The sequence below is a fragment of the Hesperophylax consimilis genome, chromosome 19 (genome assembly GCF_061612785.1).
Source record: "Hesperophylax consimilis isolate HC1 chromosome 19, BYU_Hcon_1.0, whole genome shotgun sequence".
In the NCBI taxonomy this organism is placed as follows: Eukaryota; Metazoa; Arthropoda; class Insecta; order Trichoptera; family Limnephilidae; genus Hesperophylax; species Hesperophylax consimilis.
In genome coordinates this window covers 206,843-275,601 of record NC_142854.1, presented here as the reverse complement: position 1 = coordinate 275,601, position 68,759 = coordinate 206,843, and the positions used below count along the sequence as shown (strand labels likewise).

At 36.7% G+C, this 68,759-nt stretch overlaps 3 protein-coding genes across 3 annotated transcripts; all 3 read right to left on the bottom strand.

Moving 5' to 3' along the window:
• Positions 1 to 22,010: 22,010 nt before the first annotated feature.
• Positions 22,011 to 27,779, bottom strand: LOC149414590 (uncharacterized). Its single transcript, XM_089643358.1, has 2 exons — positions 26,588 to 27,779; positions 22,011 to 25,750 (listed from the first exon to the last, which is right to left on the bottom strand). The coding sequence occupies exons 1-2, from the start codon at positions 27,777 to 27,779 to the stop codon at positions 22,011 to 22,013; spliced, it is 4,932 nt and encodes a 1,643-aa protein (XP_089499484.1).
• A 25,885-nt stretch (positions 27,780 to 53,664) lies between these two features.
• Positions 53,665 to 54,978, bottom strand: LOC149414589 (uncharacterized). Its single transcript, XM_089643357.1, has 2 exons — positions 54,262 to 54,978; positions 53,665 to 53,811 (listed from the first exon to the last, which is right to left on the bottom strand). Exons 1-2 carry the CDS (start codon positions 54,976 to 54,978, stop codon positions 53,665 to 53,667), a joined length of 864 nt encoding a protein of 287 aa, XP_089499483.1.
• Positions 54,979 to 66,091: 11,113 nt separating this feature from the next.
• Positions 66,092 to 67,474, bottom strand: LOC149414588 (uncharacterized). Its single transcript, XM_089643356.1, has one exon. It carries the CDS (start codon positions 67,472 to 67,474, stop codon positions 66,092 to 66,094), a length of 1,383 nt encoding a protein of 460 aa, XP_089499482.1.
• Between the last annotated feature and the right edge of the window lie 1,285 nt (positions 67,475 to 68,759).

Below are 68,759 nucleotides of genomic sequence, written 5' to 3'. Positions count from 1 at the left end.
GTATCTTAGGAATTTATGCTGAATTTTTTCAATAGAGTCGGAGTGGATTTTAAAGTAAGGACACCAAATAGGAGAATTATATTCGATTTGACTTCGAACAAGTGAGGAATATAAGATTTTTAGTGTTGAAATATTTTTAAAGTCTCTGCCATTTCGGAGAATGAAGCCGAGCATTTTTAATCCTTTGTTGATGACTGTTTCTACATGTGAAAGAAAGTTAAATTTTGAATCGAAAATAATGCCGAGATCGTTAATTTCACTTACAGAGGCGAGAGAAACATTATTAATTTTGTATTGATAGTTAAGGGGTTGTGTTGTTCTAAAAAATCTTATAATGTGGCATTTACTAATATTGAGATAAAGTTTGTTAGTTTTGCACCAATCTTGAAGTTTATTTAAATTTAATTGAATTTGAATACAGTCATTTATTGTTTTTATAATTTTAAATAGTTTAAGGTCATCGGCAAAAAGTAGCACTTCAACAATTTTATCAAATACAGTAAAAATATCGTTTATGAAAAGGAGAAACAGTATTGGGCCTAAATGTGACCCTTGGGGTACACCGCTAGTAGCTATGAATTTGTGTGAAAGGTTAGAATTATTTTTTACTTGTAGATTTCTATTTGTTAAGTAGCTTTTTATCCATTCCAATAGTTTACCCTCAATTCCGATTTGACTAAGTTTATTGAGAAGAATTTTATGGTTAACTTTGTCAAACGCTTTTACAAAGTCTGTATATATTGAGTCGACTTGGGTTTTGTTTTCGAGTGAACATGCTATAAAATTTTCATATAAGGAGAGATTTGTTAGTGTGGATCTGCCTGGCATAAATCCATGTTGATTAGTTACAATGATGTTGTTAATATGTATTGTTAGCAGCGCATTTAAATACTGCCGCCACAGTGTTTAGTTCACCAATTGGCCGGCAGAGGCGCTGCTGGTTGAAGGCGGGAGCGACTCCACCGCCACCTACCGGACACCCGCGGGACGAGCACGGCAAGCGGCTGAGACTTGGAACTGCGCTGCGCAATGCGCGATATAACCTTACTGAATATTGGATGTTATTATTGTAATAGACCGTGAAGACAATATAATATTTCATCATAACAATTTACTTAGCGTTTTATTATTGCTAACAGTATGGAGATTTTATCGAGGATAAGTTTTTCAAACAGTTTGGGGATAGTTGAGAGCATGCAGATGGGTCGGTAATTAGTGACATCATGAATATCGCCTTTTTTAAATACAGGTGTTAGATAGCAATTTTTCCATAGGTCGGGGAAGCAGCCAGAATTTAATGATTGGTTAAATATATGACATAGTGGATTGGCTATTATTGATGCACAGTTAATTAACTTTAACTTACAAAAAATCCACAACCACTATGACAAATAAAATAAATACAAGGGATCTAGGATTATCACAAGCCGCCAAACACATCTATGTATCCGATCAATTAACTCAAAAAGGAAAATTTTTGCTATCTCAAACAAAAAAATTTGCCAGAGACAATAATTACAAACACTCTTGGTCCATCGGAGGGCGCATTCTTTTGAGACAAACGGATACTTCCAAGATAATTTCTATAAATAATATTGCTGATCTGGACCGTGTTAAACGTCAATTACTGTGACTGACGATACAAGGTACTATGCTGCTATATCACTCCATTATACCAGACATTCATGATTGTATTATAAAATGCTTCTACCCGATATTCTATTATACTCAATGTGTATTCTTACTTTCCCTAATGGCTATTGGTATGTCTTCTAATATTATATTACATTGCTTTCGAACATATATATTATATATCTCATCTATTGCGAAAATACATAAAGACATTCCAATAGCATTTAAAACTCATAAACAATCTTATTGCAAAATCATATGCATCTTTTCATTCGCATTGTGGTATGTTTCGCTTGTTAATTTAGTTGCATCCTCGATGATAAATTATTTTCCTCACCAAACTAGGTCCAACAAAAACAAAAATATTTACCTTACTATTATTCAGTATATTGTTTATATATATTTTAATATTGTTAATTCTGTAAACATAACTTTTTTCTCTGATTCTTCTATGAGCCATACCACGAATTTCGACAAACTAACACATTCTCAAAATAGTGTACTCTCCTTCTTCTTAGTATTATTATTATTTAAATCGATTGTTTTTGTTTTTGTTTTATGAATCACATCACCACCAGGATACCCTACATGAGATATAATGTATTTTTCTTTAATCTATCAAGCTCATCCATTTTTAACACAATTAGTGAGTTTATATTATGTAATCCCATTCTTACAGAAAAACTATATCTAACCAATATAAAACATATTATCATCCAGCTTACTTATGTTGTAATTAGTATATATAACATCACTAGTGCTCTACTTATCACCAACAATTTATTTTTTTGTAACTTTTAACAAAAAGAAATTGAAGTATATTTACTTTAAATATTTCCATCAATATACTAACTATTCTAATTATTGCTCTCCTAGCTCTATCATAAAAACAACTAAAATATGTATTAAATATTTTATCTTACAGCTAAACCATTCTGAAACACACACAATTACTACCATCCTTATTCCAATGTCAAGTCTTTTAATATCTTTTGAGAATCAAGTATATAATCTAATTATCACTACTTTCCTGGCAACTTGAGTCATAGCAATAATAATTATATGTGTACTCAATATAAATTCTTACACTCCGAACTAGATTCCTCTGCTTCTATCATAATAACCTTAAAAAATGTCTTATTTCATATTGTATTGCTCAATATTATCACCATACAAAAAAATAAGAAAACAATTTTTGTCATAAAAAATGAGTGATATTAATATACAAATCGAAAACCATGGTAACATAATAACCTCTGAAACTAATGTTGCATCAAATTGTATAGATATATTAAAGCCATATACACGATTAAAATTACTTTCTACAAACATTCGCAGCATAGATAAAAACTTTAATAATCTACTTATAACGCTTGCCGGTTTGAATAATATGTTTGACATAATAATTTTAACTGAATGTTGGATCAAATCAAATTACACTCACAAACAAATTGCAGGATTTACAGTTTCCAATACACTAAATAACAAGACACAGTCGGATGGAGTAATCGTCTATGTTAAAACCGAGTTAGACCCGACTATATCTGAACTATCCATCGAAAATGCCAACTGCCTTAAAATTAAAATAAATCAAACCACCATTCTTGCACTATACAGGTCACCTAAACAACAAAATATTTCAACCTTCCTAAAATCTTTAGACGTGGCCTTATTGAACTGTATACCAAATGAAGAACTAATGGTAATCGGTGACATTAACATAGACTTACTCAAGCCCATGTCAATACAGACACTCGATTATATAAACCTGATGACTCAGCACGGGCTTGTTTCTCACATTAATGCCCCAACTAGAGTAACCGACATGACTAAATCATGTATTGACCACATATTCCTAAGAACAAAAAAAAATGCGAAAGGAATTGTATATCAATCAACCATAACTGACCACTTCTCAATAGTAATTGGCCTCATGAATAAAAAATCCATTTCCATTTCCTCATGTGAAAATATAATAAAGACTAAGATCAATTTCGAGGAATTCACCTCCAAAATTAAATTGGAAAATTGGCTCTCTACCCTTAATTCGTCAGACGTAAATGTTGCATTTAATACATTTTCTGAAACACTATTGAAACATATTGAGGCTGTTACAGTTGAATCCCCTTTGAATAACTTAAATAATAAAAAACTGAAACCATGGATCACAGATGGCCTAATTTTTTGTATTAAAAAACGGGACAAGCTCCACAAAAATTTACTTAAAAATCCAGATACACAAGCTCAAATATTTTATAAAAAATACAGAAACATATGTAACAATCTCATTAAAATCACTAAAGAAAACTATTATAAACAAAAATTGTTCAGAGCCGGCAATAACAATAAAAAAATTTGGCAAATTATTAAAGAAATATCTGACACTAACCAATCAATACCACCAATCAATAAATTAAATATCAACGGACTAGACACCTCCCTAAAAGACGACCCTGACACTGTGACCAATCATATAAATGAATATTTTTGTAATATCGGAAAAAAATTAGCATCACAAATCTTAAATAAGACATCAACCGATGAAAATTCTCTTCTTCTCCAAAAACTCTGCTTGTGAAACAAATAATTCACTCACACTTAACCCCACCAACTCTACTGAAATTACGCAAACTATCAAACAATTAAAGCATTCATGTAATCATGACAAAATATCCTCAAACATACTTATTGAACCTTTTATAAATCAACCACTAGTACATATCATTAACCTCAGTCTCAATAAAGGCGTATTTCCGAATAAACTCAAACTTGCTCTGGTTCAACCAATTTTTAAGGCTGGAACTCCAACTGATATTTCAAACTATAGACCTATCTCCATTTTATCATCACTGTCCAAAATTATAGAAAAAATTGTAAAAAAAAGACTTATCGACCATCTTACAAAATACAACATTCTCTCGCCAAACCAGCATGGGTTCAGAGAAGGGCTAAGCACAGACTCAGCTATTCTAGAATTAACATCACACATAACACAAGCCCTAGATAAAGGTGATAAATGTCTGGCAATATTTCTGGACTTGGCTAAGGCATTTGACACAGTCTCTCGTCCAATCCTTCTAGCTAAACTACAGAAAATTGGAATAAAGAATAAGGCATTTGAATGGTTCAAATCATACCTGACAGACAGAAAGCAATGTATTAAGCTACCATCACAAAAATCGTCTCAACCTACCAGAATTAATTTTGGTGTACCACAGGGCAGCGTACTCGGTCCTATACTTTTTCTCATATACATTAATGACTTATGTAGATTACAAATTGATGGCAATATAATCACTTTTGCCGATGATACTGCCTTAGTAATAAAAAGTAAAACATGGGAAGAAACTTTTCATAGAGCAGAACTAATCTTGAAAATTACTAAACAATGGCTGGATAATAATTTACTCACATTAAATATAAGTAAAACAAAATACCTAACATTTAGCACAAATAATCCAAATCAACCCTCAATTAATCATGTACTAAAAATACATTCCTGTAGGGATATATCTAGCTGTCTATGTAACGCACTGGAACGACTAGATTCAATTAGATACTTGGGCGTAATAATCGACAATAAACTTCGATGGGAAGATCATGTAATTAATGCCACGAGCCGTATAAGGAAACTGGCATATATTTTCAGAGCATTGCAAAATATACTAAACAAAAACACACTAAAAACAGTATACTTTTCCCTGTGTCAATCAATTTTATCGTACGGTATAATTGTCTGGGGATGATGCTCTAAAACTGTACTAGATCCACTAATAAAAGCCCAAAAATTGATAATACGGACTATCTACAAAGCACATTATATACAACCCACGAAGGACTTATTTAAAGACTTTAAAGTTCTTAATATAAAATCCTTATATGTAAAAAATGTTACCTCTTATTTTAAATTCAAATTTACAAAAAAATATATATCCGTATCAAATTATAACACAAGATACTCGAACCAATACAACTATATTATTCCGGCAACAAAAACTTCAATGGCACAGTTTCAGTTTAACTTTCTTGCCCCTAAAATATATAACAATTTATCAATTGAAATAAAGATTGTGACAGTGTTAATCACTTGTTTCTCATTCTCAGATAGTGAATAAACAACTATGTACAAGTAGGCGTGTGTATATGTGTGTATGTATGCATGCATACATATATATATGTGTATGTATGTATGTATACATATATATTTGTATATCTTTGTATGAATATCTAGGCATCTATAAATATGAATAAGTGTGTGTGTGGATGTATGCGTGTACACGCGTATTTACGCGCTCATACATGCATGTACACTTACACAACCAGAAAAGAGAGTTATGTATTTGATCTTTTCCTGCATAATAGCATGTCTTAGACTTCTAAATTTTTTATTTTTTTGTTTTTATTTTACTTTTATTTTTATTTCTTCTTTATTCTTTTTATTTTCCTTTTTTTTGTCTTCTGCTTTCTACTTTAACATTTTTATATTTTCTATTTCCATTATAATTCATTCTAATATAATCTTTCATACTTTAAACATGTATAAATATTTAATTCATATGTTAACACTAGACCTCACATACTAACTATATACCATTAGTCGCCACGAGACAGGCAGTCGCCTAGTGTGGTGATTTAATGTATCACATGTAAGAAAATGTATTATTGTATTATCATGTATTCTATAAATAAATAAAAATAAAATAGCCAAAGCTTTCTATACAGTATGGATAAACGGCCTACTTCTCAAACTCCACGAAAAAAAGGCCCCCAACGATCCCCAACTACTCGGTGCCTTCAAATCATTTCTACGCCAACGTACTTTTCAAGTAATATACGGTGGCGCTCTTTCAATAAAACGCTTCATGACAGCAGGGGTCCCGCAGGGCTCTCTGCTTTCTCCAATCCTCTTCAATGTCTACACTCACGACATTCCCCTCTCTGAAAATTCTAATTCTCATAAAGCTCTGTACGCAGATGATACCACAGTTATGGTTAGATACTGTTCACCCAGGATGATTACGTACCGACTGCAAAATCTAAATAAAGTTGCATTTGTGGTATAATTTTCATTTTTACGGGTATAAATTTAAGACTGTGGTTCGAACTTTGATGGCCATTTTCTCGTAAATAATGAAACAAAAAGGGATGAAATTTTGGATTCAAACTAAAAGTTATGGTCTGAATTAAAATCAATGACAAAATCTAAATAAAGTTGCATTTGTGGTAAAATTATCATTTTTACGGGCATAAGACTTGGATTCGAACTTTGATGGCAATTTTCTCGGAAATCATGACACAAAACGGAATGAAATGTCGGATTCGAAGTAAACGTTATAGTCTGAATGAGAATCAATAACAAAATCTAAATAAAGTTGCATTTGTGGTAAAATTATCATTTTAACGGGCATAAATGTAAGACTTGGGTTCGAACTTTGATGGCCATTTTCTCGTAAATTATGAAACAAAACGGAATGAAATTTTGGATTCATACTAAAAGCTATGGTCTAAAATAAAATCAATAATAAAATCTAAATAAAGTTGAATTTGTGGTAAAATTATCATTTTTACGGGCCTAAACTTGGCAGACTTGGGTTCGAACTTTGATGGCCATTTTCTCGGAAATCATGACCCAAAACGGAATGAAATTTCGGATTCGAAGTAAACTCTATGGTCTGAATTTGAATCAATTACAAAATCTTAATAAAGTGTAATTTGTGGTAAAATTATCATTTTTACGGGTATAAACGCAATACTTGGGTTCGAACTTTGATGAGCATATTCTAGGAAATCATGACACAAAAAGGAATGAAATTTTGGATTCGATGTAAACGTTAGGTCTGAATGAGAATCAATACCAAAATCTAAATAAAGTTGCATTTGTGGTAAAATTATCATTTTAACGGGTATAAATGTAAGACTGGGGTTCGAACTTTAATGGCCATTTTCTCGGAAATCATGACACAAAACGGAATGAAATTTCGGATTCGAAGTAAACGTTATTGTCTGAATTAGAATCAAAAATAAATCTATATAAAGTTGAATTTCGGAAAAAAATATCATTTTTACGAGCATATATGTAAGACTTGGGTTCGAACTTTTATGGCTATTTTCTGGTAAATTATGAAAAAAAACGGAATGCAAATTTGGATTCATACTAAAAGTTATGGTCTGAATTAAAATCAATACCAAAATTTAAATAAAGTTGCATCTGTGGTAAAATTATCATTTTTACGGGCATAAATGTAAGACTTGGGTTCGAACTTTGATGGAAATTTTCTCGGAAATCATGACCCAAAACGGATTGAAATTTCGGATTCGAAGTTAACGTTATGGTCTGAATTTGAATCAATTACAAAATGTAAATAAAGTTGAATTGGTGGAAAAATTATCATTTTTACTGGTATAAATGTAAGACTTGGGTTCGATCTTTGATGGCCATTTTCTCGGAAATCATGACAAAAAACGGAATGAAATTTTGAGGCGCATCTTCGGACCGGTTCTAGAAAATGGATTTTGGCGCAGACGTTATAACAATGAGCTCTATACTCTGTTTAAGGAGCTAAACGTCACAAAGTTCATGTCACTGGGAAGACTTCGGTGGCTAGGTCATGTGGAGAGAATGAGCGAGCATCAAGAACCAAAGTCCCTGCTGAGCTCAAGACCGATAGGGAGAAGGAGCCTGGGAAGGCCAAGGTTAAGATGGAGCGACAACGTCCTCAAAGATTTGTCTGCCTTGGAGAGAGCTGGCGCGGGACCGAGATGAGTGGAGGAAGACTCTTGAGGAGGCCAAGCAAGACCCACCAGGGGTTGTAGAGCCAAAAGTGATGATGATTGTTTTATACTTACATATTGTTTATTATTTATTGTTATTAAGTTTAATTTGTAGAACTCCATTTTATTTTTTTTATTTTTTATATATACAATAATATTATTATTGGGTTTATAAAAACAGTTTATTTTTAAACAAGTTCTGCTGTGTAATTATTATTACGCGTGACAGCTGTTTCGCTCTTCTGAAGGCATTATCAAACTGTGGGTAGCCCACTTACAGACGATAAATTTATATTATTTCTAACAAATTTTAAATTCAATCTTTAGCAAACACATAATATACTATGTACGTTATGTTGACGACATTTTGGTCTGTTGGAAAGGTACCAACAGACAATTAGATCTTTTTGTCACATTTGCTAACTCCATCAACCGTAAAATCTGCTTTACGGTTGAAAGAGAGTGTAATAATAAAATTAATTTTTTAGACCTAACTATCGGTAGAGAAAATAATAAACATACGTTTGAAATTTTCCGTAAGCCTACGTTTACAGATACGACCATTAATTATAAATCTTTACACCCATGGTCACATAAATTATCTGCCTACCACTCAATGGTACATAGGCTTACTAATATCCCACTTGACAAGAAAGCATACGAGAAGGAAAAAAATACAATCCTAACTATTGCTAAAAATAATGGCTTCAAGGGTAGAGACATTGAAAAAATAATTAATAATAACAAACACAAAAATAACCTTAAATTAATTTACCCAACGACTAATAATAAGACGAATAATAAATTCGGGTGTTTAGAATTCATCGGACAGACATCTAATAAAATTGCCAAAGTCCTCAAAAAGTGTGGTTTAGATATTGCCTTCCGCACAAATAACAACTTAGGATCATCTCTTAAAAACTCAAAAAGTAAGGTACTCAAATTACAAAATAGTGGCATTTATAAACTCCAGTGTGACGAATGCAACGCTGTTTATGTTGGACAAACGGGCCGGTCCTTTAACACTAGGTTTAAAGAACATATAAGATCTTTTAAAAATAATAATAAAATACAATCTCAATTTGCCAAACATCTCCTAGATGAAAATCACTCACTTAATGATAATAATAAACCAACTCCGTTACACATACAAAATAAAGGCCGTAAACTGAATCTTTTAGAGCAGTTAGAAATGAACAAAAACTCTAATAATCCAAAAGCTATTCTAATTAATGAACAAACAAATATAATTCGTTCACCCCTACTAGATATCTTCAAACCTAATGCAAATATGAGTGCACTATGAAGTACTTAATTATGCTATTAAAATAACCCTATGAGTCATCGTTTGGGAATAACTAACATAAAGACATTCAGTCAAATTTAAACATTACACTAATTGGGGAAACTTTGCTGGGGTAATAACCATTAATAATTTTTGATATTTTACTTAGAAATCAATTAAGAAATCAGTAAATGAAATTAAAATACCTACCTAGAAATAATATAAATTTATCGTCTGTAAGTGGGCTACCCACAGTTTGATAATGCCTTCAGAAGAGCGAAACAGCTGTCACGCGTAATAATAATTACACAGCAGAACTTGTTTAAAAATAAACTGTTTTTATAAACCCAATAATAATATTATTGTATATATAAAAAATAAAAAAAAACTTACATATTGTAATAAAGTTTCAATTTCCCTTTAAAAGCCCAATAGGGCGGTTAATGAATGATAAATAAATAAATGTGTTATATTTGTTGTAAACTGTTTATGTTGTAAACGCTTTCAACGGGAGTTCCTAGTGAGACAGGCACAGCACATGACCAATGTAAATGTTACTTACCTAATCAAGTATTTAAAGCAAAACATATTAATTTAACCTAACAGGTAGGCAGTACGCTTCGTCCTTCGAATAAGAGACCCAAATATCACAATATCGATTTGTGTTTACCCTACATAAGCCGCTTCACAATTATATTGTAGTCGGAGTTTAACCCCTATTACACGTTTCTTACACATAACCTACTTACAGTTAAACATGTGTACAACACAACTAATATAATACAGAACACTAATGAGTCGGTGGACATCTTCACTTTATCACTGAACAAATACAAAAGATTATAACTGTTTAGTTATTTATAAAAAAAGTGGGTGTGTCAAGCCTACGCAAGACAGAAGTGAAACTTCTAGTATTCCTCTCTCTCTATTTTCATTTCATCATCTCTATTTTCTCTCTTAGGTTAGTTTGAAAATTAGAGGTTAAATAATTCAACGACGAAGCATGGATTTGCTTTTTCTAATATTTTCTTATAGATGAATGACGTTCGATTAATGTATAGTTCCAAAAATTTTCAATTTATTCACAAGTATACAATATTACATAAATAACAATATTACAATTAAAAATTACAAAGAAATTACAATGACAATTTACCAATCATGTGCCATTTTCATTGTCAATTTCATGAATATCATTTCCTAATGTCGTGATAATTGGGTTATGGTAACTAAAGTGCGAGATATATACATGAGCACTTAAATCCTTAATGAATCGTGCAAAAACTGCATCGATTGTTGTCCCGTGTCGGGAGAGAACGTTCGTGAGCGGCTCCCCCACCTCAACAAGCGCATATGGTGAGAGAGGGACAGTGAACGGTGAGCGGTGGTGGGGGTACCCGCATTTTCGTGTCGATCCTGACTCGGTTTTACTCCGTCCCCGAATTACGCGCCTAAAGAAGTTTCACTTCAATAAAGGTTGTATCATTTTTACTAGTCAAATGTAAAAGCCCGTTAAAAAGGGCGTTAATAATAAATAAAGTGCCTTACATACAATTATATTTATATTTCTTGGAATATGGATCGTGTGGAGATCTTGGATGATCTGTGATCACGTTACTTCATTACAATAATATCGTCGCAAGGACAACGTCCTGTAGGTACTCTAGCTCTGCTGATCTGCTGATCTGCTGATCTGCTCGTTGCTCAATGCCTTCGCCTTGTGTCGCTAGTGGTCGTCGTCGGTATCGTCCGGAAAAAGTCGGGAACCATCGGCTGTGCGCGCGCCGCTAGTCGCGGGTCACTACCGTTACTGCCGCCAATTTAACAAATAATTAATAAAATAGCACGCGCTCTGTCTCCCTCACACTTGCCTGACTTCGTATATCGCAATCCCATTTGAATTTCATAATCATGGTGAAACACACTTTTGCCACGCATTCAACACGCCCACGTGGCATTTCTTCTTTATTCTATGGTGTAAACGTGGTGTAAACTTATAACATAACCAAGTACACATAAAGAAACACATACTTTTTGTTGGTTTTTAACCACTTCTCTCTGAGCCTGTTCCGAGTTGGCACAAATTTTATTGAATATTTTTTTTTTGTTGACAAACTGCGTAGTTGCAGTTTAACGGGATTTTAATTTTAAAGAACAATAAATAAATATCGTATAAATGAGACAAAATGAAGAAATAAATACAACCGAAAGAATTAAAAAGATTAAAAAAATGATATAAATGAAAAATATGAGATAAATAGAAAAGAAATGAAAATAAGAATTAAAAAGAAATGGAGATATATTTATTTATATATATATACGCCTAAAAAGGCTTTTACATAGAAGTGATACATGATGCAGTACAATAAGAGAATATGTATTATACAGGAGATATTGACAGTAAATAGATGTAATCCATTTTAAAGAAGGTAAAAAATACACACTTGTAAAATTGTGATTACAATTATAATGAGAAAATATTAAAAAATATGAAGCAATATTAGTAAAACGTAGGAGTAACATAAAGTAAAAAAGAAATTACAACAACACTACATATAAGACAAAGCATTAAAACTAATTTACCAACGCTACTCTAATTTGTAGGATTCAACAAAGTGTTGGTGTAGATTATTCTTAATTCTATATATGGAGTCAATAAATAAATCAATAGCACCCCCATACTTGTTGCCCAGATCATGCATCCTATTGGTCAGTGAGTGTGTCTGATAGTTGGTCGTGTATGTATTACAGAAGAATGTTATATTTTGTCTTGTATTCCTAGTCGGCACATGTTGTTTAATAGTGGTAAGGATGGCAGGACTATCAATTAAGTTGTTAATGACTCTGTGTAATACAACCAGGTCTGAAATAATTCTCCTGTCAGAAAGTGTTATTAGATGCAATTGATTCATCAAACTGACATAATTAATGTAATCAATAGGAATTCCGAGCTTAAAATTTACGTACTTAAGAAATTTGTGCTGAACTCTTTCTATATTATTGGAGTGAACTTTATATAAAAGGGACCAAATAGGTGATTTATACTCCAATTGACTTCTGACTAATGAAATATAGAGGGTTCTCATACAATCTATGGACTTAAAATCAGTTAAAGTTCTGCAAAGGAAGCCAAGCATCTTTAAAGCCTTATTAGTTATATAGTTGATGTGTTCAATGAATGTTAATTAATTAATTAATTAATTAAGTGTTCAATACATTTAACAAGTTTAAAAAAAAAATATTTTAAACACCACTGTTTTATCCTTACACTATAATACCCACGCTCAGGCTTCGCCTTTGTGGGATTTTTTTGTTACTCTTTCATTCTATATTACTATGTATGTACCTGAATTGTATATGTATCAAAAATTTTGTTAATAAAAAAAAAAAAAAAAAATGACAAGTTTTCTTCGAATATTACACCCAAGTCACGAATATGTGATACTGGTATTAATTTAAAATTATTTAATGTATATTCATGTAATATATTATAACGAGTTTTGGAAAATCGTATTACTTGACATTTCTGAATGTTCTGAAAATAAAGCATTTTGTTCACACCATTGATGAAGTTGTTCTAAATTACTCTGTAAAATTTGACAATCTTTTATAATTTTATAATTTCGTATTCTTTTATATATTTTTAAGTCGTCAGCAAATAGCAGAACTTCTACATCATTAAATTGGTCAACAATGTCATTGATGAATAATAAGAAAAATATTGGGCCGAGGTGGGACCCTTGAGGAACCCCACTTGTGGCCTCGAATATATAAGATTGTACAGAATTAATCTTTACACTAAGCACCCTATGGCTAAGATAACTAACAATCCAACTCAATAATTTACCTTTGATGCCCAACAACCGAAGTTTATAAATAAGAATGTGATGTCGAACCTTATCAAAAGCTTTACTAAAGTCAGTGTATATACTGCCCACTTGTTGTTTGAGACCCAAAGATTCAGATATGTAATTTTCATAAATCATTAAATTATTTAAGGTAGAGAGACATGTGATGAAGCCATGTTGGTTAGGAACAATAATGTTGTTGATAGGTTTTACAATGATATCTAGGACTAATTTCTCAAAAACTTTCGGTAAAGCAGACATTATACAAATTGGTCTATAGTTTGATATATCGTTTTTATCTCCTTTTTTTATGAATAGGGGTTAAATAACTCTTTTTCCACTGAGCTGGAAAAGAACCAGAACTTAAAGAATTGTTAAAGAGTTTATAAAGAGGATATATCAGACTACTAACACAGGTTTTGAAAAATATTGGAGGAATACCATCCGGTCCAGCAGATTTATTGCTATCTAATTCTTTTATGACTTTTTCTATAGATTCTTTTTTGATGAAACATTGGCTTAGATTTAATACCTCATCCACTGAAATATCGGGAATCGTATTGACACGAATATCTGTGTCGTAAACACTTTGAAATGAATCAGCAAATAGATTAACTATACCTTCGATACTGTCGGCACATTTTTCTTTTAAGTACATGTTATTGGGAAATCAACAATCATTTTTTTGTTGACTTTTAGAAAAACTCACTAATTTTTTAACATTTTGGTGTACATCTTTTTCTATTAGGCTTACATAATCACCATAGCATTTTATTGATAATTCTTTACACTGCTTACGTAATTAAGTAAAAGTTATGTAATCATTAGGATTTCTGGTATGTTTATATATTCTATGGATATGTTTATTATAATTAATATATTTTTTTAATTCCCTCGTAAACCATTTGGGATAGTTAGATGGTGTTAAGTTGACCCTAGGAACAAAGCGCTCTATCGAGGTATTTAAAATTGAGTAAAATTGTTCTAATTGATTATTTAAATTTATGCCCGTAAAAATGATAATTTTACAACAAATGCAACATTATTTTGATTTTGTAATTGATTCTAATTCAGACCATAACGTTTATTTCAAATCCAAAATTTCATTCCGTTTTGTGTCATGATTTCCTAGAATATAGCCATCAAAGTTCTAACCCAAGTCTTGCATTTATGCCCGTAAAAATGATAATTTTACCACAAATGCAACATTATTTTGATTTTGTAATTGATTCTAATTCAGACCATAACGTTTATTTCAAATCCAAAATTTCATTCCGTTTTGTGTCATGATTTCCTAGAATATAGCCATCAAAGTTCTAACCCAAGTCTTGCATTTATGCCCGTAAAAATGATAATTTTACCACAAATGCAACATTATTTTGATTTTGTAATTGATTCTAATTCAGACCATAACGTTTATTTCAAATCCAAAATTTCATTCCGTTTTGTGTCATGATTTCCTAGAATATAGCCATCAAAGTTCTAACCCAAGTCTTGCATTTATGCCCGTAAAAATGATAATTTTACCACAAATGCAACATTATTTTGATTTTGTAATTGATTCTAATTCAGACCATAACGTTTATTTCAAATCCAAAATTTCATTCCGTTTTGTGTCATGATTTCCTAGAATATAGCCATCAAAGTTCTAACCCAAGTCTTGCATTTATGCCCGTAAAAATGATAATTTTACCACAAATGCAACATTATTTTGATTTTGTAATTGATTCTAATTCAGACCATAACGTTTATTTCAAATCCAAAATTTCATTCCGTTTTGTGTCATGATTTCCTAGAATATAGCCATCAAAGTTCTAACCCAAGTCTTGCATTTATGCCCGTAAAATGATAATTTTACCACAAATGCAACATTATTTTGATTTTGTAATTGATTCTAATTCAGACCATAACGTTTATTTCAAATCCAAAATTTCATTCCGTTTTGTGTCATGATTTCCTAGAATATAGCCATCAAAGTTCTAACCCAAGTCTTGCATTTATGCCCGTAAAAATGATAATTTTACCACAAATGCAACATTATTTTGATTTTGTAATTGATTCTAATTCAGACCATAACGTTTATTTCAAATCCAAAATTTCATTCCGTTTTGTGTCATGATTTCCTAGAATATAGCCATCAAAGTTCTAACCCAAGTCTTGCATTTATGCCCGTAGAAATGATAATTTTACCACAAATGCAACATTATTTTGATTTTGTAATTGATTCTAATTCAGACCATAACGTTTATTTCAAATCCAAAATTTCATTCCGTTTTGTGTCATGATTTCCTAGAATATAGCCATCAAAGTTCTAACCCAAGTCTTGCATTTATGCCCGTAAAAATGATAATTTTACAACAAATGCAACATTATTTTGATTTTGTAATTGATTCTAATTCAGACCATAACGTTTATTTCAAATCCAAAATTTCATTCCGTTTTGTGTCATGATTTCCTAGAATAAAGCCATCAAAGTTCTAACCCAAGTCTTGCATTTATGCCCGTAAAAATGATAATTTTACCACAAATGCAACATTATTTTGATTTTGTAATTGATTCTAATTCAGACCATAACGTTTATTTCAAATCCAAAATTTCATTCCGTTTTGTGTCATGATTTCCTAGAATATAGCCATCAAAGTTCTAACCCAAGTCTTGCATTTATGCCCGTAAAAATGATAATTTTACCACAAATGCAACATTATTTTGATTTTGTAATTGATTCTAATTCAGACCATAACGTTTATTTCAAATCCAAAATTTCATTCCGTTTTGTGTCATGATTTCCTAGAATATAGCCATCAAAGTTCTAACCCAAGTCTTGCACTTATGCCCGTAAAAATGATAATTTTACCACAAATGCAACATTATTTTGATTTTGTAATTGATTCTAATTCAGACCATAACGTTTATTTCAAATCCAAAATTTCATTCCGTTTTGTGTCATGATTTCCTAGAATATAGCCATCAAAGTTCTAACCCAAGTCTTGCATTTATGTCCGTAAAAATGATAATTTTACCACAAATGCAACATTATTTTGATTTTGTAATTGATTCTAATTCAGACCATAACGTTTATTTCAAATCCAAAATTTCATTCCGTTTTGTGTCATGATTTCCTAGAATATAGCCATCAAAGTTCTAACCCAAGTCTTGCATTTATGCCCGTAAAAATGATAATTTTACCACAAATGCAACATTATTTTGATTTTGTAATTGATTCTAATTCAGACCATAACGTTTATTTCAAATCCAAAATTTCATTCCGTTTTGTGTCATGATTTCCTAGAATATAGCCATCAAAGTTCTAACCCAAGTCTTGCATTTATTTATTTATTTATTTCACGCCTATTAAGGCTTTTACATACATATATATAAAAAATATTTACGAAATTATACATGAAAATAGTGCAGGAAACGACTATTAAAACAATTGCAGAAAAATAAATATAAAGTCAAATTATCACTCAACTTGATTTGATCTACACAGTATGCAGGCACAACATATAAAAAATCCAAAATATTTTTTTCTATTTCAGTTGACAAAATTATTATATGTTAGTCAAATCAAATTAAATACCTTTATTCAAATATTCCACTACTCGATGAAAAAAAAAACTTCAATAGGGTATGCTTATATATTGAAATTGATGTACTAAATATATCAACAACATCTGAGTATTTGTTTCCTAGCTGTTGAATCCGTCGCATAGGAGTATGATATTGGGACGTTGACATAGAATTGCTACAATAATATGGTAGGTACTGTCTTGAAACCGACCTGCTTGGAGTATGAAAAGAGATTACATATAATAAATCAGGGGTATCAAACATTGAATTAATGATTTTATACAAACAGGTTAAATCGGAAATAATTCTGCGATCAGATAATTTTATTAAATTTAATGAACAAAGTAAGTTATCGTAATTTAGGTTTTCTCTAGGAATGCCCATTTTGAAATTTACATATCTTAAAAATTTATTTTGGATTCTTTCAATCGCATGTGAATGAACCTCATAATTTGGGGACCAAACCGTGGAATTGTATTCTACATGACTCCTTACTAGTGACATATATAATGTTTTTACAGTATTTACATTATTGAAATCACTAGATACCCTTAAAATAAATCCCAACATTTTCAAAGCTTTATTGGTTATTATTTCAATATGCTTGATAAAGTTAAGTTTCCAATTTATGCCCGTAAAAATGATAATTTTACCACAAATGCAACATTATTTTGATTTTGTAATTGATTCTAATTCAGACCATAACGTTTATTTCAAATCCAAAATTTCATTCCGTTTTGTGTCATGATTTCCTAGAATATAGCCATCAAAGTTCTAACCCAAGTCTTGCATTTATGCCCGTAAAAATGATAATTTTACCACAAATGCAACATTAATTTGATTTTGTAATTGATTCTAATTCAGACCATAACGTTTATTTCAAATCCAAAATTTCATTCCGTTTTGTGTCATGATTTCCTAGAATATAGCCATCAAAGTTCTAACCCAAGTCTTGCATTTATGCCCGTAAAAATGATAATTTTACCACAAATGCAACATTATTTTGATTTTGTAATTGATTCTAATTCAGACCATAACGTTTATTTCAAATCCAAAATTTCATTCCGTTTGTGTCGTGATTTCCTAGAATATAGCCATCAAAGTTCTAACCCAAGTCTTGCATTTATGCCCGTAAAAATGATAATTTTACCACAAATGCAACATTATTTTGATTTTGTAATTGATTCTAATTCAGACCATAACGTTTATTTCAAATCCAAAATTTCATTCCGTTTTGTGTCATGATTTCCTAGAATATAGCCATCAAAGTTCTAACCCAAGTCTTGCATTTATGCCCGTAAAAATGATAATTTTACCACAAATGCAACATTATTTTGATTTTGTAATTGATTCTAATTCAGACCATAACGTTTATTTCAAATCCAAAATTTCATTCCGTTTTGTGTCATGATTTCCTAGAATATAGCCATCAAAGTTCTAACCCAAGTCTTGCATTTATGCCCGTAAAAATGATAATTTTACCACAAATGCAACATTATTTTGATTTTGTAATTGATTCTAATTCAGACCGTAACGTTTATTTCAAATCCAAAATTTCATTCCGTTTTGTGTCATGATTTCCTAGAATATAGCCATCAAAGTTCTAACCCAAGTCTTGCATTTATGCCCGTAAAAATAATAATTTTACCACAAATGCAACATTATTTTGATTTTGTAATTGATTCTAATTCAGACCGTAACGTTTATTTCAAATCCAAAATTTCATTCCGTTTTGTGTCATGATTTCCTAGAATATAGCCATCAAAGTTCTAACCCAAGTCTTGCATTTATGCCCGTAAAAATGATAATTTTACCACAAATGCAACATTATTTTGATTTTGTAATTGATTCTAATTCAGACCATAACGTTTATTTCAAATCCAAAATTTCATTCCGTTTTGTGTCATGATTTCCTAGAATATAGCCATCAAAGTTCTAACCCAAGTCTTGCATTTATGCCCGTAAAAATGATAATTTTACCACAAATGCAACATTATTTTGATTTTGTAATTGATTCTAATTCAGACCGTAACGTTTATTTCAAATCCAAAATTTCATTCCGTTTTGTGTCATGATTTCCTAGAATATAGCCATCAAAGTTCTAACCCAAGTCTTGCATTTATGCCCGTAAAAATAATAATTTTACCACAAATGCAACATTATTTTGATTTTGTAATTGATTCTAATTCAGACCGTAACGTTTATTTCAAATCCAAAATTTCATTCCGTTTTGTGTCATGATTTCCTAGAATATAGCCATCAAAGTTCTAACCCAAGTCTTGCATTTATTTATTTATTTATTTCACGCCTATTAAGGCTTTTACATACATATATATAAAAAATATTTACGAAATTATACATGAAAATAGTGCAGGAAACGACTATTAAAACAATTGCAGAAAAATAAATATAAAGTCAAATTATCACTCAACTTGATTTGATCTACACAGTATGCAGGCACAACATATAAAAAATCCAAAATATTTTTTTCTATTTCAGTTGACAAAATTATTATATGTTAGTCAAATCAAATTAAATACCTTTATTCAAATATTCCACTACTCGTTGAAAAAAAAAACTTCAATAGGGTATGCTTATATATTGAAATTGATGTACTAAATATATCAACAACATCTGAGTATTTGTTTCCTAGCTGTTGAATCCGTCGCATAGGAGTATGATATTGGGACGTTGACATAGAATTGCTACAATAATATGGTAGGTACTGTCTTGAAACCGACCTGCTTGGAGTATGAAAAGAGATTACATATAATAAATCAGGGGTATCAAACATTGAATTAATGATTTTATACAAACAGGTTAAATCGGAAATAATTCTGCGATCAGATAATTTTATTAAATTTAATGAACAAAGTAAGTTATCGTAATTTAGGTTTTCTCTAGGAATGCCCATTTTGAAATTTACATATCTTAAAAATTTATTTTGGATTCTTTCAATCGCATGTGAATGAACCTCATAATTTGGGGACCAAACCGTGGAATTGTATTCTACATGACTCCTTACTAGTGACATATATAATGTTTTTACAGTATTTACATTATTGAAATCACTAGATACCCTTAAAATAAATCCCAACATTTTCAAAGCTTTATTGGTTATTATTTCAATATGCTTGATAAAGTTAAGTTTCCAATTTATGCCCGTAAAAATGATAATTTTACCACAAATGCAACATTATTTTGATTTTGTAATTGATTCTAATTCAGACCATAACGTTTATTTCAAATCCAAAATTTCATTCCGTTTTGTGTCATGATTTCCTAGAATATAGCCATCAAAGTTCTAACCCAAGTCTTGCATTTATGCCCGTAAAAATGATAATTTTACCACAAATGCAACATTAATTTGATTTTGTAATTGATTCTAATTCAGACCATAACGTTTATTTCAAATCCAAAATTTCATTCCGTTTTGTGTCATGATTTCCTAGAATATAGCCATCAAAGTTCTAACCCAAGTCTTGCATTTATGCCCGTAAAAATGATAATTTTACCACAAATGCAACATTATTTTGATTTTGTAATTGATTCTAATTCAGACCATAACGTTTATTTCAAATCCAAAATTTCATTCCGTTTGTGTCATGATTTCCTAGAATATAGCCATCAAAGTTCTAACCCAAGTCTTGCATTTATGCCCGTAAAAATGATAATGTACTGGACGGGAGTCCGCACAAGACTGTAGATTTAGGCGCCGGGTCCAAACCGTGTCTTCAACCGATGAGAATGCTCCTTTACGGCCGATGATGATGATGATAGTTGTATATTGGTGATGAAATCTGCCTCCCGCACCCAGGCTTGGTGAATGGTGGGCACTGGGTGTGCTTTCGTCTCTGCTCGCTTCTGGTGTTGGCGGTTTTCCAAAGGAGGGCCGGCTGGTCTCGAAGAGGTAACACCAGAAGATCTTGGAGCAGAAGACTCGGCGAGGTGAGGCAGATGTTGAGCAGGAGTCACTTGTTGATAAATAAAACGCTTGGTTTTGGTGGTAAAGATGAACTGATTTATTTTGAATTATGGGGCTGCTTATATTTAATTAGCCTGACTCGCGCCCGACATTGGGCTAGGAGCCCAAAGGTGGTGGGGGGTTGTACCCGCGCCAACAATGAGTTTATAGCCTCCGACAAACTGTTGCATATTCATTTTGTCGGTAGTACTGGTGATAGTAGTCGCTTAAATTTGAGAGTTAGAAAAGATTTTGAGCGCTTACATGAATGACAATTACATAGTTTAAAGGTATAGTAGTTATGATAATGTGTATCTTGACAACTAGATTTTTTGTTTGCCAAGATACGACAAAAAATAAGAAATGTTTGTAAAATAAATGTGTAAAAATGATCTCAAGCGATCAAATTTGTAAAACATGTTAAGTTAGTATTTTTCCGAGGTCCCCCGTAACATAGCGCTCAGAAAGAGATAAGATTCACTATGCTACGAGGTTCCTGGATTTTTGTACACGCAAAAAGGGTAAAAAATATTGTTCAAAAATGGGTTTACATATGGGTGAAAAACAGCTTTTTTAATATCTCCTCAGCGGTAGTATATCGAAAATAGTGTTTATTTGACTACCGCCGAGGGGATGAACAAGTAAAATATACATATTTGCAATGTTTAAAAATTGATTTTTCTATGTAAAATTTACATAGAAAAAATGCTGGACATTGATCCACGCGGCAGGTAAGCCGGCGATGTGGTATCGAAGCCATTCGGAGTCAAAGTTTTCAAGCCGCTTGGGCCGAAAATTGGACAAAATGACCAGTGGCGGGGAGTGGTGATTTTGCCAGTGGCGTGGAGTAGGGACATTTTATAAAAGTAAACAATTTTTATGAAATTAAATAATATGGTCAACTACGTCCGTTACACTCCCCCCGTTTAGCTATGCTGAACTAAAAAATAGGACGTTTGTTGGTACGGCGCAGTCCGCGGCGGCCAGTCCCTCTGGGATGGTGCTGGGCTGGTGGTACTGTTGAGGCTGCATCGGTAGGTGGGGCCGGCAAGATTACAGCGAGCTTCACAGCGGGGCGGACGTAAATTCCGGTGCTCGTCTGGATCCTGGCGGTCCTCACTTGGCCGTCTGCAGCAGGGGTGGCATCAAGGACTCGACCGCGTGGCCAGCTGTTGCGGGGCATAGCGGGGTCCATGATGATCACGAGGTCATCCTTCTTGATGGGGATGACTGGCTGTTGCCATTTTTGGCGAGCAGCCAGGGTGGGGAGATATTCGCGGAGCCACCGTCTCCAGAACATATCAGCAAGTTGTTGGCTGATACGCCACTGGCGACGGAGGCATACCTCCTCATCCTGCCTGTCGTATAGTGACAGATGAGGTCGGTTTCCGGCTCTTCCCAGTAAAAAGTGGTTGGGGGTGAGGGGCTCTTCGTCCCTGGGATCCACCGAGACGTGTGTGAGGGGGCGGTTGTTTACAGTCCACTCGGCCTCGGCAAACGCTGTCCTCAAGGTCTCTTCGCGTGGAGCTCGTTCCAGCAAGATGGCCTTCAGGGCGGTTTTTACAGAACGCACCAGGCGCTCCCAAGCTCCCCCCATATGAGGAGACATTGGAGGGATGAAGTTCCATTCGATCCCCTTTGTTGACAAATGATCCCTCATCCGGGTATCATTTTTGAGTGATTCGATGGCATCCTTCAGCTCGTTGTCGGCACCATGGAAGTTCGTACCATTGTCTGAGAACAGAGCTTTTGGTTGGCCTCGGCGCGCCGTCATGCGTTGTAAAGCCATGATGGCGGAGTCCGTGGTCAGTGAAGTTGTCAGCTCAAGGTGAATGGCACGAGTAGATAGGCATGTGAAGATTGCACCATATCTTTTCTCCCGATGTCTGCATACGGTGACTTCCATCGGCCCAAAGTAATCTAGTCCACAGTTTGTGAATGGAGGAACATGGTGGGCTAGCCTTGATGGCGGCAAGGGCCCCATAAGTGGGGGGGCTGGCTTGCTCCTGCGCATCTTGCAGGTGGGGCAGTTGTGGGCGATCATCCGAATATTTGTTCGCAGTCGCAGCACAAGGTAGCTGCCTCGCACCTCAGCCATGGTTCTCTCCGTACTTGGGTGATCGGCTTCCTGGTGATGATGTCTCACCAGAAGTCTTGTATAGGCGTGATCACCATCTAATATGATCGGTGTCCGCACTGCTTGAGGCACTTTACTGAGGGCTTGTAATCTGGAATTCATCCTCAGTAGGCCATCAGGTCCAAGGAAGGGGCTCAAGGCTTTGAGCCGGCTGTCACTTGGTAGTGGATCTCCTTTCTGGAGCGCATTTATGTCATGATAAAATGTCTCTTCTTGACATATTTTTGCCCATCGGGCCTCTGCTTCTTTGATTTCATCGCTTCTTAAATATTTATCAGGTTGTTCGTGATGTTTTCCACGACACCTTTTAATAAAACGGTGTATCCAGCAGGTAGTTCGAATAAGTCGACGCCATGAAGAGAATCTGTTGATTTCGGGCAGTGTCTCTGCCACAGTTGTTGTGATGCCGACGTATTGAGGCCTCACTTCTAGGGTGCCATCATCAGGCTGAGGCAGTTTGCACCGTTCGCGCGGCCATTCTGCCTCGTCTGAGGTCAGGAAGGCTGGTCCACTGAACCATCGTCCAGAGTGCGAGAGGTCAGGAGTGTTGACGTCTCGGGTGCCGATGTCTGCCGGGTTCAGTTTGGTAGGGACCCATCTCCAATCTGCAATGCGGGTGAGCTCGTCGATCTCGCCGAGTCTGTTGGCCACAAAGGCGGAGTATGTGCGTGGATCTGTGCGCAGCCAGCACAACACTGTTGTCGAGTCTGTCCAGAACACTGTTCGCGCAATGTTGCTGCGACATTCTTTCTTCAGGGTTGCTGCCAGTCTGGCCGCCATGAGCGCTGATTGTAGCTCAAGGCGGGGTATTGAAAGAGGTTTCAGAGGAGCCACTTTGCACTTGCTGGCCAAGAAGGTGGCTGTGGTGTTCCCATCAATCTCCTCGGTATGGTAGGCGACCGCACAGCATGCCTGCTCTGAGGCATCACAGAAGAGGTGGAGGGTGACGAAGCTCTCTTTGTTTTGTAAGCAGCGCCGAGGTATGGCAACTTTGCAGTCTTGCAGAAGTCCCAGCCAGTCCATCCACCTTTCGTTGTGTTCAGGTGTGATGATGTCGTCCCATCCGATGTTGGATCGCCAGACAGCTTGTAGTAGTATCTTCGATCGGACTGTGAGGCAAGCGACGAAGCCCACAGGGTCGAAGATTTTCATAACAATGCTGAGCAGCTGGCGTTTGGTAGGCCTGCTGATCAGTTCAGGATCGGCAGCATCGCGAAATGCATATAAAAATCGATCTGTGACAGGATCCCACAGAAGTCCGAGGATTCTCTCGGTATCTGCTTCTCCGCTGTTTATGGTGATGGCTGACCTGGCTCGGTCTATAAGCGGGATAGTAGCCATCACTGAAGTGTCGTTAGAGGCCCAGTTTGTTAGGTGGAATCCTCCAGTTGACAGTACTTTGGCAACAGTAGTGATGAGTGCTGTCGCTTCAGTTTTGGTATCGACCGCATCCAAATAGTCATCCATATAAAACTTTGTTTGGATGGCGGCTGCGGCAGCAGGGAATAGTGCAGAATTCTCCTGGGCCACTTTGTTTCGCACGTACTGGGCGCTGCTTGGTGAACAGGTAGCGCCAAACATCATTGATGACATCATGTAAGTACGTGGTTCTTGTTGAGGTGTTGGTCTCCATAAAAACAATTGTGACTGTTGATCTTCACTTTTGATTTTCACTTGTAAAAACATCTCCTTGATGTCGGCGGCGAGAGCTATTTTTCCCTCTCGAAACCGGAGTATGTTTCCTAACAATGAAGTCAGCAGGTCAGGCCCAGTCAGCAACTGATCATTGAGGGAGGTCCCTCGGCAGCGGCTGGCAGCATCAAACACCACACGGATCTTGTTTGGTTTGTTTTGGTTCACTACGGCAAAATGCGGTAGGTACCATTTGCGGGCAGAGGGTTTTTCTACCTCTCGATCCGTAAGTTCACGTGCGTGGCCTTGTGTTATAAGTCCGTTGATTTTAGCTGCATAGGCGGTTGCCAAGTCCTTTTCCTTCGATAATTTTCTCTCCAGAGACCACAGTCGTTTTAATGCACATTGCCGATTGTCAGGCAGTGTGATATTATTCTCCTTCCACAGAAGGCCGGTTTCCCATCGGCCAGATGTCAGTTGATGGGTTGTATCTTCCATCAGCTGATTTGCACGTACTATGTGCGCAGTTACACGAGAGGCGGACGTGATCCCCAATGAGTCAATCGCAAAATTGTGTTTGATGAGATCACTCATGAGGTCGTCTTTGTGGCTCTCCTCGCGCAGGGCCAGTGTTGTAGCCTCAGCTTCGTGTTCAGGGGGCCCTCCGCCATGGGTGATCCACCCCAACGCCGTCCGTGACAATATTCGCGTAGAGTCACGAACGTCGCGCACTTCCCTCGAGACAATAAGGTGTACATTGTCTTGCCCGATGAGAAGTGTGGGGGTGATGTAGCGGCCGTGGACCCTCTGTTCAGGAAGGCTGAGCTGCTGGACGGTGTTGGCCTTGATGACGTACTCATCAGAGATTCCGGCGCCGCGTAGAGTAATTGGCACGCGGCGGGACGTCAAGTCTGTTGAGCACATGTTTTTTGCTCCGTGTAGTCGTAGCTCACGGGTAGGTCCGGTTGTGCCGATTTTCTGTGCTGTGGTGGCATCAATAAGGGTGACAGTTGAGCCCTCGTCCAGAAGCGCAAAGGTTTTAATCTGTCGCTTGGGGCCCGACAATATGACCCCCACCACTTTTAACACGGCACTTTCGGTGTGGCGTCACATATTGTGAACGTTTGCCACTGTATTGTTATTTTCACGATAGTTCGGGTTGTGAAGAAGTCGGTGGTGGGGGTATCTGCACTCCCCCACTCCGCACCAGTCACTAACTTTGCAGAATTTGGTAAAATGTTTGCCATTGAGGCATACTCGGCACAATCCGGCACTTTTAACTGTCACAAAACGGGTTTTTATGTCTTTCGCGGCGAAAGTACGACATTCGCTAAGTTGGTGGCCATTTTCACCGCACTGAACACACCCGGCGCGGTTGTCGAACTCGCGAACTTCATCGTAACTGTTTTGCACTTTTTCCCCGCTTCGATTATTTTCTCGATTATTACCAGACAAAATTTGGGGCATTCGATTATTACCAGACAAAATTTGGGGCTTTCGATTATTTTTCGCGAACTGTTGTTTTTCACTAGAATTGTTGTTGTAAACATTGTTTTCCCGCGATAAAAACCGTTCTGACGCGGCAGACGTGTTTAAACTGTTGTCACAAGTGTCACTTTTGTTCGAATTGTTTTTTCGCGAAAACTTTTCTGACGCGGCAGACATATTTAAGAAACTTTCACAGGTATCACGTTTTTTAGCACCGTTTTTGCGCGAAAACTGTTCCGTTGTCGCGAGCGTGTGTTCACGGCGTGGGCGGGACCTCGCGGGGTCAACCAAACCGGACTTTGGGATGGCGTTCGCGACGGTTTTCAGGAAGGCGGCAAACTGGCAGATGGTAGCGGAGGCCTCGTAATGCCGCACTTCCATCAGCCACGCCAACCGCAAGGTGGGCGGCATCTTCCCCGCGATGTCACTGAGCAGCGCTGGATTCGTCAGATAGCCATCATTGTTGAGGGAGCGGAGTGATGCCACCAGGTTTTGGACTGTGCCAGAGAAGTCTGCGATGTCCTCCAGAGAGGCCTCAATTGTGAGGTGGGGCAGCTTCTTCACTTTGTCCAGCATCAGAGCAGCGAGTGAAGTAGTCCCTCCAAATCTCTGCTCCAGGACTGCCAGGATCTCCGGAACCTGGGCAGGGTCCATCAGAAGGGGGCCGACGGCTTCTCGGGCTTTCCCCTTGAGGGCCCGCTGTAGGCGGATCAAGTTTTCGCTGGAGGTCATCCGACATGTGGAGGTAGACTGGTTAAACTGAGCCCTCCAGGTGGGCCACTCCAGTGGATCTCCAGAGAATGGAGGCAGGTCCTTGGCCATAGATTGTCTGGCAATAAGGGCCGCCATTCGTGGATCGTCCTCGATTGTGGGACGGGGGCTGTCCTGAGCCCTTGAAGCTCTGATGGCTTCTGTCAGGGCGGAGGCCAGCTGAGCCATGGGACTGCCATCATGCTGAACCCAGGCTCTGGTATGTTGGGCCGTCTCATCCGCCGTAGGTTGGGGCGGGAATCTCGGCATGGAGCTGGTACTGGCTGTGGGCGGGCCATCTGGCCGTGCCGGCACGCCATACTCCTGTTCGCGCAGTGGTACGGGCGGCACATGTCCAGATGGTCCAGATGGTCCAGAGGGTCCAGGTGGTCCAGGCTGTGTCCATGGCACGTCCCACTGCTCCAGCAGTCCGGCAGGTGATCCTGGCGTCGGCGCTGGGTACGCCGGGTGGGGCAGAGGTACGGGCAGCACAGGGCCATGAGGTCCAGGCTGCACCAGTACTGGGCATCCCTGAATGGTCCAGGGTGCTGGTTGCGCAGGGCCTGCTGGCTCTTGCTGCGCTCGTGATGCGTACCTCTGGTCCACCAGAGGTACAGGTCCGGCTGGCACTTCAGGTACGGCTTGCCTCTGTTCTATCAGAGGGGCGGGCGGTACGGGGCCAGAGGGTCCAGGCTGCATCATGTTTGGCCACCCTGCATTGGGCCAGGGTGACGAGGGCGGGGGACCGGCTGGCCTTGGCTGCGCCGCTGCTGTACCTCTGGTCCACCAGAGGCACCGGGCTCGGTTGGCCGGGCTGCACCCATCCAGGGCTGTACCCTTGGAAGCGCCAGGGTCCTCCTTGGGCAGGATACCCTTCCAGGAGGCGTGTGAGAATCCGGCTCGGAGGACCACTTGTACTGGACGGGAGTCCGCACAAGACTGTAGATTTAGGCGCCGGGTCCAAACCGTGTCTTCAACCGATGAGAATGCTCCTTTACGGCCGATGATGATGATGATAGTTGTATATTGGTGATGAAATCTGCCTCCCGCACCCAGGCTTGGTGAATGGTGGGCACTGGGTGTGCTTTCGTCTCTGCTCGCTTCTGGTGTTGGCGGTTTTCCAAAGGAGGGCCGGCTGGTCTCGAAGAGGTAACACCAGAAGATCTTGGAGCAGAAGACTCGGCGAGGTGAGGCAGATGTTGAGCAGGAGTCACTTGTTGATAAATAAAACGCTTGGTTTTGGTGGTAAAGATGAACTGATTTATTTTGAATTATGGGGCTGCTTATATTTAATTAGCCTGACTCGCGCCCGACATTGGGCTAGGAGCCCAAAGGTGGTGGGGGGTTGTACCCGCGCCAACAATGAGTTTATAGCCTCCGACAAACTGTTGCATATTCATTTTGTCGGTAGTACTGGTGATAGTAGTCGCTTAAATTTGAGAGTTAGAAAAGATTTTGAGCGCTTACATGAATGACAATTACATAGTTTAAAGGTATAGTAGTTATGAGAATGTGTATCTTGACAACTAGATTTTTTGTTTGCCAAGATACGACAAAAAATAAGAAATGTTTGTAAAATAAATGTGTAAAAATGATCTCAAGCGATCAAATTTGTAAAACATGTTAAGTTAGTATTTTTCCGAGGTCCCCCGTAACATAGCGCTCAGAAAGAGATAAGATTCACTATGCTACGAGGTTCCTGGATTTTTGTACACGCAAAAAGGGTAAAAAATATTGTTCAAAAATGGGTTTACATATGGGTGAAAAACAGCTTTTTTAATATCTCCTCAGCGGTAGTATATCGAAAATAGTGTTTATTTGACTACCGCCGAGGGGATGAACAAGTAAAATATACATATTTGCAATGTTTAAAAATTGATTTTTCTATGTAAAATTTACATAGAAAAAATGCTGGACATTGATCCACGCGGCAGGTAAGCCGGCGATGTGGTATCGAAGCCATTCGGAGTCAAAGTTTTCAAGCCGCTTGGGCCGAAAATTGGACAAAATGACCAGTGGCGGGGAGTGGTGATTTTGCCAGTGGCGTGGAGTAGGGACATTTTATAAAAGTAAACAATTTTTATGAAATTAAATAATATGGTCAACTACGTCCGTTACAGATAATTTTACCACAAATGCAACATTATTTTGATTTTGTAATTGATTCTAATTCAGACCATAACGTTTATTTCAAATCCAAAATTTCATTCCGTTTTGTGTCATGATTTCCGAGAAATATGGCCATCAAAGTTTGAACCCAAGTCTTACATTTATACCCGTAAAAATGAAAATTTTTCCACACATGCAACTTTATTGAGATTTTGTTATTGATTCAAATTCAGACCATAACGTTTACTTCGAATCCGAAATTTTATTCCGTTTTGGGTCATGATTTCCGAGAAAAATAAAATAAAAGTTTGAACCAAAGTCTTACATTTATGCCCGTAAAAATGATAATTTTACCACAAATACAACTTTATACAGTTTTTGTTATTGATTTTCATTCAGAACATAACGTTTAATTTTGATCCAAAATATCATTCCGTTTGGGGTCATGATTTCCGAGAAAATGGCCATCAAAGTTCGAGACCAAGTCTTACATTTATGCCCGTAAAAATGATAGTTTTTACCCAGATTCAACTTAATTCAGATTTTTTTTATTGATTTTAATTCAGACCATAACGTTTACTTCAAATCAAAAATTTCATTCCGTTTTGGGTCATGATTTCCGAGAAAATTGCAATCAAAGTTCGAACCCAAGTCTTACATTTATTCCCGTAAAAATGATAATTTTTACCCCGATTCAACTTAATTTAGAACTTTTTTATTGATTTCAATTCAGATCATAACGTTTACTTTGAATCCGAAATTTCATTCAGTTTTGGGTCATGATTTTTGAGAAAATTGCCATCAAAGTTCGAACCGAAGTCTTACATTTATGCCCGATAAAATGATAATTTTACCACAAATGCAACTTTTTTTAGATTTTGTAATTGATTCTAATTTAGACCATTACGTTTACTTCGAATCCGAAATTTCATTCCGTTTTGTGTCATGATTTCCGAGAAAATATCCATCAAAGTTCGAACCCAAGTCTTACATTTATGCCCATAAAAATGATAATTTTTTCCCAGATTCAATTTAAATTAGATTTTTTTATTGATTCTAATTCAGACCATAACGTTTACTTCGAATCCGAAATTTCATTCCGTTTTGTGTCATGATTTCCGAGAAATTGGCCATCAAATTCGAACCCAAGTCTTACATTTATGCCCGTAAAAATGATAATTTTACCACAAATGCAACTTTATTGAGATTTTGTTATTGATTCAAATTCAGACCATAACGTTTACTTCGAATCCGAAATTTTATTCCGTTTTGGGTCATGATTTCCGAGAAAAATGAAATAAAAGTTTGAACCAAAGTCTTACATTTATGCCCGTAAAAATGATAATTTTACCACAAATACAACTTTATACAGTTTTTGTTATTGATTTTCATTCAGAACATAACGTTTAATTTTGATCCAAAATATCATTCCGTTTGGGGTCATGATTTCCGAGAAAATGGCCATCAAAGTTCGAGACCAAGTCTTACATTTATGCCCGTAAAAATGATAATTTTTACCCAGATTCAACTTAATTCAGATTTTTTTTATTGATTTTAATTCAGACCATAACGTTTACTTCAAATCAAAAATTTCATTCCGTTTTGGGTCATGATTTCCGAGAAAATTGCAATCAAAGTTCGAACCCAAGTCTTACATTTATTCCCGTAAAAATGATAATTTTTACCCCGATTCAACTTAATTTAGAACTTTTTTATTGATTTCAATTCAGATCATAACGTTTACTTTGAATCCGAAATTTCATTCAGTTTTGGGTCATGATTTTCGAGAAAATTGCCATCAAAGTTCGAACCGAAGTCTTACATTTATGCCCGATAAAATGATAATTTTACCACAAATGCAACTTTTTTTAGATTTTGTAATTGATTCTAATTTAGACCATTACGTTTACTTCGAATCCGAAATTTCATTCCGTTTTGTGTCATGATTTCCGAGAAATTGGCCATCAAAGTTCGAACCCAAGTCTAACATTTATGCCCGTAGAAATGATAATTTTTTCGCAAATTCAACTTTATTTAGATTTTGTAATTGATTCAAATTCAGACCATAACGTTTACTTTGAATCCGAAATTTCATTCCGTTTTGCGTCATTATTTCCGAGAAAATTGCCATCAAAGTTCGAACCCAAGTCTTATATGCCTGTAAAAATGATAATTTTAGTATTGATTTTGTTATTGATTCTAATTCAGACCATAACTTTAAGTATGAATCCAAAATTTCATTCCGTTTTGTTTCCCAATTTACCAGAAAATGGCCATAAAAGTTGAAACCCAAGTCTTGCATTTATGCCCGTAAAAATGATAATTTTACCACAAATGCAACTTTATTCAGATATTGTTTTTGATTTTAATTCAGACCATAACTTTAAGTATGAATCCAAAATTTCATTCCGTTTTGTTTCATAATTTACCAGAAAATGGCAATAAAAGTTGAAAAACCCAAGTCTTACATTTATGCCCGTAAAAATGATAATTTTACCACAAATGCAACTTTATTTCGATTTTGTTATTAATTCTAATTTAGACCATAACGTTTACTTCGAATCCGAAATTTCATTCCATTTTGTGTCATGATTTCCGAGAAAATGGCCATCAAATTCGAACCCAAAACTTACATTTATACCCGTAAAAATGATAATTATACTACAAATGCAACTTTATTTAGATGTTGTTATTGATTCCAATTCAGACCATGACGTTTACTTCGAATCCGAAATTTCATTCCGGTTTGTGTCATGATTTCCGAGAAAATGGCCATCAAATTCGAACCCAAGTCTTACATTTATGCCCGTAAAAATGATAATTTTACCACAAATGCAACTTTATTGAGATTTTGTAATTGATTCTAATTCAGACCATAACGTTTACTTCGAATCCGAAATTTCATTCCGTTTTGGGTCATGATTTCCGAGAAAATTGCCATCAAAGTTGGAACCCAAGTTTTACATTTATGCCCGTAAAAATGATAACTATACCACAAATGCAACTTTATTTAGATTTTGTAATTGATTCCAATTCAGACCATAACGTTTACTTCGAATCGAAAATTTCTTTCCGTTTTGTGTCATGATTTCTGAGAAAAATGGCCATCTAAAATCGAACCAAAGTTTTTTTTATACCCGTTAAAATGAAAATTTTACCAAAAATGCAAGTTTATTTTTATTTATTTATTTATTTATTCGAGACACAAACAGGATGTAACGGACGTAGTTGACCACATTATTTAATTTCATAAAATTTGTTTTACTTTTATAAAATGTGCCTACCCCACGCCACTGGCAAAATCACCACTCCCCCCCCGCCACTGGCCATTTTGTTCCCGGCCGCTTGAAAAACTTTGTCTACGAACGGCATCGATACCGCGTCGCCGGCTTATCTGCCGCGTGGATCGATGTCCAGCATTTTTTCTATGTAAAATTTACTAGGAAAAATCAATTTTTAAATATTGCAAATGTGTATATTTTACTTGTTCATCCCCTCGGCGGTAGTCAAATAAACACTATTTTCGATATACTACCGCTGAGGAGATATTAAAAAAGCTGTTTTTCACACATATGTACAACCAATTTTGAACAATATTTTTTACCTTTTTTGCGTGTACAAAAATCCAGGAACCTCGTAGCATAGTGAATCTTATCTCTTTCTGAGCGCTATGTTACGGGGAACCTGGGAAAAATAATAACTTAACATGTTTTACAAATTTGATCGCTTTGAGATCATTTTTACACATTTATTTACAAACATTTCTTATTTTTTGTCGTATCTTGGCAAACAAAAAATCTAGTTGTCAAGATACACATTCTCATAACTACTATGCATTTAAACTATGTAATTGTCATTCATGTAAGCGTTCAAAATCTTTTCTAACTCGCAAATTTAAGCGACTACTTTCATCAGTGCTGCCGACAAAATGAATATGCAACATTTTGTCGGGGCCTATAAACTCATTGTTGGCGCGGGTACAATCCCCCACCACTTTTAGGCTCCCAACCCAATGTCGGGCGCGAGTCAGGCTAATCAAATATAAGCAGCCACATAATTGAAAATAAATTAGTTCATCTTTACCACCGAAACCAAGCGTTTTATTTATCTACAAGTGACTCCTGCCCAACATCTGCCTCACCTCGCCAAGTCTTCTGCTCCAAGATCTTCTGGTGTTACCTCTTCAAGACCAGCCGGCCCTCCTCTGGAAAACCGCCAACACCAGAAGCGAGCAGAGACGACAGCACACCCAGTGCCCACTATTCACCAAGCCTGGGTGCGGGAGGCAGATTTCATCAAATATACAACTATCATCATCATCATCGGCCGTAAAGGAGCATTCTCATCGGTTGAAGACACGGTTTGGACCCGGCGCCTAAATCTACAGTCTTGTGCGGACTCCCGTCCAGTACACAGGATATTTATAAAAACATTTATTATGGATTACAAAATAATTAAAAAATACAATTATAAATATCCCTAGACTAATGTGTCTGCAGCAATCCCATTTGCACATTCACATAAGCAAACATGTAAAACAATGACAGTATTTATATACAAAACTTAAAACTTAATTACAAAGATTGAAGCACATAATAAGTAGAAAAATTCAAAGAGGATATATTAAAAAAATTCTGAACCACTAAACAATTTTTTTTATTTATTTATTTTTCTTTCTTTTTTTTTATCTAAGTACAGAAATCGTGGAGATTTTTCTCGAAACAAGTTATATTATTTGCAAAAATATCTATGACAGTGTGTTATAGCAAGATCATTGTATTATCGAGACATTCTAGACATAGGATTAAAATAACTAGTGTTATTGGCAAAAATTTCGGTCCAAAATTCGTTCATATTTCTAGTATATTTGGGCCTGGCGTAAAAATTGATTTGATTGACTAAGTTACTATTTACACGATTATTCACAATTTTGTAAAGCATTAAGAGGTCATTTATATTTCGTCTTTTAACTAAACTCTCTAGTTTGAAATATGTAAGTCTTTGTTCATACCCATTTAGAAGATGGTAGACACCTGATCGATAAGACAAAATCCGTGTAAATTTTCTTTGGACAGATTCAAGTCTGGATACCTGTGTAATGTAATGTGGATTCCAGACTGTTGACCCGTACTCAAGAACACTACGGATTAACGAATTGAATAAAATTATTAGGCTATTAGAGTTCTTGAACAGTTTAGTCGATCTTACAATAAAACCTTGTACTTTATTTGATTTATTTATAATGTATTCTATGTGTTGGTTCAACGTTAGTTTGTTGTCGAATATAATTCCTAAATCTTTGATCGATTCAACTGTTTCCAGATTGTGACCACATATGCTATATGAGTATAGAGTTTTGTTGGTGTTCTTGGTGAAATTTATAACTTTGCACTTAGCTATATTCAATTCCATTTCATTGTCAATACACCAGGCAGATAATATGTTAAGGTCTTGTTGTAAGAGTCCACAATCTTCCATGGATTTAATTGCTTTATATATCTTGAGGTCGTCAGCGTATAGAGAAAAATTACAGTGGAGTTTACATGTAAGGTCGTTAATGAAGATTAAGAAAAGCAAGGGTCCAAGGTGTGATCCTTGTGGAACGCCCGACATAACTAATATTGGGGAAGAGTTAAAACCGTTAACAGTAACTAATTGACTTCTATTTGATAAATATGATTCTAACCAACGAAGCAGATTTCCGTGTATGCCGATTTTATCCAGTTTATTCATTAAGATAGGGTGACTAACTTTGTCGAAAGCCTTACTGAAATCGGTGTATACGGCATCTACTTGTGTTTTTTTATTCATTGATTTACACAGAAAGTCCATATACTCGATTAAATTAGTGTTTGTGGATCGTTTAGCTACAAAGCCATGTTGAAAAGGGCTAAGTATGTGTGTTACATGATTAAATATGTCTTTATATACAATGGACTCAAATATTTTGCCAAAACAAGATAAAAGGCTGATAGGACGGTAGTTCTTTACATCGTTTTTCCTGTCAGACTTATGGATCGGAATGACGTAGGCAACTTTCCACAGATCTGGAAATACTCATTCGTTCAGACTTTTGACGAATAATTTGTGTAAAGGTGCTGCAAGTTGATCTGCACGAATAGTGGAGGAATACCATCTGGACCGGAACCCTTATTGATATCGAGAGCGTTCAACTTCACCTTGACCTCGTCTAGGGTTATTTTGATATGAGATAGTGGATAATTATAGAGTGGGACAGAAAGTTTAGAGTCACTTTTAGAATTAGATGGTGAGCTAAATACAGAGGAGAAGTAATTAGAAAAGAGTTCGCATGTTTCTTTGCCATTTGTTGTTGATTTGTCGTGGAGATGCATGATTTTTGGGAGGGAATTAGAAACTCTTTTCGATTTAATGAGGGTTGACAGATTTTTGAAACTGTTAGGGAGAGAATTTTCTATTGAATCTACATAGGCTTTAAGCCAGGTACGTATGGATAATTTTACTGTAGCCCTCAAGATGGAAAAACTGTCATAGTCACATTGATTTTTGTATTTTTTCCACTTCTTTCTAAACTTTTCTTTTTCTCTGAGTTGGTGAATCAAAGCACTGCTGAACCAAATTGGAAACCTTTTGTTGCTGTTTCTTAAGCGCGGAGTGTGTTTTTCAATTGATAGCCATAATAAGTTATAAAAATGTAGTAGGGAGTCATTACAATTCAGAGTATTAAAATCGTTCCAGTTATTAAGTGATAGCACTTCATTGCATTTAGTGTAGTCCGTTATATTTGATGTGATCTGGGTTGGTGGGTAGGGTTCTGTATTTAGACATTAGAAAATCGAATTCAATGGGAGGATGATAGGAGTCAACTTTAGATAGCACATGTGAAGCAATTTGAATTTCAAGGTGATGGTTGGAAAACACTAAATCTAAAATTCGATTTATATTATTAGAGAAGTGATTGAACTGATTAAGTCCAGTCAAATTTTGAAAGTCTAGTAGGGATATTGATTTTTGGCTATTATATATTTTTTTTTTTTTTTTTTTTTTTATATTTACTCCACACAGGAGGCCCTGAAGAAAATAATTTCCCTCAGGGCCTATGTCATCTTTGGGGATGCTGTGTGGAGGGTCTTTTTGTGGAGAGGAAGGAGTGAACATGGGTCTTGAAGAGTCCCATGTTGTAGGAGGGAGGAAACACAGAGGCCGGCAGTTCGTTCCACAGCCGAGCTGTTGAACTTAAGAACGAATCGTAGAAGCGACCCGTTCTCATGTGACAAGTGTCAACTGTGTACAAATGTTGGGCGCGCGTTTGGCGTGTATCCCGACTACGCACCGGTGCCGAAGGGATCAATGACGCTAGTTCCTCAGAGCATCTTCCATTGTAATACCGATAGAACAAGGACAGCATACCTACCTGACGCCTGTGCTCTAAAGATTGCAGTCCGTTTGTTAAGATTGGGGAATCTATCAAACGGACCGCCCGTTTCTGCACAGAGTCAAGGGTTTTTTTCAGGTATTTTGGGGCTCCAGACCAGAGATGGCTGCCAAATTCGACAGTAGGGCGCACTTGCGATTTGTACAGGGTGAGCAGTTGTGTACTATTAAAGTATCTGCGGGCCCTGTACAGTACGCCCAGCTTCTGAGAGGCCAACTTTACTCTGGCTTCGATGGAGCCCCCGTACCTGAGCTGGTCACTTATAGTTACACCAAGCATATCAATGGAAGGCCTGTTCGGAAGATTGCTTCCGTTGAAGGAGACTAGATTATCATTTGGATCCCTTTTAGACGTAATCAGACAGGATTGGGTCTTTGAAACATTAAATTCGACGAGATTATTTTTACCCCAGGAGGAAATACTCTCGAGATAACCGTCCATTCTCTGCTTCAAAGCCCTCCGAGCCGTTGGAGTTTGTGTGCCCTTTGGGGGCTTGTCAAACAAAAAGCTATCATGAACTGTACTGTCATCCGCGTAACAGTGAATCGGTGCACATGTCAAAAGGTCATTGATGTGCAACAAAAACAAAGTCGGAGACAGAACCGATCCCTGTGGGACGCCAGCATTTATGGAGTGCGAGGAAGAGGTGAAACCGTCAGCAACCGCCTGAATCGACCTATCCCTTAAAAAGTCAGCAATCCACGTACACAGGGATGCGGGAAGTCCGTAAGAATGCAATTTGTTGACAAGTCCTCGGTGCCAGACCCGGTCAAAGGCCTTGGATATGTCTAGTGCGACCGTTTGGGTCTCACCGTGACGTTCCAGGCACCGCCCCCAAACATGCGTCACATAAGCGAGAAGATCACCGCACGAGCGGTTCCGCCGGAATCCGTATTGACGGTCGTTGATAATTTTGTTCTTCTCGAGGTATGTGAGCAGTTTGTCGTTGATCACACGTTCCATCACTTTGGACAGAACTGATGTGATCGCTATGGGGCGGTAGTTGGCCGGGTTGGAGCGGTCACCTTTCTTGGGAATAGGGTGAATTACCGCTTTTTTCCAACCAGAGGGCACAGTGCCACACTTCAGGGACATTTTGAAGAGCTTTGTCAAAACTGGAACTATTTCCGCAGCACACCTCTGCAATACCAGGGCAGGTATTCCATCAGGTCCACTAGCTTTGTTAACATCGAGCCCCCGTATGACGTGGAGTACATCCCGATGCCGGATCCTCAGCTTTTTCATATAGAAGCCGCAGTGAGGAACCGACGGCGGAACAGCACCCCCGTCGTCGAGGGTCGAGTTTTCCGCAAACATTTTCCCTAAAAGGTTTGCCTTTTCGGTGGCGGTGTTTGCTAGTGAGCCGTCAGATCTGGTAAGAGGTGGCAAACTGGGTTTGCAAAAATTTCGACCTATTGAGCCCGCAAGCGACCAGAATGCTCTGCTGCCATGCGGGCAGGCAGCCAGCTTTTTGCTGATCTGCAGGTCGTGTTCGAATTTTGACCTATTGATGATTCTCTTGCATTCCTTTGCCGATTTGTTGTATGCTGATCTGCTTTCGGGCGTTCGAGATGTGTTGTAGGCTCGGTAAGCCGCGTTTTTTCGTCGAACTGCTTCGGAGCATTGTCGACTGAACCACGGCTTTGAGCCCACACCAGTTTCTTTAGTAGTCGATTGTATGAAGCCATCCATCGCCGATTTGATGACTTCACCAATCTCCTGGGCACATCTTGAAGGGTCCGAAGTCCGAAAACAAACAGCTGACCACGGAAAAGCATTGAAATGGGCCCGCATACCGAACCAATCTGCTGACCTATAGTGCCACACTTTTCTCCTCAGCCTCTCATTGGTTGGTCTGAGGCTAACGGGGATTGATGTCGTCACTAGGCAGTGGTCAGATGATCCCAGAGGCGCTGTGACGTCAATCTTATAACCGTATGGCACAGTAGTTAAGAATAGGTCTAACAGATTGGAGCGGTGAGTCTGGACATCAGGAACCCTTGTAGGCTCCTGAACCAATTGCTCTAATCCGTAGCAAATGGCAAAGGATTCCGCCTGTCGGCCAGCCGAGTCCGTTGGGCCTGAGAACTTCAACCATGGTTCGTTATGAACGTTGAAGTCCCCCAGAACAACAAACTCGGCCGAAGGGTAGCGGGGCAAGAGATCATCAATAGTATCGCTCAAATGTTTGAAGAGCTCGGAAGTGTCTGATTCGCTATGGTTCGGTGAGCGGTATAGACATGCGTAGAATCTTGCCGTACTGGCAAGATTGACGCGCACCCACATTACGTCGAATCTGGAGTTTTCCAGACTCAATAGTCGCACACAGTTGACGTCAGCTCGACTATAGAGGCAGACTCCTCCTTTCAGTCGGAATTTGCTTGCGAGGGTAAAGCCCGGGCAGTCCAGATAGGAGGAGTCTGGCGGCTCGGCTATCTGAGTTTCGGATAGGAAAAGAAGGTTGGGACGTTGGGACAAAAGATGGTGATGGACGGAATTTAAATTTGTGTGCAGGCCGCGAATGTTGGCAAAATTTACCAACAGTTTTGGCCCGCACCGGGGACGCCTGCTACTCGCCGCTGTAAAGATGTTATGTTTGTTTTTATGTATATTCATGATTTTAATTATTTTTTTTTTTTTTTTTTTTTTTTTTTTTTTTTTTTTTTTTTTTTTTTTTTTTTTTTTTTTTTTTAAGGGTATGAAGTGAAAGGAAGGTCTGGAATGGAAAGGTGTGAGGGGTGGGTAGGAATATGGGGTTCAGGCTGTCCAGGAGTGATGAGCGTTTGGTTCCAGCCCACCCACTGCGGTGCTAGGCGATAGGCTGGGAGAGTCCGGCTGGAGAGGGCATCCAATGCCTGAATATGACTGGTCTGGTGTGAATTTCATTGACATTTAGATTTTGTTATTGATTTTAATTCAGACCGTAACGTTTATTTCGAATTCGAAATATCATTCCGTTTTGTGTCATGATTTCTGAGAAAATGGCCATCAAAGTTCGAACCCAAGTCTGCCAAGTTTTTGCCCGTAAAAATGATAATTTTAACACAAATGCATTTTTATTTAGATCTTGTTATTGATTTTAGTTCAGACCATAACTTTTAGTATGAATCCAAAATTTCATTCCGTTTTTCGTCATGATTTCCGAGAAATTGGCTATCAAAGTTCGAACCCAAGTCTAACATTTATGCCTGTAGAAATGATAATTTTTTCCCAAATTCAACTTTATTTTGTTTTTGTTATTGATTCTAATTCAGACGTTTAACGTTTACTTCGAATCAAAAATTTCATTCCGTTTTGTGTCATGTTTTTTTTAGACAAATGGCCATCAAAGTTCGAACCCAAGTCTTGCATTTATGCCCGTAAAAATGAAAATTTTACCACAAATGCAACTTTATTTAGATTTTGTAATTGATTATACTTCAGACCATAACGTTTACTTCGAATCAAAAATTTCATTCCGTTTTGTGTCATGATTTCCGAGAAAATGGCCATCAAAGTTCGAACCCAAGGCTTGCATTTATGCCCGTTAAAATGATAATTTTACCACAAATGCAACTTTATTTAGATTTTGTTAATTATTCTAATTCAGACCATAACTTTTAGTATGAATCCAAAATTTCATACCTTGTCAGGCTACAGTTTAAGGGAGAAATCCGAAATTTCATTGTTTTTGGAGTAGCAGTTTCCGAAAAAACGGCTTTCAAAGTTCGAACCCATCTCTTAAAAATGATAATTTTTCAACAAATACAACTTTATTTAGATTTTTTTAATGATTTCTTTAAAGGCCACAGTTTTGAGAACAAATCAGAAATTCATTCCGTTTTGCGTGGTAGTTTCCGAGATAACGGCTTATTAAGTACACAAAGAAAGTGCGAATCCTAAAATCAATTCCGTTTCGCATCGTAGTTTCCGAGAAAACGGCTTTCAAAGTTCGAACCCAAGTCAAGAAATTTATGCCCGTAAATTTATAATTTTTCCACAAAACGCAACTTTTATTCGATTTTATTATTGATTCCTATTCAGTTCATAACGTTTAGTACGAATCCGAAATTTTATTACGTTTATCCTGGTAGTTTCCGAGTAAACGGCATTCAGAGTTCGAACCCAAGTCCAACCCCACAGCCCTCAGCCCTTTAGTATTTTTGACATCTTCAAAAATAACTTTTTTCCAAGATTGGCGAGCTCATCGCTGATCTCATTCCAATCTGCCACCTCACCGGCAGACTACCTCTCGATTCTATTTACAGCCGCCCCTCAAATCATATTCTACCAAGCTGTAGTATCCTGTAGATTCACCTTAAAAGGGACTTGGGTTCAGGATTGATTATAATACGTAAGGCTGGTTGAATATTTACAGAGATCGTTTATTGCTTGTTAACTGTGAGACTACAGAATACCGAATGGCAATACAGACTACCGCCGAAGTGCTCCCCGCACCTCGCGGCCCGTAGGTAGGTACCGAGTACCACATTCTCCCCCACTTAAGAGGAGAACTCCTACCAGGTTTACATCTTACCTGAGCCTGTTTACAACATATTTATATAGTTATCATATATGGCAGAAATATAATAATAGTAATACATTATCTATAGGTTGTTACACATTAGTTTTTTCTATGCCGCAGCCTTCCAGTCCAAGGAGACTGCCACGGTGGTTCCTGAAACAGAGGAGAAGACCCATTAGCCCCTTTCCGAAAATAATGGGAAAGGTCTAGGTCTGATACTCTCATATCAGAGCCTAGATCGTCACTATACACTTTTTCACGCTCTTTAGGATTCCACCTTACACTCATTAGTGTCAGTTAATCCTCATGTCTTTTCCAGATTTGCCCTGTGTCTTTTATGAAAATTAAGTAGGTATTAAATCCAATTCTTTTTTTAATGATACCTACCACCCAACCTTTTTTTCCTCTAAAATCCTTAGTCATCACCTTTTTCCCCACCACAAATATATTCATATTTCTTTTCTTAGATTTATAACTCTTTTTCTGATTTTCTCTACTAACTAATATTTTACTCTTTACTTTATCCGACATACACCTCTCCCCCCTCCTTTCCGCAATCGCTGGAGAAATGAAATCAAACACGGACCTTAATCGTCGTCCTAACATAGCCACCGCTGGCTCTACACCAGTCGCGATATTTGGGGTATTCCTATAATCAATTAGGAATTTGGTTAACCTATCATCGACGTCTCTCGGTAACCCCCCATTATGTAAAATCTTTTTTAAAAAATTTTTACACGTTTTAACTCCGTTTTCAGCTAACCCATTACTCTGCGGATGATTCACAGGAGAAGTGATGTGCTGGATTTTTCTATCTTTACAAAAACGCTGAAATTCTTCTGAACAGAAAACAGACCCGTTATCTGATACAATAGTTTCTACAGTACCAAATTGAGCAAACATCCTCTTTAATTCCCTTAAAGTATTATCCGTATTAGCTTGTTTTAAATTAATGCATTCTATCCACTTGGTACTTGCATCTACTATAATTAAAAAATTTGTATTAGCCATCGGACCAAAAAAATCAATATGTATCCTTGTCCACGGCTTTTCCTCAATCGGCCAATGTTGTAAAGGAGTTTTTGGTGGATTCGCCTGATTTTCCAGACACTCTTTACATGATCTAACTAAATTTTCTATATCTTTGCCCATTTTTGGCCACCAGAAATAACCTCTTGCTAACCCTTTAGTTTTAGCTATACCTAAATGTGAACGATGTAACATATTTAACAAATCCCCTCTCATAGTACCTATTTGGAATGATGGCTTTATGTCCCCAAAAAATACAATCTTCTACTAAAGACAACTCATCTCTAATTTTCCAAAAAGCCCATAACTCACTATCTTTTGGAATTTTCCTTGGCCAACCCTGCCTTAAATATTGTTTTACCAATGATAATACGTCATCTTTATTAGTGGTTTCCTTTAAATTATCAACATTTAATGGAACCTGAGAGTTATCACCAACATAAAATAACAACTCTTTTTCAATATCCTGAAAATTAATGGAACTCAGCTTCTCAATATATAAATCCTCCGATTTATTTGTCTCTTCAATTGGTAATCTTGGTAAAAAATCTGAACAATTTTTTTCTGAAGCTACGTATTCAATTTCATAGTTAAACCCCGCCAAAAATAAACTGTAACGTTGCAATCTATTAGCATTCAACACAGGAATGCCCTTCTTTTCTGACAAAATTCGTACTAACGCTTGATTGTCGCATTCTAATTTGAATTTCCTACCGTATAAATATACAAAGAATTTTTTAATGCAAACACTATCGCTGTTGCTTCTAAATCTAAAATACTATATTTACTCTCTGTGTCTGTCAATTTCCTTGATGCAAACGCTATAGGTCTACTACTACCATTTGAATAAGTATGTAAAATTGTCGCACCCAATCCCTCTAAGGATGCATCCGTTACTAATTTTACTGGTAAACGTGGATCAAAATGTACTAACACGCAATCAGAAGAAATTTCTTTTTTAAGTTCTAAAACTGCATTTTCACAGTCCTTTGACCAAATCCACTCCGAATCTTTTTTTAATAATTTATATAGAGGTCCTAACAAACTAGATATATTCGGAATAAAATTTCTATAATAGTTAACTAAACCTAAGAAACTTCTTAACCCTTCAAATATCAGAAACCCAAATTCGTATGATGTTTGGGGACAAATTTGGTCTCCTGACATTTAACTGATTAATATTACTTGGACTACTAGACTCTATTATTGCTTTAACTTTGCTTTCTAATGGTCTAAAACCTTCCTTCGAAATAAAGTACCCCAAGTATTCAATACTTGTTTTGAAAAATTCACATTTTTCTTCATTTACCGTGAGACCACAAAGTTTCAATCTATTCAAAACTGCTACTAAATTTTTATTATGTTCCGCAACTGATTTGCCCGTAATCAAAATATCATCGTAAAATATAATTGTTCCGTTTAAACCTTGCAATGAATTAAACATAACCCGCATAAATATACCTGGCGCTGCATTCAAACCATACACCAGTCGAGTATATCTATATAAACCTGTGTGTGTAGCTATGGTAGTTATATCTCTACTACCCTCACTTAACTGTAATTGTGAATATGCCATTTTTAAATCTAATTTAGAAAACATTACCGCACCACTGATTTGTGTCAATAAATCCGTAATTACGGGTACTGGAAATTTATTTACAACCAAACCTGGATTAACTGTTAGTTTATAATCTCCACAGATCCTAACTGATCCATCTTTCTTAATTATTGGAACAATGGGAGATGCATATCTACTCGTTTCTACTGATTGTAATATTCCCTCTGAAACAAGTCTATTAATTTCATGTTCGACTTTATCTTTAATAGCTAAAGGTATTTGCCTTGCATTGCACATTTTTGACTGAAATCCCTCTATTAATTCTAGCTCAACACTATATTTATTAAATTTCCCTAATTTATTCGTTAATACGTCTCCAAATTGTGTTTTCAACTTATCGACATCTAAATTGCTTTCTCCATTAGCACCAAAATTATTTACTACCGTGCAATTATTCAAAAAACTAATGCTAATCCCAAATAATTCCATAAAATCTCTACCTAAAATTAAATCCGATCCATTTTCAATAACCACAAATTCAAAATTTTGTTGATTATTATTACATGTAACCAATAAATTTATTTTAAATTTTAAAAAATTTATTTTATGTTAAAAGTTAGGAAATCGTAACTCGCTAAGTGTAAATTAAATTGCATTAATTTAACATGTTTAAAATATAATTTATAGATACGTTCGGGTATGGCACTAATTCCCGCTCCTGAATCTATCATTGCCTCGAATGAAATATCATTTATTTTCAATTTAATTACATACGGTTCAATCCTCTTATTAATACTTGATACAAAAATCTTTTTTTTAATGCAAGAAATATTTCTACAAAATTTAGCAATGTGACCTTTTTGACCGCATTTAAAGCACTTCGAAAATGTATTATTCACAACCTTGCACTCTGATTTAAATGTATTATTCACAACCTTGCACTCTGATTTAAAGTGCCCGAATTTATTACAATTAAAACACTTTTTCTGTTCCGAATCTAGATGCTTCAATTTCGGTTTAAAATTATTACTATCGCGCGATGAACTCCTACTATGCCTCGAATTTAAATAAACACTTCGATGTTTCGATACTGATGGATTATTTTTCGGACTTTTTGATCTTGAACGTGAACTAGCTACTTGATAACACACTTTTTCATCTTTAAAATTTGCTTCAGAAGCCTCTAAACACGCTGCGATTGAAATTAATTTCTCAAACGAATTTTTTTCGCCCTCAATGAATAACCGTTCTCTAATTTTAGGGTTTCTTACTTTACAAATGAATAAATCTTTTAAATTATCTTCAAATCTAGTACCGAATTTACAATTTATGGATAAAATTTTTAACCGTGCCGCAAATTCTTTTACACTTTCTCCCGATTCATTAACTACATTATAAAATTTTGATCTTTCTTCAAACAACGAAGTAACATTTTCACAATAATTACCCAAAAATTCACACAAAATATCTACTGTGACATCATTTATTTTTTTAGGAGTAACCAACTCAATCAATAATTTAAAAGTTTCCTCCTCCAAAGCGTTCAAGAATACAGCACGTTTCTTTTCGGCAGAAATTTTCTCATCATATAATATGAAGTAATTCTCCAATCTTGCTTTGAAAACCCCGAAACAATCTGTCTTGTGACTGAAGGTCTCTAATGGTTTGATTTGAGCCATGATTTTACAACAAAATTACAACAATATTAAAAAAAAATTATCAACACAAAACTTAAACTACGGACTTAACTCAAGTCTAATGATGATTGTAGCTCTGGTTCTGGTCATCTACTCTCTCCTGTTGCAGATCTTCCTTCTTAACCTCTGGTTCTGATCATCTACTCCCTCCTGTTGCAGATCTTCCTTCTTAACCTCGGCTGTACTCCAAGAATAGCTCTCGACCGATAGTTCCCAAGGATCCGCTCTCAGCTGCTCCTTGCTCCAATACAGCTCCCAGCTGTGTTGCTGTTGTTCAGCCCCCGGCTTCTTATGGTTTGAAATATATATTTATACAGCTCCCCGCTGAATATTTATCCTCTTCACGATAATTCCGCTCCCGCGTGATTATCTGGAACTATTTTTTTTTTTTTTTGATTCTGGTTTCGTAATTCAGCTCCCCGCTGAATTCTTTTCAATCTTATCTTTCGAAGATTCTACGATCCTGTTCTATGAATGTTGCGAGACTCCCCGTCCGTCACATTTAAAAGAGCACCGCCATTACGTGAATACTCTCCGAATTTCATGAATTTTAACAACACGTTTGCCGCGTAAATTCTTTTAAACTTCGCCACTGTTTTATTAATGACTAAGTTTCCTCGTCGCCACTGTAGTATCCTGTAGATTCACCTTAAAAGGGACTTGGGTTCAGGATTGATTATAATACGTAAGGCTGGTTGAATATTTACAGAGATCGTTTATTGCTTGTTAACTGTGAGACTACAGAATACCGAATGACAATACAGACTACCGCCGAAGTGCTCCCCGCACCTCGCGGCCCGTAGGTAGGTACCGAGTACCACACAAGCCATAGGCGTAGAGCGGTGGTAGCGATGGCCAAGCAGTGGTCTGCGGAGGCGGTGGAGGTGGAAGTGGAGGTGGTGGGTGGTTGGGTGGCGATGGGCGGGGTTGTGTGCAGGGTAGGGTATGTTGTCGCCGATGGGTTTACCCCGTCCGGGTAGAAGGTGACCTTTCGGGGATAGGTGCTGGTCAGGGTGCGGGAGCGGTGTATGTTTGCAGGGCATCTAATGGTGGATCTAACTTCTCTAACTCTAGTAAGTAGGTTTCCAGGAGTTTGTTGTTATCGCTGTGGGTGGTCTGTGCTGGGCAGGAGGGTTGCGGCACGGTAGGGCGGGGAGCGCAGGTAGGTCGCAGCGAGCTGTGACGCCAGTGTATTTGGAGGGTTGTACACAGTGGGTGGACTGTACTGGGCTGGTAGGCTCGGCGGAGCGAGTTGGTGGGCGCAGGAAAGGCACCGTAGACTGAGGAAAATGAATTTTCCAGTTGTTGTTCTGATTTTTTGCTATCAACGATCTCTCCTCCGATCATAACCCCGTGTTGCTAACTCTCAACGAATTCTCAAACCTCCCCCCTCCAAAAATTAAAAAAAAAAACTGATTGGACATACTTTTCGCACAGAGTCGGGGAAAAATTAATCATTAACTATAACATTAAAAATCCCTTAGAACAAGATACAGCGGTTGACGACTTCGCGACGACAATAATGTCCGCAATAGACGATTCTTCAAAACCCCTCCCCGCACCCTCCCCAATAAATTTCAAGGAAAACCTCCCAAACTCAATAAAAGACCTCATATAATCAAAAAATATCCTCCGCGGCCACTGGCAAAAATTTCAAAATCCCACCTTGAAAACTTCTATTGATCGAATCCAAGCCCTTATCAGAAAAAAACTTCAAGAGTACGTAAATTCCACCTGGAACATGAAAATTCAAGAGATAAGAGATTTAAGAGATAGATATAAATTATCCAAAACTTTCAAAGCCTCCCCCACCCCTAACCACCCCATTCACGCCGAAAACGGTCTCGTCTTCGACGATCAAGACAAAGCGGAGGCGTTCGCTGACAGTCTTGAAATTCAATTCAGCCCCAGTTTCAAACACGCCGACCTAAATCACATTGCAAATGTCAACCGCAAAATCAATAATGTTTTAAATAATCTCCCAATTACAAATATCATATTTCACTACCCCGGCCCAGGTAATCCAAGCTATTAAAAGCCGGAAAAATAAAAAACCCCCTGCTCAGACGGCGTCACAAACTTCGCTCTTAAAGCCCTCCCCCAAAAGGAATAGAACACGGCTTTAGAACAAATCACTCCACCCTCCACCAACTCCTCAGAGTCTCCAAAATTATCATCGGAGGCTTCAATACCAAGCGATCAACTGGCGCCATATTTCTGGACGTATCGAAAGCCAAAGCTTACGATAAAGTATGGATAAACGGCCTACTTCTCAAACTCCACGAAACAGGCATCGATCCCCAACTACTCGGTGCCTTCAAATCATTTCTACGCCTTCGTACTTTTCAAGTAAAATCCGGAGGAGCTCCCTCAAAAAACGCTTCATGACAGCAGGGGCCCCGCAAGGGTCTCTGCTTTCTCCTCTCCTCTTCAATGTCTACACTCACGACATTCCCCTCTTTGAAAATTCTAATTCACATAAAGTTCTGTACGCAGATGATACCACAGTTATGGTTAGATACTGTTCACCCAGGATGAACACTTACCGACTACAAAGAAACATCGAAATACTTCAAGATTGGTACGATAGATGGCGTATAGACGTGAATCCCTCAAAGAGCGTGGCCGTCTTTTTCTCTCGTAGAAAAAGTGGCCAGGCCCCGAGAGTACGATGTACGGCCAGGCTATATCTCTCTCTCTGGTTTCAATCCTGGGATTGGTTTGCAGCCAGCGGCGTAGCTACCTAGGGGCTACGAGGGGCAGTGCCCGGGGCCCTCAAGCTCAGGGGGCCCTCGAATCCTTACCAGAAATCTCGATCGAACTGAACTTTTGGAAATTTCTCCCATTTTCAAAATAAATATGACAGGTTGCAACTTGCAACCCCACTTTAATCATGACAACTCAGTTGAGAGAAATTCAAAAGTTATGCCTAGGGAATTCCCCTAAATTCTTTCTGTAGGTTGGCAGTGTTGTCAATTTGACGGATAGTGATATGTGCTTCATTCCCCAACTACATTTGTAGCGTATTAAAATATGGATAAAAAGAAGAAACCTAGTTGTGCATTTAAACGCAAACAACGCCAAGAAAGAGAAGATAGTAAACAAAATTGCCCAAAATTGACAAGATTTTTAGTCAGCCTTCTGCAAGTACATCTGGCCAAAATATTTTATTTATTTTATTTATTTATTATAAGAACTTTTTGAACATTTATACATATTTTTGATAATTCATCTGCCATGCTAGGGATGTCCCTGTGTTATGGCGGGTGATATTTACAGATTGGATTTATAAAATAAGTTAATTATAAGTTATAAAGTTATGCAATTTAGATTAAAATATAAGTTAATTAGATTATACAATTAGATTATACAATTAAATAATAAGTAAGTAATAAAACTATACAAATTAAATTAAATTAAAAGTTATTAAATTATACAAATTTAATTGCATTACAAATATTAAAATCATGGTTTCTAAATGTATTTATAGTAATAAAAATAGTATTAAATATTAATAATAATTGATAATTAGTTGATAAAATTATAATATAATTTAATTTATGTACCAATTTTTATATATTGTGGTCTCCAAGTGAACTTATCCATTTTGATATTAGTTTTTTAAATTTATGGGGTTGGGTTTCGGTTTTTAAGTTTACAGGGAGAAGGTTAAATATTTTGGGAGCTAGGTACATGAAATGTCTTCGAGCTGACGTGGTATGTAGTGTAGGGACGTTGTAGTGTCGGTTGGTTATTATTCTGGTGGTGTAATTGTGGTGTACGAGGGTTTTTTTCTTATATTTGTACAAAAAATGCATTAGAGTAAATTTTATGTGGAGTTGCCGTATGTTTAAGACATTGTATTCAGTGAAGAGTCGAGTGGAGGAGTATCTTGTCGGTCGCTTGTTGATAGTACGTATTATCGTTTTTTGGGCTTTTTGTAATGGATCAATAAGATAATGTGCACAACCGCCCCAAATTATGATGCCATATGCTAATTGGGATTGGCAGAGAGCATAGTAGACTGTTTTCATTATTATAGGAGTAAGGCATAGACATATGAATATTAGTAGACCTGCCCTAAGTGATTAAAAGCGTATTATCCCCACTCCCCATACCGGTTCCATTGGAGCCGGCTGGGCTCGCGTATGGCCTCAAGTGAAATTTGAAAACGTGACGTCATCATTCTTGTGCGAACTATGGTCGAGGCATCATCGGTTCATTTTACGAAATAACACGGCAAAATGTTGACTTGTGATATGAAAACTTGTAAAAATAGATGTGAAAAGAGAATAAACCCAATTGTCGTATTACATTCCATAAGTAAGCATTATTTTACTTTATTTTAAGCTTATTCACACCGTATTATATGGATCAGTTTTAGAAACATATACTATCACATCACAATGTAGCGATTCTCAAGTGTGCTCATCGTTGTTTACTGGGGTAAGTAAATTATGAAACATTTGTAAAAGTGTCTTAACTAAATACTCTGAAACTAACTACGACTCTGCAAACAGAAGAAATTTACTTTGCCGAATTTGGACTTCGCAAATTAGTTCATAACGTGGCGAGTAATTTGCGCTCCCATGTAAAAATGTCTATTCATTCAAAAGCAGATTTTACTTTTAAGAACTAAATGGTGATATTATAATGCGAGATGCCTATTTACTGTCAGATTGATTTATTGACGAATCACAGTCAGCTTAACCCCCTTCGTTCTTCAATAGTTGATTTTACCCCTCGCCATTATCTTCTCGTCTATTAATTCCTATGTCTGTGGAGTAAGGATATTTCTTAATGTTCGAAAAACATAGCAGAGCTTGCGAATTCGGGGAGTTAGGCTGGCTAAGTGCTGATTCCAACGAAGATGATGATCAATTAGGACCCCTAGGTATTTTATATGGGATACTTTTTCTAAGTTTGGGCAAGTACAGGAAGAATAAGGTCTTGGACAAGAGTGAATTGTTATTTTCTGATTGTTAGTAGGTTGGGTTGCAACAGATAGACTGAAGGTTAGGAATTTTGTTTTACCAGCGTTGAGTGTCAGGAGATTGTCATCTAACCAATTCTTTACAAGGCCTATGTCGTGTTGAGCTATGTCAAATGCTCCTTTCCAGTTTTTATGATGAGCTATGAGCACAGTGTCATCTGCAAAGGATATTAGTTTTCCGGTTATGGGTAGGTTACAGAGTTTGTTGATGTAAATGAGGAACAAAATAGGGCCTAGGACACTCCCTTGTGGGACTCCGAATTGAATTGGTAGAGGGTTACTTTCAGCTGTGTTGTTAATTTAATTTTATCAATTTCTATTGATAGTGACTCAAATAATGTGGTAATTGCAGTGTTGGTTGAGAAGCCTACTGAAGAAGATTCGACAATTATTGCAGTTGGAGATACCTCCGCCGCCGATCATGTGAACGTGGATGATGTTTGCATGACACACATAATAGCGGAGGGTTTGGAGGAACCACAGACCTCAAATATTCTTATGACTTCACGAAAAAAATATTAAGTGATGACGAAAAACGTCAAATTCTTGATATGGGGCCTTTACAGCCTTCAGGACCTTTTCCAACAGACATCAACCAGAACAATAGGTGTTTTTCAAAATCGTACTACTTTTCGTGTTCTAAATATGGGCCAGTTAATCGTTTTTGGTTGTGTTATTCCAAAATACTAGACGCTGCCTATTGTCAACCCTGATGGTTATTTGCTTCACAAAGGAATAATGTTTGGTGTACGGGAATTCGAGATTGGAAGCAAATGCTTATTCTTTCTGATAAATATCAGAAAGAATTAAACAACACAGTTGTTCGAGTGGCCATTCGGAAGCATGTGCAGTGTATGAATTTTGGAAAAAAAACGATACTAATACTATCGACAAGGAACTTGAAAATGAAATTCGCAAAGAAGCATCATTTGTTCTTCAAAGGTTATGCGATATCATACTTACCCTAGCAAAGAGTTCTTTGGCTTTGAGAGGACATCAAGAAGACTTAAGTCAGGAAGGATACCACGGAAATTTTCTGTCCTTTGTAGAGCTTGTCGCCCGATATGATCACATTTTGCGGCAAGTTTTGGATATGCCCAAAGGTTTTTTTGTAAGTTAAGTAAGTAAGTTGTAAGTTTTTTTTATCGTTTTATTTTGTTTATTAACTGTTTAACTTGACTTGACTTTTTTGAAATTGTGTTTTTTTTTAATGTTTTTAGGATCTACAAGATATCTGAGTATATATAATTGTTAATTTTTATATATATATATATGAAATATATATATATAAAATGAAATGATTGAGAGCTTGGGGACCAAACTCGAAACCCATCTACTAGAACAAATTAGAGCGTCACCGTTTTTTGCCATCATAATGGATACGACTAAATAGAGGGTCAATACGATATCTGCAATAAAACTTCGTTATTTTGATATTATCAAAGCATTATCAGAAATAGTTCTAAAGAGTCCTAATAAAGATGAGCGTAGTGAAGCAGAGAGTATTAAAACAAAAATGCTAAATTTCGAGTTTGTGTTGCTTTGCGAATTTATGCACAGTGTATTGAACGACATCAATTATGCATCCAAAACTTTACAAAAATGCGACATCAATTTGGGCGAGGCGAGTAAAGTTTTAGCAGAGACCAAAGCAAAGTTGCAAATTTATAGAAATGATTTCGAATTATTTAAGTGCAAAGCCAGTGAAACTGCAAAAAAATGTGGTATTGATACCCATTTTCAAGAAAAAAAGGCAAAGAAAATTTAAAAAATATTTTGATGGCTGCTGATCACCGATTTCCAAACCGAGAAAAAATATTTTAAATTAATATTTTCAATAATGTACTAGACACAGTAATATCTCAATTAGATACACGTTTTATTGGTATGAGTGGAGTCTGTCATATATTCGATTTTCTAACACCAACATTTTTATTACATGTTGATGAAGCAACTTTATTACAAAAGTGTGACGAATTCCAAAGAAAATATTCCGATATAATAGGCCCTAGTTTTTCACTTCAATTTATTAATATTTACCATCTAGTTTTACCTCAACTAACTCAAGCATGGACTGTTCACCAATTATGTAAGGAAATAATGAGCAAATATGGAGTGCTAGAATGCGACCTAACGGAAGTATTTACAGCAATGTTATTATTCTATCCAATTCCTGTCACTTCTGCAGCAGCTGAAAGGTCATTTATCAAATTAAAAATAATAAAAAAATATTTAAGAAATAAGATGGGCCAAACTCGACTCCGACATTTATCGCTAATAGCAATTGAAAACAAAACCGCATCAAGCCTGGATTTAAACTTTACTTTTGCGAAAACTAAAGCTAGGAAAAAATTGTAAATATAATTGTTATTTAGTCAGTTGGTAGGCCCGACCTTTATATAATAAACCCTTGAATCTTCTCTATTTCGTTTTATTAGCCAAACCTACAAGAAGTATTAATTGTAATTTATGTTGTTACTGTTTAATATTTTTATACCTGCCCTGAAGTCTGCAGTGCACAAAAAAGGCTTAAGTAGCTTAGCATTTTTAAAGTGTTTGTATATTTCATATTTTTATTTGATAAAACTTAATCAGTTTACATAGCAGTGGGGCCCCATTTTTAATTTGCCCCAGGGCCCTTGGTTACCTAGCTACGCCACTGTTTGCAGCAATTTTATCTAATCTCCTCTTCCATTCTTCCCTGTCTTGTGCGGCTCTTTTGACTTCTGCATATGATGAGCAGCGCACGTCCACCAGCAGGTCCTCCAGGTACTCTCGGCGTGGGCGTCCCCTAGAGTTGGTCCCCTCGGTCATACCCTCTATTATGACATGCAAGAGGCCTTCTTGTCGTATAACATGGCCGATCCATCTTGCACGCCTTTCGGACAAGGTCCTGAGCAGGTGCCTTCCTCCTTCGATTCTTTGGAGAACCTCCTCATTTGTAACATGGTCTCTCCAGGAAATTCCTAACAGTCTTCTATAGGACCACATCTCAAAAGCCTCTAGTCTCCGTTTATCTCTTTCGGATAGGCACCATGTTTCGCAGCCGCACATCAAGATACTCCATACATAGGTCTTGATGAGGAGTATTCTCAGTTTTAGGTCTATATTATTGGATTCTATTATTTTCGACCTTTTATTGAATGAAAGCCTAGCCTGATGTCGACCTGGCTGTCGGCTGTCGACCTCGCTCTTAGACCGACCGTCCCATGTTATTTTGCTCCCGAGGTAAACAAACTCCTTGGTGTTCTTTAGTGCCGTGCAACTCTTGCCATCTCTACTCTCATCTGATGTTGGCCTCTTGCAGTTCTTCTTCGCTTTCAGCAACCAAAGCAATATCGTCAGCAAACCTTATCATGTCCACCTTTTGCCCGTGTATCTTTACACCTTTTCTGTGACTCATTCTCTCTCTCAAGTCATCAATCGCACTCTGTATATAAGCATTAAAAAGAACAGGTGACAGAGAGCATCCCTGTCTCACCCCTTGTCTTATACTGGCTTCTTTTGTTTCATTGTCACATCTAATTATAGCGGCCTCATTCTTGTATAGCGCCTGGATTATTCGTCTATCTCTATATTTTATGTCAATTCTCCTCAGAATCTCGAAAAGTCTTTTCCATTCTACTTTGTCGAAAGCCTTCTCCAGGTCTATGAATGCGATGAATGTGTTTTGGTTTCTTTTTATTATTTTTTCTAGTAGTATTCGTAGCGACAATATTGCTTCTCTGGTTCCTACACCTCTTCTAAAGCCATACTGGTCTCCGGAAAGGATGTTCTCTACTTTTGGTTCGATTCTTTTTAGAATGATATTAGTCAATATTTTTGAGGCATGGGATATTAGGCTAAGAGTTCTGTGTTGTTCACATTTCGTCGTGCCTACCTTCTTTGGTAATGCGACAATTAGGCATTTCTCAAAATCCTCTGGTATCTCTCCAGTCTTATACATGGTTTGTATCATTTTAAACAGGGCATCTGTGGTTCCTTTTCCTGCTGGCTTAATTAGTTCAGCCGGAACGTCATCGATTCCGGGTGCTTTCCCGTTTTTGAGATTTTTCAGTGCGAGGTCAAACTCTTCTCTAGTGATTGGATCTCCCAAATCATCTGCGTCTACCTCATTTTCTCTTTCTATCAATGTTTCGTTGTCACAATTTCCCTTTCCATTGTACAGCATTTCGAGATATCTTTTCCATCTTTCTCCTATTTGGTCATTTTCGAAGAGTATTTTACCGTCTTCTCCTTCTATTGCATTACCCTTTCCAACTCTCATCCCAAAGAAGTCTTTCACCGCAGCGTGAGCTCTTTCTACATTTCCTCTCTTGAGGTCGTCGTTTATCTCATCGCATTTATTCTGGTAGAATGTTTCTTTGGCTATTCTTGACTCTCTATTTATTTTGTTTCTCAGCACTTTATATTCCTTTTGTGATTCAGCTCTTTTATCATTTTTGAGCTCTCTTCTATCTTTTATCATATTTAGGATCTCATTGGTTATCCATTCCTTCCTTGCTTGGGGTTTTTCCTTGCCTATAGTTTCCTCTGCCGTAGTTATAATCTTCATCTTTATTACTTTCCAGATCTCATTCACGTTCTCCTCTTCCATTAAGCTGCACTCTTGCGTGTTTTCCCTAAAGCTGTCGCTGATCTCTTTTATCTTTAATACTTTTGTATCCCATTTGAAATTATTTCTCTTTTTTATTTTTTTCAGTTTTAGAAGACTTTTGGCCATTACCATATTATGGTCACTATCTATATCTGGGCCGGAATAGCTTCTACAGTCTTTTATTTGGTTTTTAAATCTATGTCTAACCATTATATAGTCTATTTGCAGTCTTTGTCTGTCTCCAGGGGATTTCCAGGTGTATCGCTGTCTTGGGTGGTTTTGGAAACAAGTGTTTGCTATCACTAATTTGTGTTTTTCGCAGAATTCTGACAATCTGTTTCCTGTGTCGTTTCTTGCACCCAGCCCAAAGGGTCCAATGCAAGTTCCTTCACGTCCTTCTCCTACAACAGCATTCCAGTCTCCTAGGAGAATCAGATTTTCGCCTGCTTTTATCTCTGATATAAGTTTATCTAGCGAACTGTATACCTCCTCTACTTCTTCTTCGCTATGACTAGATGTTGGCATATATACTTGGATAATTACAGTGTCTACAGGCTTTGTTTCTATTTTGACTAGAATAATTCTTCCGCTATATTGCACGTATCCCTTAACCCGTCGTCCCCACTCCTTGCACAGCACAACGCCTACTCCTCCTTGGACAGGTTTATCCTTTATGCATCCTGTGTGGATGATTCTGTAGTCGCCACTCCAGAAGTCTCCACAATTGGGCCATCTCATCTCTGCTATACCTAGGGCATTCAAATTTACGTTTTGCATCTCAGCTTTTAGATTATCCAGTTTGCTGTTTTGCAGTAATGTGCGGACATTCCACGTTGCCCATCTCGCTATTTGGTTCTTTGTATTTGATTGATTTTGGTTTCGCTATTGACTTTGTGTTTCTTGCATCTCGAGCAGTCCCCACCCGGAGATCCGAACGGGGACTATTTTACCTCCTGAGAATTTTACTTGAGATTGGGTATTCATGTTTTGCTGGTTCTTGGGATGCCCCTTGACCTTTAATGTGGTAGTTTCCCGTTTCTTTCCACATCCTATGCCGTTGACCTCGAAGGTTCTTCCGCCTTTGGAGATTATTTACTTCTCTAAAACTACAATTTTTGCTCTGAGCCAATGAGATCTGAGCTTTCAGCCACAACAGCTTTATCTATAAGAATTTGGGTATTGAATAACTCCTCCCATCAGGGTTACAAGGTCAGACGGGAGTGGTACGCCCCTGCTGTGATTGTCTGACGCAAGGAGCGGCGCGGGAAGAGGGCGCGCTCTTCACCCCTTCCACCCGCGCAGTGAGCAGCGCAGCAGTCTTTATAGGGAGATTTTGTGCGCATTATGTAGGCGTCAGACTCAGCTATAAAATATAAAAGATGATCGCACGCCAAATATCGCTCTCCATACAATTCCATGAGACCTGTCACACCTAGCGCTTTTATGCGCAGATGAACCATAGACAGTACACATCTTACGCCGTAACCGCTCCTGAGGTGATATATGAAAAGTTATGCACCCCCCACTCCGCGGTGAACAGCAGTGTTGCCAATTCAGCTCCTTTAGAGCTAGATCTGGCTCTAAATCGACGTCGTCAGCTCCAAAAAAAGTCATTTAGCTTCTTAGCTCGTTTTTCAGATTTTTCAGCTCTTATTCACGTGAAATAATATTTAAAATAATTATATATGCAATCATATTCCAAAATAACGAGGACTTCCCAAAAAAAGGGATTCCCCGAACTCCTGTACAAGTAAACAGTTACTAAAAATAGCGCCGTTTACACGCACACTTCGGAGCGACCGAGTCCCGCGACACTTCAGGCCGCCGCGCCGAGGTTCTAAAATATCGTGATGCCGCTGATGAAAATCCTTTCCACGAAATCAGCCCTTTCGCAGTTTTGGTACTTGCTCTGCCGTGGTCAAACGGAGAAGTGGAACGAGTTTTTAGCCAGTTAAATATAGTCAAAAATAAAACTAGAAATAGACTTGGCAATGACATGGTTAATTCGATTTTAACAATTCGATCGGGGCTCAGGCGACACAACAAATGTTGCGAGAATTATGAATTTCCCCCAGAAGTTCAAAAAAAAATTGGAATAATGGCTGTATATGAAAAAAAATCCTGATGAAGCCGGTCCGTTGTCGTTGTCACCCCTTGGTCCTTGGTACCCGGGGCGGACCCCCCCCCACCCCCCCCATTAAGTATATTATTCGCAGTCCTCCTCACTAGGTATTCCTGTTCCGAGGCGGACTGTAGATTTCCTTGTTAATTTCTACAAAAAAAATTTAAAAAATTGTCTTCACATTTGTTCAGTTCATAATTTTATTGATTTCCTCATCTTCTCACTGCTATCTAACATTTGATATTACAGCATTATGGCCCCATGTTCAGTATTTTTTGTAATGGTATCACTCAATTGCCAGGGCTCCTACCAAGGGGCAACTTGACAAATGTAAATTATCTCTCATAGCAAGGTTGAGGACTGACTGATATTTGGGGCTTATGAAAAAAAGATGAGTGGAGATAGTAGAAAGAATGTTGCAAAAAAGCATTTAAAATGCAAAATGCATTGAGAAAAGCATTTAAAATGCAAAATGGTTTTTAGAAAATCATTTAAAATGCAAAATGGAAAATACCCATTTTTTTATTTCCATTTGAAATGGATTTATTTGAAATAAAGCACATCTCTGATCTAGCGTAGGTAATCTACCGCGTTCAATATCCAAGCAACTGAAAGTTTTAAAGGTATTGCTTTCAAAAGGCCAGTGCTCTTTGGTAAACGTTAACAGCGTTTTTGGTAAATTCTCTTACTTGATCATCTGATTACTATCACCCACCAGAATCACTCACGGCTTTTGCTCTGTAAATTCCTTCGTGAGTGAGGTATATATTTATCGCAAATTTAAAAAAACGGATATTCTATTGTCCAGTTTCGAAAATTTTCTAGACCGGAGAGCCGTTCAAAAAACCGTACTGTTCGGCCAAAGCCAGACATCTGGCAACCCTGGGTATATATAAAGTTTAATTTTTATTTATTGTTCTTTAAAGTATTTTCCCGATTGATTGCAATAAACCTAATTGGACCCTATTAATCAATAAGTACATAGTTATAAGAACAATATTTGTTAGTTCTAATATTAGATAATTATTTATTATATAAGAGAAATATATTGATTTCGAACATTATGAGCTTGCAAATGTTCTAAAATGATTTAACGTTACTGTAAAAAAACTTATGCAGCTCGATGCTGTGAAAACGTGGTAAATTGTACAAATTGAAAGATTACGTTGTTTTCCAGTAAGCGTTAAAAAGAAGAATAAATAACTAAAAGAGAGATATTCTGAAGAATTGGGTTCATATAGCACAAACCATTTTGCGTTTGTACGGGCGCCAACAAATAAATCATCCTAATATTTGAAAAGCGTTTTTTCCTAAAATAACACAATTAGCACCATCTGTGAATCCAGTTTATGAATAAATCAAGTTAAGGTTTATTAAATATTTTCGCTTGGGTCTATTGAAACATTGTTTTAATATTAGCGAGCCAAAAGTTTGAGACCAAATTTGGTTTAATTATAATTAACGGTAATCCGCTTGCTAGTCCATCAGCCCTCAATTCCTTTATTTTTTTTAAATATATTTTTTTGTGCATTATAATTGATGCAATCCTATTACAATATATAACAAAAATATAACAAAAATATACAAAGCTTTAAATGAAATATTTTACAATAACCAATATTTTAGAGTTCTTGCCTAAAATGACTTTTGAAATCTTCAAGGCCAATGTTGAAAATGTCAAGAGACCTAGAGGTATCATTCAGCACCACCATACCTCTTGTCATGCTATGCTGGGCCATAACGTCCGTTCTTCCGTGTGGAATACAGAGCAAGTTGTGGCGTCGACCCTGACGGTAGTTGTTCGGTACAAACTATGTATAGTATTCCAAGAGGTATGGGCTGTCAATGTAATAGTTCATGATTTTAAAAGCTGTTACTTGAAGGTTCCCATTTCTCCTAGATTGGAGACTTTCATAGTGCGTTTCAGAGAGCAAATCTATGTGATGCATGGTAACCGGATAAATCATCAAAATGATAATTCATCACATCTTTAAAAAGTAATATAAAGTCATGGAAAGTGATGAAACAAAAACTTTATTAACTGGGTTAAGTAGGTTAGGTTAGGTTAAGTTTAAATATTTTTTTTGTTTTCGTCGTTTTTTGACTTTAAATCACTTTTTAAAGGTCTGTTGAATAGTCACTGTATTGAGTTATCATGGTACCGTGATGCATAAATCGTGGGTATTCATATAAAGATATCTTAGAAAAAAAAAGAATTTGTTCTAATAGTTCTATGTATTTTTGCTGGTATGGGGCCCAGACAGCAGAAGCGTATTCTAATTTAGATCGTATAAGGCAGTTAAGCATCGATGTCATTGTTTGCTTATTCTTATCAAGAAGTTTATAACAAGATGATACCAATTCCAGTATATGATCTGAAAAAGTAAGTTTGGGATCACATGTAACCCTGAGGTCCCTTATGGATTTTACCGATGACAATATTTCATCATTTAGTTTATATTCAAATTTGATTGGGTTTTTGGAACGCGTATACGTCATAGTGACACATTTTTTTACATTAAAGGAAAGTTAATTCTCATCTGCCCATGAAGATATTGCGTCTAAATCAAGTTGTAATTAATTATGTCCTGGTACACAGATCAGGTTATTTTATTGATGGTAGCAAGTTCTTCAAGAATGGTCCTGCATTCCATCACCAGTCTGGAGTCGCATGGGTTACTTTAAAGTGCCATTAAGGGCCTGAGTAATATGATCAGAGCATATGCCTTATTCCTGTACCCGATACGTATGTTCTCCTGTGCACAAGCTAATATGGCCTCCATCTCATACAGTGCAGTGTGTTCCTAGAGGTATATATTCCTCCTCCGTCTTGGACCCATCTGTGAACCAGATTAGTTCCTGTTTGTGGGTAAGGCCTGGAACCGTGTCCGATTCCTCCTTTGTGTTCATGCAGGTGCTCTTTTCCTGATAAATATAATACAAGGGTGGCCAACCCGCGACCCACTGGGTGTCTACTTGTTGCCCGCGGAGCAAATGCACATTCATTTAGTATACATAAAACCACCAAAAGAACATTCCAATGTGCGTAGTTCAAATCATATCTCATATATGGAAGTATCTCAGTACATTGATTCAACTATCGTGATAATTCCTTTTATGGTATATTTGTGTTTAAAACTATCACTAGGCGTATCCACGACATTCGAAAACATATTGAAGATAATTTGAAAAGTCGTGCATCCAAGTTCATATTTTATGCTCTAGCATTGGATGAAAGCACAGACCTAACAGATTAGGTGTTGATGTCCATTTTAACAAAATAGAAGAATTAGCAGCACTGAATCCACTTAAGGACACTACTTGCTTACGAGATTTGTTAGGAGCTGTTACATCGACATTGAATCACTTTTCGTTACATCTCAACAAACCATCGGGCTTAACAACAAGATGGTGCTCCAGGAATGGTTGGGAAACACAAAGTTTTAGTAAAATTGATTGAAAATGAGGCCTGCAAAGTTGGTAATATTTCGGTGCTAAATGTTCAGTGTATTATTCATCAGGAGAATTTATGTTCCAAGTACCTTAGAAGGGTTTGTCATGAAGATGGTCATCAAAACAGTGAACTTTATTAAGGTCAACCCCTTCACCGTCAGTTCCGAGAGTTTCTGAAGTCTTTGGACTAATGACGTTACATTTTAATATATATTATTATTATCTTGGGTACATACATGCTATGAGGTAATTATACTGGATCAACATTGGATGCTTTAAAATCACATTTGGCTTATACTACCTGAGACATACATGTTGTCCATTCCTACAGAATCTCAGTGAGCGTTGCATTGGGTACATACATGCTATGAGGTAATTATACTGGATCAACATTGGATGCTCTAAAATCACATTTGGCTTATACTACCTGAGACATACATGTGGTCCATTCCTACAGAATCTCAGTGAGCGTTGCATTGGGTACATACATGCTATGAGGTAATTATACTGGATCAACATTGGATGCTCTAAAATCACATTTGGCTTATACTACCTGAGACATACATGTGGTCCATTCCTACAGAATCTCAGTGAGCGTTGCATTGGGTACATACATGCTATGAGGTAATTATACTGGATCAACATTGGATGCTCTAAAATCACATTTGGCTTATACTACCTGAGACATACATGTTGTCCATTCCTACAGAATCTCAGTGAGCGTTGCATTGGGTACATACATGCTATGAGGTAATTATACTGGATCAACATTGGATGCTCTAAAATCACATTTGGCTTATACTACCTGAGACATACATGTGGTCCATTCCTACAGAATCTCAGTGAGCGTTGCATTGGGTACATACATGCTATGAGGTAATTATACTGGATCAACATTGGATGCTCTAAAATCACATTTGGCTTATACTACCTGAGACATACATGTGGTCCATTCCTACAGAATCTCAGTGAGCGTTGCATTGGGTACATACATGCTATGAGGTAATTATACTGGATCAACATTGGATGCTCTAAAATCACATTTGGCTTATACTACCTGAGACATACATGTTGTCCATTCCTACAGAATCTCAGTGAGCGTTGCATTGGGTACATACATGCTATGAGGTAATTATACTGGATCAACATTGGATGCTCTAAAATCACATTTGGCTTATACTACCTGAGACATACATGTTGTCCATTCCTACAGAATCTCAGTGAGCGTTGCATTGGGTACATGAGGTAATTTTATTGGATGCTTTAAAAATCATAGTTGGCTTATACTATCTGAGAAAGAATACATTTGGTTTTCTTCCCAAAATGTTATTTATTTCATCCTGGGTTATAATGACAACTCCTTTTGAATTTATCTTTAAAAAAACAAGATTTTCGTTAAGCAATTAATTTTATTTTATTTAATTTGTTGACATTATTTCCTATGATCACTTTCATAATTTTTATTAGTAGGAGAATTCTCCCATCTTCGAAACAATAAATCTCTTTCATAGTTTTCTCTAAAATATCAGTGGTTGTCTATTGAGTAATAGTACTGTCTTGCTCATTATGTGAAGAATTCCAATGTATTTAATTCGTTTTTGGGATTAAATAGTTATCTTCTTCGTGTTATTTAAGGGTTCTTTTTGCTCATCATATTTAACATAATGATCTGCTATAGCAATCTCACGTACAGATAGTGAGTCCACTTGCTTGCCCGTTACTGTACCTAACGTATATAATATGATCTATACACGAATGTGTTTCGCGTCCATTAAGAATTGCTTCTCGTGTCATATCATTTATGCATTTGACCAAATATTATCAACTTCATATAAACTTACAAATTACACACACCTATTCAACACACAAACTATTCATTCTTACTAACTACGCTTAAAATTCATTCACCATAAAGTAGAAACATTTTTGTGTAAAATTATTCGCTTCAAACAAGACTGCTATGAAGTTCTGCATCTCACTGACTTTAAAGTACCAATAATTCCAGTCACATACATCCACCTATTTCTCGCCTCTATAATGAGGGCAACAAACAAGACTGCTATGAAGTTCTGCATCTCACTGACTTTAAAGTACCAATAATTCCAGTCACATACATCCACCTATTTCTCGCCTCTATAATGAGGGCAACAAACAAGACTGCTATGAAGTTCTGCATCTCACTGACTTTAAAGTACCAATAATTCCAGTCACATACATCCACCTATTTCTCGCCTCTATAATGAGGGCAACAAACAAGACTGCTATGAAGTTCTGCATCTCACTGACTTTAAAGTACCAATAATTCCAGTCACATACATCCACCTATTTCTCGCCTCTATAATGAGGGCAACAAACAAGACTGCTATGAAGTTCTGCATCTCACTGACTTTAAAGTACCAATAATTCCAGTCACATACATCCACCTATTTCTCGCCTCTATAATGAGGGCAACAAACAAGACTGCTATGAAGTTCTGCATCTCACTGACTTTAAAGTACCAATAATTCCAGTCACATACATCCACCTATTTCTCGCCTCTATAATGAGGGCAACATTTTCCCCTCAAATATCTAATATTATAATTAAGGAGCATCCCATAGCATCGAGCGATTGCATATACTTTTATATTCTTCTTATTGTTGACTTGTAAATTAGGTATTATTGTTTTAATGCCATATAAAAACTGTTTCTGATCATTTAAATGCTACTTTTACCAAGCATTATATTTTATAAAGACACTGGCTCTCCAAATAACCTTCATTACTACCATTGAATTATCACTAATTTCTATATAGAAATAGTAATACCTAGTTTCACAGAAAAAGGCGATTGTTGATATGTTTAACATTTTCCCCTCAAATATCTAATATTATAATTAAGGAGCATCCCATAGCATCGAGCGATTGCATATACTTTTATATTCTTCTTATTGTTGACTTGTAAATTAGGTATTATTGTTTTAATGCCATATAAAAACTGTTTCTGATCATTTAAATGCTACTTTTACCAAGCATTATATTTTATAAAGACACTGGCTCTCCAAATAACCTTCATTACTACCATTGAATTATCACTAATTTCTATATAGAAATAGTAATACCTAGTTTCACAGAAAAAGGCGATTGTTGATATGTTATAAAGGATTAGAATATTTTAAACTAAACATTATATTCTTGTACGTCATCGAACAGATTCAAACTTATAACAAACATTGTTCAATTTATAGAAATGAATGTATATTACTTACATTACATATTATATTAACACCCATTTGTACATGGGATTTTATCAACATATTAAAAACTGTAAATATTATAGTTTTAACTATCAATCAAAGTTCTATGTATTGTCTCTTTTTAAACTAAACACACAAATTATATATTCTTACTAAGTACGCTTAGTTATATTATATTAAGTATAAGATGTAAAATTTTATAACTAAATAAAATATATTTAAAAAAAGCGAAGTATTAAATTCAATACTACAAAATTATACAATGCTCTACCAAATCAAACAAAAAAATAATGGAAATGAATATATTTAAAACATAAGTAAAAACATGGCTGAGAGAACAAAGTGATATTCAACTTACAAACATTATGACGACAATGTAAAGACAACTTGAAACTAAATGAAAAAGTTTAAAAACTACAGGAAATCCTAGCTAGGACTGTGAAAAAAATTAATTTATACATATATTATACTTTATACCTTCATTAAGTACAAACATTGCACGAGTAAGTAATAAAAAACAAAAAAAGCTGTATACTATTGACAAACATACGATTTTTACAACTTCCAATGAATCATAATAGCCTTCGATAGATCTGACTGTAAATTCCGGTGCCTTTTTAGTTATTTGTAATTTACAACATTTAATTGAATGTTTAACATAATTCCAAGATTTTTTTATCTACAGCGTAGTTAAATGATAACGGGGCCAAGGCTTCGACAAAATGTTAGTATCTTACATTTTATCGACGTTGAGGAATAAGTTAATAGTCGCTAATATTGGATATTTATTGGTATAATTTTTGAAGTCATCGGCAAAAGGCAGAACTTCTACATCGTGGAAACAAGTTATGGTGCCATTTGTGAATATAAGGAATATACTGGGACTGAGATGTCTTACTCTTTGAGTAAATAGTGATATTTTCCAAAAGTCACTTACGTGATAACTTTTAAAACATAAAGACATCCTTTTATTCTTAATCTAGCTACAACAGCTTTTCCTATCCTAGAGAACTAAGCTGACCTCATTTTACACTACACCGGAACTGGTGGCCCAGTGCAAAGATACAAGCTTAGGGATACTTATAGAAATGATGCATTACAGAGTATAGAAGAGATATGAACATTTGATAAAGCATTTCATATCCACCATGCATTCATTTTCTGTTAACTAGCTACAAAAAAATAATACGATACATAAGAGGGAATGTTTACCATATTGAAACAACTAGCGTCAATAGTATTGCTCAAAAGATTCTGCTGTATGTAGGTTTAAGCATGTAGGTCAGCAACTCTTGCTGCTTCCCACAAACAGGAATAATAGAGTGCTACTTTCAACAGTCTTGTGTATGAAGATAACTACAATGAAGTTCTCCACCCGTATCTAGGGAATCGTTTTGAGGTTGTTACAAATAGCTGTGAAGGTTTACAAAACAAACATCTTACCAAGATTTCATTACAGTACCCAAGCATTTGGAACCTATTCAATAGAATGTATTCATTTCTACATAAAACAGTTAAACACCGATATATTACAGAGAAGATTACAAATTTGAGGTACACGTAAATATAAAAGTTTTATTATTTTGTGAAATGCATCAAAAGATAGATGTTGAAAATATCGACGGTCAATGCAGAACCGTTGAGCAGTTGAGTCGCTCTATTGATTGCCGCGTTCTGATAGGCAGAAGTCCTCGCTTTCGGAGCATAAAAAAGTGCATGGGATCTCCCAAGAGTGTACTGTCAGGCACATATAAGCTAACCTGTTTCAAAATAGGTGAATTAAGCAATGGTTTCAAGAGAAGTTATTATACATACTTGTATTCCTCCTTTACGGATGATCAACAACACTAAACTTTGCCATTGTACAAATTAGGTATAACTAACTAAAATGATGGCTTTATTTTAGAAATTCGAAACCAATCTAGAGAAAAAGAAAAGAGAAACTAGCGATTGAAGATAATTAAGACAAAATATGTTTATTTGTATATTACATTATTAATACGTAGATTCACTTAAAAGCAAACTGTTGAAACGCAGGAACTACTAAAGAAACACAACATTTAACTTGCGTCTATCTAGTGCAGAGCTTAGCTGCCGGCGCGTGGCGTCAAACATTGTCTATCAAAGCGCACAAAAATCGTCTTGTTTTGGTGTAGGTTATAAGATTTCACTGTCCGGGGGGAGTGAAAGTTAACTTAACTTTAGAGAAAACCACCACTGGAATTAAGTTTAGTTCTGGAGATTTACTTAAAAGTATTTGTTCGGCGGGCGTCTAAGGTGTTGAAATCAAGAGATATAGCTTGTCAGCGATTATTTTGGAGGTTTGCCATCCTATGTAAAAACTTCAGTTTGTTGTCTTGGCGATGGTAATCTTTCACAACCATCGCCACTTGCAAACCGAGCTTTTTGTACCTTTTTTTTATCGTCGCTGGCCTACCGGTTTTGGCATTGGCCAATAATAATAGCTGGCAAGCTATATCTCTTCTTAATCCGTCTAACAGGGTCCAGACGCTTGGGTGACTACATTGAAACGTTGAATTTAATGCGTTGTGAAAACCTTCACAACAATTGATAGTTTTGGGAGTCCCCTCCGCAGCAGCCTCAAAATGATTCCAAATTCTGATGGGAAAGAGAGGTTGTCTACCGGCAACCCCTTTGACGTAGGTAGAGGCAAAGTAGGAGAGAAGTTCGCTGTAGGAATCGTCAACCGGAAACGTGGCAGCCAGTAGATTAAAAACAGTTTTTACATCTGATATTGGTATAAAGGAGAGAGCGGGTAGAGACATAAGTTTTAACTTCATACCAATATCCGAGGCAAACACTGATTTTAAGCCGACGCTGTAGATTTTCCTTACAACACTCTGACACAGATGAAAGTAGCACCCTTTGATTTCTGCTTGCGGAAAAGCGACACGAGCTGCAGACATGCACGCTTTTTCAAAGTCCAGCATAATCTTCCGGGGCCTCATACTCGGTACCAACCGTTTCAATATGGTAAACATTCTGTTGTATGTATCCAAATTATTTTTCCGTAACAGAAAATAGATGCATGGTGGATGTGAATTTCCCACCTTAGCGTGCCACGTATAGAGCTGGTAAAACATGCTGGGGGCTTTATCAAATGTTCCGTCTCCATATATTGCATCCTTGCGCAACTCCGCGACCATATCTTTATTCCCGATTGCCAATATTCTTTCTGGGTCATCTGCACCCGTATCATGCAAAATAAGGTCAGAATACTTCTCCGGGAAATCAAAAGCAGTTGTAACTGGATTTGGGATGTAGGTTGTAAATTTATGTGTAAAAAGATTTCGCACAAGTGATTCCTTCTTAGGCAAGTGTTGCATAATATCCACATTTACTCCGGATAAAATTTTTCCAATCACATTCCTCGGAGTAGCACCGACTCCCTTCATTTCTAGTTTCATCAAATTCACCAGGTAGTTTGCATGTGCTTTTTGGGCATTAGAATGATGGCAGTGTTGAGGTTCATCTCCGATGATGGTATCTGCTCGCGTCCTCAAGAATGCCCGGCATCTGGTGGAATGGGACACCCTACACCTCCAACTGATGACTCCACCCTGAATATCCCTAAATTTTGAATATTCAAAGCCTCGGTAGAGTATGGTTGTATTCCCCCTTTGTGTCTTAGAGAACAGTAAACTCTCCACCTTTGGTTTTTCCATTTCTTCTGAATTATCTGAAAACACAAAACAATCGTGAACTTTATATTCAAGCTTTGTTTTAGTGCTAAACAACTATAGAAAAAAGAACAGTACAAGAAGCGCCGGCTGGGCGTGTTTCGTGATCAAATATATTTGCCTAATCGAGACCTAATTTCTAAAACAAAATTTTTTTGTTTACAAAATTTAATTGTGATGAGACGGTATTGGGCTAAATGGAAAATCCATTAAAATTTCAATAAGGCACTTCTAGTGTTATTCTTTATTCTATGTAAACAACAATAGTCCGGTCAATCACTGACCAAATTCAGGTGGATCCTAATTAGAAATGGAATAATTACAATTCCGAAATTTTAAAATAATTTCTGTTTGGATGAAAAAATGATTTTTTTTAAACGGTTGCTAATTTGTCTCTCTTGATAAGAAATTGAGAGGAATATGTTTATAACCTCTTGACCATGGTAATAGTATAAATATAATAGTATGAATGACAGAACTTCAATCAATCCGTCAATACTTATGTCCTAGATGAATTAACTCTTTGCACGCGGTCGTATCAACTGTTGTTACGGCAAAAAGTCCATACTCACACGCGGCTGTATCAACAGTTGATATGGAAACTTTGAATGCCGATATTCCAGCATTATATATTATATTATATTATATTATTATATACGATATTATTATATTAAGTGACATAAAATTTAAGTGTGGGGCCGTTCAAGTATTACGTAAGCAGATTTATTACAATTATTTACCCCCTCTTCCCCCTTGTCACCAAAAGTAAGCAAAGCTCTTACCCCCCCCTCCCATGCTTACGTAAAAATTGGTACTATATGCATTTTTCTGTTAATGTATTCTGTTTTTTATTGATTCATAAGCAGCACTTATAAAATAGACTTAGGATAGAGGACTTTAATGCACGTAATATTCATTTAAACAAACTTTATTGACACGGTGGGAATCCCCGAATATGTATTCGGTTTTCAAACATAGACAATGTGTGGGTTGCCAATGTGTAAAAAAAATAACTACTGCTGATCAGTGCTGACGTAATCACTATCTCGACCCCCCACCCCCCCATGTCATCAAAAATAAGCAAAGCAAAGAGCCCCCTGCCCCCCTATAGTGCTTACATAATACTTGAACGGCCCCTGTCCAGTTTTAGAAAAAGTTTTCATAACAAAAAATGATAAGTGCTCATGGTGTTCCACTTGTGTCTATCAACGCAGTGGCCTAATTACACACACGCCGAGTGAATGGTGGGACCACATTCAAAAGATACGGT

Bases quoted from the DNA above. Each gene is read 5' to 3' on its own strand.
- LOC149414590 (XM_089643358.1), bottom strand. From the start codon at position 27,779: ATGATGCAGCCTGGACCCTCTGGCCCCGTACCGCCCGCCCCTCTGATA. The intron at 25,751-26,587 runs GTGAACACACGC...TGTGCTCAACAG, and splicing joins CGCGAGGTCCCGCCCACGCC to ACTTGACGTCCCGCCGCGTG.
- LOC149414589 (XM_089643357.1), bottom strand. From the start codon at position 54,978: ATGGAAGAGGAGAACGTGAATGAGATCTGGAAAGTAATAAAGATGAAG. The intron at 53,812-54,261 runs GTAGGCACGACG...GCTTATATACAG, and splicing joins TTGTCGCATTACCAAAGAAG to AGTGCGATTGATGACTTGAG.
- LOC149414588 (XM_089643356.1), bottom strand. From the start codon at position 67,474: ATGGAAAAACCAAAGGTGGAGAGTTTACTGTTCTCTAAGACACAAAGG.